At 42.0% G+C, this 72,089-nt stretch overlaps 2 pseudogenes; one reads left to right on the forward strand and one right to left on the reverse strand.

The window, feature by feature from the left end:
• Positions 1-35,091: 35,091 nt before the first annotated feature.
• LOC147421957 (ruBisCO large subunit-binding protein subunit alpha pseudogene) lies at positions 35,092-36,780 on the reverse strand (annotated as a pseudogene).
• Positions 36,523-42,162, forward strand: LOC147421958 (uncharacterized; annotated as a pseudogene).
• The last annotated feature ends 29,927 nt before the right edge of the window (positions 42,163-72,089 follow it).

The raw sequence follows: 72,089 nt of genomic DNA on the forward strand, positions 1-72,089 counted from the left end.
ACAGTGGCGAGTTAAGTCTCAAGAGACTCTCAAGAACCATGCACCCAACAGACCGAGCTACCAATGGCGAGAAGTGGCTCAACAACCGTCTAAAGTGCTCCCCACAGTTCAAGCAATTAGCGTTCTTAAACACCCTGATGGTACTATCAAACAGAGAGCACAAAGGCTACAAGATTTTCTCTTTGGAAGACATCAACAGCAAACCTCGACATCGGAAACCCTTGAGTTATTTACTCAAGACCCAACTCTTGCACAACATATTGAGTTGAATTGCATTGATCTTCATATCATGGTAGAGCCAATCACGGCTATGCATAGACACAATTGTTCGACCCATGCACGCAGTCGTCCTGGAGAACGTCATCTAGGAGGGGTGGAGGGGTACTACTAAATACTAAGTAATTAAGGGCAATGTTTGAAGAGGGAGGAAAAGGTTTCATGTTAACGTGTGATTTTTGCAAAACTACCTAATAATGCCTTTATAATGCATCAACAAGGGAAAGTTCACTGATAATATCTTCCGATGAGTGTAAATAGTGTACATACTATCAAAAAATCATAAAAAATAGTCCTTTTTGGGTATTTTTCATCATTTTTACTATAGAAAGGCTTAAAAATGGAGAAATCCGACATAAAAAACAATAAAGCTGTGTTTTTCAAGGGATTTTCTTAATCACTAGATTTTTACCTTGCTTTTTTAGAGCATTTTTCTATTTTCTTTGATTTTTCTAATAAAAAGGTCAAAAATTAATAATAATTAGTAGGAAAGCTCATATGGAAAAACAGAAGACACGATGGTGATCAGAAAGACAAGGCGGACAAGCACAAAAACTTTCAACAAAATCACAAGATGGAAGCGGGAAGCCTAAATTAGGTGGCCATGCCTACTTCTACAAAATTTTTGCAGAATGAGCTATAGAAATCCGATTTGGGAAATTTTTGAGCCTAACATAGATTTCACGGCCTAATAGGACTAACGGGGGAATCTGGGAAAATTTGGTTCGAGAAGTCTGGGTATAGATAGCCAGAGTAGGCTAAAACCACCTCATTTCCACTTGGAGCTTTGTAGAGAGAGCATTTCGGCTTCTTTCGCGCGTCATTTCTGGAGCCTGACAAAACATCTTCAATCGGTTTGAGGTTTTTGTCAGGCTCTAGACATTCGTTCTTCCAATGGTCATCAACACCACAGTTATGACAGTTTCCTGTTCTGGGCTTCATCATGGGTCTTCCCATGGGAGGTCTGACACCTTGATTAGCTACATAATACATTGGTGCGAGCTCTGGTGGAGCATAAGTCATGGTTTCCTCCATTGGTGGTGGGTGTGGACTATACCAATCTCCCTCTACCATTACTGTAGATGGACTAGGCTCTGCATAGGGTATAATAGGCACTAATGCTTGTTCATCTATGACTGCTTCTGAGTGCATGTACTTTATAGGCACCGCATTATGTCCTGGATAAGGAGATTATTGTCCCAACACAGGTTGAGGTCTCTCCATACCCATTGGTGGTCTTTGAACTTGAGCCATATTAGGCTGATATCTGTACATGGGTTGTCCTTGTGGCCTCATGGGCACGTACTGAACATTCCCATCATACTTTGGTCTGAAGTAGCACTCGTGGGTCTTGTGGTTGGTCCATTTATCCTCGATTGCACACCATTTTTGTGGCCTAATTGGTTGTCCTTGTGGGGATATCCCCTGTCCTGGTCCTCTCATAAGTGCTTTTTGCATATTGTTCATCATGTCATTCATCCTTTTTAGCATATCTTCTATGGCTGAGAGTGGTGCCGCGGCAGCCGTTTCCACTTGTGCTGGTTTTGTAGATGAAGTCTTCTCGCTTTGGTTATCCTTAGAGACATCATCTTCATTAAAGATCTCACAATTGTCTCCTAGGTCGATAGCATTAGACACACATGCCTCTAGGGTTGTATGCTTTTTACTATAGAGTATAGCATGAAGTTCTTTGTTTAGAAGTCCCTCTAGAAACAATGAGACAAGTCGCTCCTCTGCAGGTATCTCCATCTCTTTGGACATTTGGCAATGTATTGTTTCATTCGAGTTGCACAATCCCTAATAGACTCACCATGTTTCTGTTTGAAGCTGTAGATTTGAGCTACCGTATTATGTTTAATCCCCGTTTTAGAACAAGCAGCTACAAATCCTTGAGCCAATGTATTCAAATCCATGATTGACCTTGGTGGAATGTTTTGGAACCATGTCAAAGATTTTTCTTCTAATGTCATTCCAAACCCCTCGAATTGAGTATGGAAGTCGAATATACGCTCTGCTCTTAGCACTTGCTTGAAGCTTGCTAAGTGGTCATATGGATCTCATGATCCACTATATTTTCTGACCCATTTTTGGAAATCAGCTAGTCTGACACGTCTATTCGGTTCAACTCCAGGTCTTCTGGGAGTTGGTCCTGTTCCGAGTCCTTCAAGCCAGTCTGTCGGAAATAGTGACTCATGTAGCCCTGGGCTGGCCTTAGTGTCACCCGTTTTTCTACGTGATGAGGTGGTTTCTGGTTTCTTCACATTACTCTCAGATGATCTCTCATGATGTTCGTCTCTTGGAGTGGTTTCTGGTCCTTGACTCAATATCCAATCCTGTATGGAATACCCATGGTATTTGGTTTGTTCTACCTCCTCAGGAGTCATCATAACAAAGTTGTTGTTATAACAATCCCTAAACAAGTAAGTTGGTAGATCCGTAGATCCCTTATCTTTGATTTTGAAGATATAGATGATCTTCATGGCCGTTAATTGCCCTGGTTTAGCATGAGAAGTCCACAAAAGATCTTTTATGTTTCTATCTTCCCAACAATAGACTCCGATCCTAGGACTATCCGTACTAAGCCGTTTCAAAGGCTTCAAGTCTACTTGATTGTATCCCTCGAATTCCAAGGTTGGTGGTCCTTCTTTTGCTGACATATCTGAAATTATAGTGTTTACTTCTAATCCCCATTTGTCTATCACATCCGGGTTTTCGACTTGTACATATTGAGTTCCGTTTCGATCCATGTATATGTTTCCTTGTTTATTGGCCCTAACTTCTTCTTTGAACACAATACCATGATCATCAATGCGAATAGCATACTCTTTGTTGGGATCCAAGTAAACCTGGGCTCCATGACGATTAGTCTTGTAAAAAGAGAGTATATGCTTGTAGCGCATTATCGTTCCGGTTTCCGAGTGAGTCGAGTAAGAAGACATTTCGGATGTTGAATCTGAAAAAGTGTCCGAGACTTCTTCAAGAATTGCGTGCAAGGAATCGCCTTGATTTATGCTTTCTTCAGTGGATACTCTACTGGTGTTTTCTCCAAATAGGCCTTGATTTCCTATTACAGGCCGGATCTAAGGTTCATATACACTTATGAAGCACTGGATAGAGTACTCACCTTAGATTGACTTGTAGTCAATTTCCACTTGACTCAATTGCAACTTTCTGCCAAGCCACTGATTCCTCGTCTGCAACCTGATTCTTGTAAAAAATTTGTCAAATTAGCTATTTTTCTATAAGGACAGTAGAGCTCTTGAGAACTCCAATGATTGGTCTTTGTATTTCACTTCAATTTGTGCTATGGAAGTCAAAATTTTGACTTTCAGATTCAGCTTAGCAAAATCAAAGGTCTAATCTGCAATTTGTAAACTGAGTGTATCTGTGCCAATTTTGATCCAATTGAACCCAAAATTTTCTAGTGGCCTTATATTATGCTGGTCTAACATTGCATAAGCCCAAAAGTCAAATTTGAAGTCTCTGGATAGTAGAAGTAAATAATCACGATTATTTACTTTTGTCACTTTTTTCCACTTTTTGGATTGGTTTGGTAAGTACACAACTTGTTATAGCCCTTGGGCAAGTTTCAACAAGTTTGGACAAAATTTGATCAAGTTTACCTACTGTTCCGTGTTCGTAGGCTCTGATTTCAAGAATCTGGCTTAAGTCTCACTTTTGTGGTCCAAATTTCACCAAAATTGATTTGTGGGGTCTAATTGATGTGCTTGACCTTGTGGTGTACTCAATTTTAAAAATCACCAAGTTTTGAAGAAAAAGTAAATAATTGCGATTATTTACTCTTGACAATTTTTTATAAATTTTTGTCCCAACTTTGACACAGATCTATTAAGCACCTTATGTTAAGGTCACTAGCCAATTTTCATCAAGTTTGGACAAAATTTGGTCAAATGGTCATCAATTATCTGTCCATAGACTAACTTTGCAAGTTTTGTCACAGTTTTCACTCCAGTGATCCAAATCTTATCAAATTTGGTTTGTGGGCTTATTACAACATGGTAAAGCTAGCGGTATGCCAACTTGGTCAAAAAAGTTCAAAAACAGGGCATAAGTAAATAATCGCAATTATTTACTTTTGTCAATTTTTTGCAAGTTTTTGGTCAATTAGCATATACACATGTTCATCACATCAATATAAGCCTATGAATCAATTTTCAATAAGTTTGGATAAATTTTTCCTCAATTCACACTCAAGATTTAAAAAGTCAGTACAAACTTTAGTTTTCACCCAGTTTTTTGTTAGTTTAGTGATCCAAATCTTTTGGGCCTTTACAAAAGTTGTTTGTACACATACAATGAATCAATGATATGAGTCTTGGCTGATTTAGAGCAAAAAGTTAATAATCGCAATTATTAACTTGAGGCTTGAAATGAGCACTTTTTTTGAAATTTTTTCAAGGACAGTCCTTTTATGATGTGTTTTAAGCCTATGAATCAAGTCAAAACTTAGTTTGGCCTAAAAAGTCAAGAAAAAGTAAATAATCTGAGTTTTGATCAACTTCTTGAAATTTTTACCTCGAAGTGTCCTTGAACTTACCCACTGGTTCGGACAACTCTTAGGCTTACTCCCCAGTTGGATTGAGTGAATTCGAGTCTTTTCGTGCTATTTCTAGCCGTAGACCTGAAATTCTGCAACTTTATATAACCACTCACACTTGATTCTTTCAAAGAGAGCAATGCTATGAAATTCACCTCGGATCCTACTTACCCTACTCCTAGTTTCTTATGCAATGGGGTTGTGGAAAGTGTCCATAAACACTCGTTTTCTTGTGTTTTTTATGTTTTTCAGAGTCTTGATATTAAGACTTGTTTCGTCTACCAATCATTCTCCAAGTCCTAATCTAAATCTACAATCCTACAGTCCTAAAGGTACTCAGCAAGTACGATTACTTCCAAGCTATCTCTACATAGCAAAAGACGACAATCTTAAGCTATGCGGTTTCTAAAAGAGAGTTTTGAACTCTAGGCGAACCTAGAGGAAGTTAAAAGACAATTACACAAGACGCTCGTGTTTTTCCTAGTTTAGGTCTTTTTGACCCCCGGCAACGGCGCCAAATGTGGGACGCATGTCTAACCTCACCATCCTATCTTCTTGCAGTATTAGCGAGACCACGATTAATTTGTCAAACCATGGGATGAAGCTAACTTGACTAGTGCATAGAGGCTACAAGAGGTTGTCAATCTCTCGGAAAACAACTAACAACTCACATCTAACTCAAGCTACACTCAAGTGACTGAAATCACCAAAAGCCAATCGCTCATCGGCAAGCAAATCACATCCGTTACAACATCAAATGACATCCAAACATAACGAAACTTCTAGGACAAGTTTACAAGACCTAAGCACACATGCCTATGGCCTCAAACTCCACTTTAGGTCAAGTTCCAAAATCTCGATTATTAACAGCAGTGGATTTTTGACTTAGTCGTTTTCGACCCAGAATGCATCTAAATGCTTAGCAATGATGCCCCAATATCCCGCCTATACTTAGTTTTTGATTTAAACATGTAAATTTCTATTTATGATGAAATTAAGCCGCGGATCGACGACGCCAAAAGCTACGAAATACTGTGAATGGCTTATGTCAATGCGTAGAGCTCTTACCTGCGGTTGCAATGGAGGGAGTAGGAAGTGCAAGAAGGAGAGAAGTGAGCACCATTAGCTCACGCTGTGTATTTCTTATCCAAAAAACTTATAAAAAACTTACAAAAATTGGCTTTTATACCTTAGCCAAGGTTTTTGGGTGGTCAAAAGTAATAATCTGGAGTTCTACCAAAGCTGAAAAATGAATGGCTGATACAATCTGGAAGCTTGTAGTCCCGGCTCATTAATACAAGGTTTATCAAGGAAATAGGAGTTACAATAATCCCGATTTATCAAAATAATAATTGTTTTTAAAAGGAGAACTCCGAAAAATGGTGTCCGCGTTAGCTTGCTGCTAACAAATCCATAATCAAAAACCATTTAAGTGTCCCAATTGACCATCAATCATTGAAAATCAAGTGGTAATGGATGGGCGCACACACTCAATTTTTGCCCATTTTTTTGGCAATTAGGCTTATCCAATGTTTGAATTAGCCTCACATACTCATCATTTACATGACTGCATACTCATGTATCATCAATTCCATCACTTTATATGCATGCACACACCAAAAATTAGGTGCACACACACTTGAAATTTTTGACAGTTTTTTCCCTCTTTGGTGTGTGTACACACACACCAAAGACACACAAGAATTCTTGATGAGAATTAAGCATTATTTGGATACACACAAAGTTCATTAGTCACAATTTGACTATCAATTTTATTCAAAGTGTATCAAATTAAGCATTATTTGGATACACACAAAGAATTCTTGATGAGCATTATTTGGATACACACAAGAATTATTGATGAGAATTAAGCATTATTTGGATACACACAAAGCTCATTAGTCACAATTTGACTATCAATTTTATTCAAAGTGTATCAAATTAGGTGCAAAGTGTAGGTCAATTTGTGTTACACATCTAATTTTAGAAAATAATTAGCAACATTGAACCTCATTAATCAATCAAGAATTGACATAACAAGTGAGTGCACTTACATCGTAATTACACTCAGCTATTCCTTTGCTCCACGCAAAGTCACATCATTGCACACACAAGTGTGTGCACCATCAAATCGGCTCCAAAAATTGACCATTTGTAGATAAAAAAATTACACACTCAAATAATCAAATTAGGCATAAATTAGCACAATTAACTTGATTAGAGTGATGATTCCTCCTCTTGCAAGGGGATTTCACATATTTTATACTTCAAATGTTAGTGGTTAGGTTAGCAAGGTTAGTCGAGATTAGTAGAAACTAGCATGAAATTAGTAAAATTAGCACAAAAAGAAGCAAAATTAGCAAGGGTTAGCATGAAATTAGTGAAATTGGGGGTTTGAGATATTCATACCTCAACATTAGCATCAATTTTTGCACAACATCATCAAATCAAACAAAAAAATGAGTTACACACACTCAAAAACCAACAAAATTAGTAATGAAATTACTCTATTTTACACATCCTAAACTCACTAGGTTAGGTTATCGATCCCCGGCAATGGCGCCAAATGTAGGGAGGCATTGTAGCATAACCTAGTCGCAACCCACACAAAATTATCAAATCCGTGGATCCGACAACTCGGCTAGGGCATGGAAGCACGAGCTTAGGATGAATGGAATAGAGGATTCAAGAGATCACATCTCCATTGCAAGTAGAGATTAGCGATGGCAAGACTAACTCTAAACCTACTCTAATCACTAATCAATTAATCTCCTACACACATCAACCCCACCGAAGTCCGACTTGCTATAGACTAGAAACCCCAAACACACTAGTGACTAGCACACACTAATTACCACACGTCAATTAAGGCACTTCATCAATAACTTACACACACAAGGTGAATGGTGCTAGAGCTTCATAAAACCTATCTACACACACAAGCAAAGAATAGGGCACACACACAAATTACAAGATTAAGACCCAACTTAATCAACCTAATTTGTGTGCTAAATATTGTAAATCAATTGCTCGTAGAGAGATAAGAGTGGTTACTAGCAAGAAGAACATACATCTCTCAAATCTAGAATAATGAAAGTGTAATACTACTTCATGACAAGATGAAATGTAAAGAAGAAGAGACCAATAAGAAAATAACAATTAGATTAATCAAGAAGAGCTTACTCTAATTAAAATGGTTAGCACTAGCCTCTCAAGCATAGACATGAAGCTCAAGGCTACGCCAAAGAGTAAACACTCTAGAGAGAGGGAGCTCTCAAAAGTGGATCCTCAAGAGTGGATACTCAAGAATGAAGCCTCCTTGCCTCAAGGCTTCCTTTTAAGGGCTTTCACCACAATCTCTTTTACTATGGTTTTAAGCTTGAGCCCTCAAACTACAAAATACAACTTTGGAACTAGAAGTGAGCCCAAGACTTATACAAAGTGAGTGGAAATATTGTGACATCCATAGCATATCTCCCGCTCGATGCATATTCGATGTAGCCTGTGTTAGTCGTTGCTAACAACCATTCTTTGGCCATTGGTAGCCAACATATTGGGAAGTCATTTTTGGGAAGCTTGAAGGGAACATTCCATGATGTCCCTTTACTTCTTCTCTCGTTGTTGATTGGGAGGTTATCACCTCGGAGTGGTAATGGCATGGTTGATAATCCTCTCTCAGTAATACCCTTCCATTAGAGAGCATGCATTGAAGCAAGGATTTCTCTTTGAAATTGGTCGAGAGGTCTCCTCGCCACGCATATTTTCTTTTCCAAAAAGGAATATGCCAAGTACATTAGGTGGTGGATGACATGGATCATGCTTTTTGGTTCTCTAATGCGATCATTTTTTATTGGGACTCTAGGATGCTTTGTTGATGTCTCACCCATTCCTTTTTTGAATGTGGACTCCCACTGTTTTAATTGGAATCTTGCCAATACCAGTCTGGAATGCATGTCAACCGATAATGTTTATGCCTTTTTGCAATCTAATGTTTATGACCTCTTGCAATCTGATGCATGGATTGTGTGTCATGGTAAACAATTGTGTTGTCTCTCCAAGTAATCCTTATGGTGGAAATGAACATTTTCTAGCATTTGGCAGAGTCATCTCCCATTGAAGGAACGAATTTTCTTATGGTGTTGCCTTGTGGGAGCTCTACCTGTTTGGTAGCCTATTGCATGCATGGCATATTATGCAAATGCACTCTAACTAGATCATTTAGGGTTAGCATAACTCTTTTGTCTATCGTAAGCAGTCTTTATATCTTGATGTATGAGGTCTATCTGTAATTGCATTTCATCTAACATATCTTTGGATGCTTAAACCATTATGAGTGGATCTATCTACTCATAAGAGTTAATTAAAGTGGATATATCCACTTTAATGAAGTAAGATACTCTTGTCCATATAATGCTAAAAAAGGAGACATCCCAATTGTATGTTGCAATAAAGAATTATATGAAAATTCAACCAAATATAAATATCTGCTCCACTTACTTTGTTCATGCATACAATAAATTCGCAACATATCCTCAATGATTTGATTGATTCTCTCTATTTAACCATCCGTTTGAAGATGATAAGCAGTGCTAAAGACCAAAACTCTGAGGTGAACTTTGCATCTCGATCCGAAATTATACGATGGGGGTAAATTGTGATACCTAAGGACACCTTTCGTGAAAAATTGAGCTATATCTTTAGCTGTAAATATTGCCTTGATCGAGAACAAATGAGTCATTTTTGTAAGCATATCAATGACTACAAAATAAAGTCACATGCTTGAGATATAGGAAGTCCTGTGATGAAATCTATGGGTCATAAAATTGGTGCATTCACCAAAGTTTCTTTGAGTTGCTCAAAATTAGCCTGAGCACAATCATTCTAAGTAAACACTTTAGTTTTCTTAAGGGTATTAGTCAATGTAGAAACTATCTTAGCATAGTCTTCAATAAAAGTACGATACCACCCTCTTAATCCCAAAATCCACGTACTTCTTTGATAGATTTGGGTATAGGCCAAGCTACAATGGATTCAATCTTACTTGGCTCAGTAAGATGCCATCCTTGGATATATCCTTGGATATAATAAATCCCAACTATTCCACTTTGTCACGGAAGAAGATGCATTTGCTATGCTTAGCATAAAGCTGGTTCTGACATAAAAACTCAAGTAGTCATTGCACATGTCATTCATATTATTCATTATTCTTTGAGTAAACCAAAATATCATCAAAGAAGACAAGAAAAAAGTCATCAAGGCGTCCTCTAAACACGTCTCTTAGGCAATTGAAAGTTGCTAGAGCACTTTTAAGTCCAAAAGGCATGACGAAAAACTCGTAATGTCCAAATCGAGTGTTGAATCCTGTCTTTGATATATCTTTCTCATTGATTTGGATTTGATAATGTCCAAACTTAAGATCAACTTTTGTAAAAATAGAAGCTTCATGTAATCAATTAGGTAATCCATCAATCCTTAGTATTGCATACTTATTCTTGACTCTTTAATCCACAATAGTTAATACAAAGGCGTAGAGTACCATCCTTTTTCCAATTAAAAAGAATAGTTTTCCATGGAGAGACACTAGGTCGGATTAAATCTTATTCAAGAAGTCAAGTTGCTCTTTGAGTTCCGTCGACTTAGGTACCGACATTGTGTATGATCTACGAGCAACTGGATGACCTCTTGGAATAAGCTCTATTGCATGATCAGCTTCATGCTTGGATGATGACTACAAAATTTCTTCAAGAAACACCTCAACAAATTTTGTTAGCCTAAATCATCTCATTTTTTCTATAGCTCTTCATTCATTTAGTGAAATTTACAAGTTGACGCTTAGGTTGTCCCCACTTCTCGATAATGGTAACCATGGAGTTATGCTCATTTACAAATGTCAATGAAGCATTTTTACAATGTAAGTGAGCATCATTTTCTTTAAGCCAATCCATCCCTAAAATTGTGTTCATAGGCTTGTATCGGTAAGACTATAAAATGAGCTGAAGTTTTGTGGCTATCCAAAGAAAATCAATCGAAGTAGAAGATTTAACTCTCCTACCCATAACTAATTCCACTGTGAGGTGAGTATCAAGGTGTTGGTAGAATCAATCAATAAGGTAAAACGCTTACCTTGGTACTCTGCTGGCATCTAAATCACTAGGTCATTGATCTCCTCCTTCTCCTTCTAGATGAGGTTGGAAGTTGACATTATTCTCATTATTATTGTTATTGTTGTTGGGTGGTCCATCCGTCACAAAAGCTGGGTTTCATGGTCTGAAATTTCCCTGATTTTGAGAAGGTTTTTGATTCTAATAGAAGTTTTGCTGAGTGAAGTTCTGTTGAGCTACAGGTGGTTTAGAACTAAAATTCTTGAAATTTTGGTTTGGGTTCGAATACCTGGGCTTATAATTTTTATGATGATCCTATATAGTGTAAACCATTAAATGGACAATCTTTGGACTGATGATCAGGGTCAAGGCAAGTGTAACAAAGGTGACCTCAACTAGCCTTCATATGCAATAAATTCTCCCTAATTTATTGTGAGTTTCTAGATCTTTGCTCCTCTCAGGGTGGCCAGATCTTTTGATCAGGCTCTTTTTTTTTTGGCTTTTCACTATCAGATAGTTCAAGTTCAATGGGGTTTACCCACATCAAGAACATTTGTAAAATTTATGAGTCAGAGACTTTGAGGTCTAGTGTTCATACGATTGTGTAAACCTGACACAAATTGTGTCAATTTGACTTTTTGAGTCATCCTGATTGGAGCGTACTTGACAAGGGTTAAGAAATGTTGATATTATGACTCCAGATCTCTGAGTACAATCAAGAGACTCATTCACGCAATTGGAATGATATACCACCCCTTTAAAATCTATCCAATAGCATTCAAGCACATCATGAGGGCCACATGTGGAGGATCATTTGAACATGTGTTTTTTATGCTTATTAAGTTATTTGGTTGAATTGAATACTTCAAGGACTTAGTCAATCAAGCAAGCATGTGTCTTTTATGCTTCTTAAGTCATTTGTTTTAAATTGAATACTTCAAGCCTTAGTCAATCAAGCATGGAAACGTTCATGCCTCTTGAGAATTTATCTTTGAATTTAACATTTCAAAAACCTTAGTCATTTAAGCATAAAATTCACCTCAAGCTTTGGGCAAGGTTCCCACAACCACTTAAGCATCTTAGCACCTCATGCTTAGGTAGCCACCTCAAGGTTAGCCCTAACTTGCGTAAGGTCAAAGGACTTTTTAACACTAACTTTTGGAGGTCTTCAATGAAACTAACCCTAAGGTCATTTAAGCTCCATTAGATGCACGTTACTCTTTGATAGACTACCTCCTTTTGGACTCCTATTGAGATGTAACCATCTCTCCTCTTGGTCCCTTGCTGAGGTAAATCTAGAAGCACTTATTGCACATTGCTCTTTGGTAGACTGTCTCCTTTTGGACCCCTATTGAGATGCAACCATTTCTCCTTTTGGTCCCTTGTTGAGATAGATCTAGAAGCACATATCTATATTCTAACTCTTGTTCCCCTTTTATCTTCCCATATTAAATGATCAATTTAATATGAGAAAATAATTTGGTTAAGTTAGATATTATATGTTATGACATTACCTCTCTCTTGAAATCATAGTGGTCCTCGACTATGAGGTAGAGAAGATAAAGCTTTATCATTACTCCATGTTTCTTAGCTGGTAGAGGATCCCATTTCTACCCTACGGCATCATTCCAGAATGGATGACTAACCCATTTGGTGCTTGGGAGACTTAGCTGTCGCAAGCATGTCTTCTCTTTAGTCCATATCATACTTCCAAAGTAGAGTGACAAGTTCTACTTGGTGTTTGGGAGACGTCATCACCACAAACATGATCCTAAGCATGCATACTTCTCAAATTTTGTGCATAATAAAATAAAGAGAACGAGTCTTATAAGACCAAAATGTTGTTAATTTAAAATGCATTTTCATTTTCTTACTCTAGTTTAGCATTGTAAGCATTGACAAGGTTCATATTATCCTTAAGCTAGGTTCCTTGCATCCATTTAGCATCTTTAAAAGGATAATTCTTAAACTTAACAAGATATCATTGGATAATCTTACTGTTTCTTAGTACCTTGTCTTCGTGTCGATTCGGGCTACAACACGTCTTCTTGATCTTCGATCTCTGGCGGGTCCTCCATTATTGGTTCTTTTGGTGGCTCTCCTTTGTAAGGCTTGAGTAGGCTCACATGGTTAGCATTGTGAATGAGCCAATGGTTGGGCAACTTTAACTAATAAGCCATCTCATTGATTGACTTAATAATTTTAAAAGAAAGGACCATAGTATCTTTTTGTTAGTTTAGCATAATACTCTTGGTGGCTCGTAGGATTCTTGCCGATAGTATGCCATAGACGAGCCTTGAGAAACTTTAGCAAGACCCAATTATTTTCCTTAAAAGGCTAAGGCTCTTCTGTGCTTATTAGCAGCAACCCTTTTTGCCTTTGCTTTGAGATGGATATAACCTTTTTAGTCTTTGAAAAAGATTCTTGTGAGCCTCGGTTATATTCATCAGTAGCGAAGATCTTCCCATATACTTTAAGTAGTAAGGGACTTTTGGATCTTCCCTCTTTAACCTCGAAAGGTGCTTTCACCATAGAAGTATGTACAATGTCATTGTACGCATACTCTATAAGAGGTAGGTACTTCTCTCATTGAGAACGTTGATCTACTTACATGACATAGGCTTTTACTAGATTCAAGAATCATTAGATTAGTTAGTTCAATTTGGTCATCCGTTTGTGGATGATAGGCCAAAAGAGAATTTTAATCTACTTCCTCTCAAAGAGACCCTTCTAGAAATTACTGGTCATTCTAGGATCTTTGTTCGACACTATGGATGCTGGCAAGCCATGATACTTGAAAATTTGAGATCTAAAGAGGGTTGCCGCTCGATGTGCCTTAATAGTCTTTTTGTCAGGCATAGAGTGTGTTTTCTGGCTAAGCCTGTCAACTGAAACAATCCAAGTTTCTTCCCTCGATCAAATTTCAATTTTTGGTATACCGCACATTTTGAAACATACTCTTGTATGTTTACTTTTCATGGTAGACTAATAGAAATACATTTCTACTCCTCGAAGAGTAGATTATGGAATCCCTCTTTGCCCCACATAAGGAGAAGCATGGGATTTACATGACTTTCTTATTGTATTGGTGAGTAACACATAGCCTATTTTCGTTTGGAAGATAACCATCCTTCAAGGTGAATGGTTCTTCTTTTTCTTCCCTAATGCAAAGGCTGTAATTACCTACTTAAAGTCTTGGTCAATAGCATATTCATCTATCATAAAAGATAGATCATTGTGAGTTGCTAAAGACACCACATTTACCCTTAGCCGTTGTGAAAGTGCATCGACCACTTGATTGTGCTTGCCAGCAATGTGAGCAATATAAAATTTAAATTGCGAAGAAAATTTTCCCACCTCATTTGTTTGTCGAAAAGCTTGGTTTGCGTCATGAAGTCCTTGAGGCTTTGTGATTCATTCATAGGATGAATAGAGCCCCCACGAGATAGTGCTTCCTTGTGTCTAGGGCATGTAGAACAGCTAAAAGCTCTTTTTCGTATATGCCTAAGACCCGTTCATCGGCATTGAGCCTTTGGCTCTCATATGCTATGGCATGCCCTTCTTGAAGCAAAACTGCTCCAAGGCAATCACCACAAGCATCACATTGGAACTCAAATGGCTTTGAGAGATCCGGAAGCATAAGGACTGGTTGGGAGGTAAGCTTCTCTTTGAGCTTGTCAAAAGCATTTTGTTCTTTAGCAGTCCATGAGAACTTAACATTCTTCCTTGTTAAGTCATGCAATGGTCCTGCTATTTTAGAGAATTTTTCTATGAAGCGTCTATAGTATGCACACATACCAATAAAGCTTCTTAGCTCATGTAGATTCCTTGGATTACGCCATGCTTTTATTACCTCCAACTTTGATGGATTTATACATATACCATCTTGAGAGATAATTTGACCTAAATATTGAATCTCTTGTAGGAAAAATTCGCTTTTCTTTTGACTATGAAAAGCTTATTCTCTCTCACAACTTGAAAGATTACATGGAGGTGGTACTTGTAATCCTCAAGATAATTTGAGTGGCATGAGGATTTTTGTCCATCGTGAGTTTGAATGCGATTGGAGCATTTGCCAGGCCAAACCTTGTAACTTATCAAATAGATCTTCTACCAGCGGCACGAGATTTTTTTTTTTTTAATAGTGGTCCTATTTAGTGCTCTATAGTTGATACACATGTGACATGTGCCATCTTTCTTTTGCACTAAAAGTAATGGTGAACAGAATGGAGAGGAGCTAGGCCTCACCATCCTTTTTTCCACCAATTCATGCACTTGCTTCATGATCTCCTTTTGTTGAGCTTGTGAAACTTAATAAGGAGGTTTATTAGGCGGTGAGCTTCCTAGTAGAATCTCTATTGCATGGTCATCATCCTCTCGTTTTGGAGGTAGCTCACTAGGGATGTCATCAATGAAAATATCTTGGAATCCATTTAGGAAATTAGACAACTCTAATTTCTCTTGATTCCCTTTATTGCTACTTGTGAGAACATTAGAATCATTTACAGATTCTCTGACAAAAATCATATACACAAAAATAGAGCTTTTCATTGACTTACCAAAAGCGAGCGTATTTACCAGGGATATGGTGTTCCTCGAGTCATTAGCATCTATGTACATGCTCTTTTCCCTATAGGTGAAATAGATCCTCCTTAAATTCATGTTGGCAGCCATGTGGTTGAACCATGGTGCCCCTAGGATAACATCCTCATGGTGGAGAGCTGAGATAAAAAATTCTTCTTTGTCGATGTAGCTTTGGACAAAAAGTCTCAACTTCCCAATCAAGGGAGTAACGGAGGCTTTCTATCCCTTGAAAGCTGTGTTAGCAGTTACAGTATCTCCCATCTCAAAAGCTTGAATGCCCAACTTGGTGGCCAACTCCATTGATATGAAGTTGTGAGTAGAGCCAGGGTCAAACAAGAAGAAGGCTTCATCTTCCCTTACCTTTCCCCAAGCATAGGAGAGGAATGAGCCTTTGCAATGAGTATCCTCTTTTGGAGCTTCAACCATGGAAGCTCTAGGAGTGTCATTGCGTACATTTCTTTTGGGGCAAGAACGATAACCATGTCCTTGCTCTCCACACTTAAATCATTTATGGTCTTTACAAAAGGCCTCTAATTCTTCGAGAGAGAGCTTATTTTTTACCTTTGTAAGATCCTTTCTTCTTGGCCTTGTTGTTGCCAGTGCTGGTGTTGCCTTGGAAAGAGTTTTGAGCATTGCTCTTGCCTCTAGATTCATTTTGATCCTTGTTTTCAATGGGCTTGAAATTTCTTCTCACCCCTTGTTGGAAATTGATCCTTGAATCAACCATAGTGTGGTGGATGGTTTCGGTCATAGTGCTAAGCCGTTGTGAGTTGACATACTCGGTCATTTCTTTAGGCAATACCACACAAAATTGTTGCTTTTGTTTAACGCAGTCTATCCTTTGAAAGGCTGTAGCTTTGAGATATAAACCCCAAAACTTGTCTACATATTTATGGATAGACTCATTGAAGAGTAGCTTCAAACTTCACCATATTCAGTGAGCACTTTGTCCTTGGAATCGCTTGCAAGGAATTTCTTCATGATGGAAACTTGTAGACTTTTCCATGTCTTTGGGTCCTCGCCATTGCTGCAAAGGCTAGCCGACCATTGACGAGTATATTTCTGGAAGTGCATAGCTACATGGTGTAGCTTAGAGGACTCCATGAAGCCCTCTTCTCCAAAGGCCTCATCGAATTGATGGATGAAGGTCAATACTTTGTCGGTGGCACCAAAGGTGCCATCATAGGTGAGGAAAGAGATACCCTTTCCTCCTTCTTTGAATTTCTTGAGCTTTTGGGACCTTTTCCATGCAGGGTAAGTTTTGTGATGTCCTCTCCTCTAAGAGAATAACTATTGCTTTCGTCGGAAGAGGAGGAAGGTGAAGAAGAAGGAGAAGAGGGTGACCTTTTTCTTCCTTTGTTTCCTCTCTTCTCTTTCAAAGTGACGAGGAGAAGGACTATGGGTTGATCGTTTCCTCTTGGGAGGAGTTGGCGATAGTCTAGACCGCCGTCTTCATGGAGCCACATCTTTAGAGGAACTTAGGGATTCACTTCTTTCTCGTTCTTTGGATTCCCCCTCTCTTATGGGAGAGAGTCCTCTTTTGGGAGTCTCATCAAGAGGCCACCTAAACTCTCTCTCCTCTTGGAGAGGAAGGGAAATCCCATAAGCATGAAGTTTTTGGGTAACTTCGGCTTGCAACGTAGGGTTGCCCATAGCTTGATGCAACCTAGTAATAAGATAATTGATAAACATGGGTGCATCATCAGTAGCACCTTCATGTGAAAAATCAAAGTTATCAGTGTTCATTCTATTCTCTTGGTTATTGTCAGCCATAATTATACTTATGTGTTTACTTAGTGTATCCTTTGGCAATTCAAAGCCTTAGTTGCTACTCCTCTTAGACTTTGAAAATAAGAACTTAAGTATCTACACCCATGGCTCAAATTGGTCAATTATAGAGAGTAGTGGAGTGAGTCTAACATAGCAGAATTGCCAAGGGATAGCTGCTTTGGAATTCTTATGGCTCAATAATGGTAAAGCCGTAGGTAAGTCTAAAAAGACCCCATTATTAAGACCAAAGCTCCCAAGGTGTGCACCATATCCCACATAGTGGGCTCAACAAAACCGATAATAGATCCCAATCCCACTCACCCTAATATAATTAACAAAATCAATCATTAATAGGCTACTTAAGGACCTCTCTTCTTAAGCAAGAAAAGAGAAACCAAATGATCTGATACCCATGTAATGGGAATGGCCTATGAACTTTGAGAATAGCGAAATTAAGAGAATTAAGGTGAGCATTTTTGTGAGATCACTTTGAGAACATAGAGGGTGAACTTAATTGATGGTTGCAACATAGACATAGTACTTAATTAACTTGGCATGAACAATACTTTTGTGTGAGAGAGAGAGAGTATTAGAGAACATGACAATAGTTGAGGACCAGATTTACTTGGAGCTGGTCCCCCCTCCAAAAGCCGTTTGTATTATAGATTCTCCCATCAAGAGAGACTTTGTTACAATAAAATCTTTGTGTTCCTTGTGATCTTGGTGATGCTATGAAGATGGAAAGCCTCATGCATGAGGAGCTTAACATAAACTTTGCAAAAAGTATTAACTATCCCAAGCCTCAGTCCCAAGGCCTCAAACACCTTCGAAGGTGAAGAGAGCTAGCAGGGAATGAGGATAGGGAAGAGGAAGAAGAAACATTCCATAGGAGAAAGAAATAGTTCCTCACTTATCATCACTCTTCTTGCTTAGCATAGCATAATTTCATAGTAATGAAAATGAAGAAGATGGCAAGCTTAAGCATTGAAGCATGGCTCTTGGTTGGATTTGCATTCCATAGCCAAGAGTGTTGGTGTAGGCTCTCCACTTCTCAACAAGCTTGGAGAAGGAGATGGAGCTCTTGCACTTTGCACTCCACACAATGAGAGAATGTGTGTGTGTGTGGGAGAGTATACCCCCCTCTCATGCTTGGTCCACACCTCTCTCTCTCTCTCTCTCTCTCTCTCTCTCTCTCTCTCGTATTGTTTTATTATTTCATTTGGACGTGTCCTCTTTTTCCTCTTTGAGAGAGAGAACTTAATTATTTATTTTTATGTATCTAAATTCTCATTGGACCCCTTTAAAACCTGTCCAATAGCATTCAAGCATATCATGAGGGCCACATGTGGAGGATAATTTGAACGTGTCTTTTCTGCTTATTAAGTTATTTGGTTGAATTGAATACTTCAAGGACTTAGTCAATCAAACAAGCATGTGTCTTTTATGCTTTTTAAGTCATTTGTTTTGAATGGAATACTTCAAGTTCTTAGTCAATCAAGCATGGAAACGTTCATGCCTCTTGAGAATTTATCTTTGAATTTAAAATTTCAAAAACCTTAGTCATTTAAGCATAAAATTCACCTCAAGCTTTGGGCAAGGTTCCCACAAACACTTTAAGCATCTTAGCACGTCATGCTTGGGTAGGATTCCCACCTCGAGGAAAGCTCTATCTTGCGTAAGGTCAAAGGACTTTTGAACACTAAATTTTGGAGGTCTTCAATGAAGCTAACGCTAAGGTCTTTTAAGCTCCATTAGATGCACGTTGCTCTTTGATAGACTACCTCCTTTTGGACCCCTATTGAGATGTAACCATCTCTCCTCTTGGTCCCTTGCTGAGATAAATCTAGAAGCACTTATTGCACATTGCTCTTTGGTAGACCGTCTGCTTTTGGATCCCTATTGAGATGCAACCATTTCTCCTTTTGGTCCCCTGTCGAGATAGATCTAGAAGCACATATCTATATTCTAACTCTTGTTCTCCTTTTATCTTCACATATAAAATGATCAGTTTAATATGAGAAAATCATTTGGTAAAGTTAGATATTATATTTTATGACGCCTCATGATTTTCTCTTGTTGAGCTTGTGAGAATCAATAAAGAGGCTTGTTAGGTGGTGAGCTACCTAGAAGGAGCTCAATGCAATGGTCATCATCCCCTCGTTTGGGAGGTAAGTCCATAGGGATATCATTGATGAACACATCTTGGAATCGTTTTAGAAAATTAGACAAGTCTAACTTTTCTTAATTCCTACCATTTACATTTGATGAAACATTAGGATCTTTTAGAGACTCTTTGACAAAAATCATATATGCATAAACTGAGCTCTTCATTGAATTGTCAAAACCAGAATAATTTACAAGTGGACTGGTGCAACCACGCTCACTAGTATCTATATACATGTTCTTTCCCCTGTAGGTGAAGTAGATTCTCCTTTTAGGGAACTTCATATTGGCAGCCATGCGATCAAACCATGGTGCCCCTAAGATACCATCCTCATGTTGGAGAGGAGAGATGAAAAAGTCTTCTTTGTCGACATAGCTTAGGATATGAAGCCTTAACTTCCCAATCAAGGGAGTAACGGAGGCTTGTTGTCCCTTGAAAGCTGTGTTAGCCATTACCATATCTCCCATCTTGAAAGCTTGAATGCCCAACTTGGTGGCCAAATTCGTTGATAAGAAGTTGTGAGTAGAGCTAGGGGCAAACAAGATGAAGGCACCATGCTCTTTTACCTTTCCCCAAGCATAGGAAAGTGATGATCCTTTGCAATGAACATCCTCTTTTGGAGCTTTGATGGTGGAAGCCCTAGGAGTCTCATTGCGAGCATTCTTCTTGGGGCAAGAATGATAGCCGTGGCCTTGCTCCCCACACTTGAAACACTTATGGTCCTTGCTAAAAGCTTCAAGCTCTCCAGGAGGGTGTTTGCTTTACCTTTGAAAACTCACTTCTCCTTGGACCGATTGTTGTTGTTGTTGTTGGAAGTGCCTTGGGAAGAATTTTGAGTATTGGTTTTCCCCTTTGCATCATTTTTGTCTTTGTTTTCCATGGGCTTGACCTTCTGTCTAGCCCCTTGATGGAAATTGATGTGAGAAGCAACCATGGTGTGATGGATTACTTCGCTAATAGAACCAGGCCGTTGAGAGTTGATGTATTCGGCCATCTCTTCAGGTAATCCCGCACAAAATTGCTGCCTTTGCTCGAAAAAGTCTATTTTTTGAAAGACAATAGCCTTGAGATGTAAATCACAAAACTTGTCTACATACTTGTGGATAGACTCATGAGAGAGAAGCTTCAAGCTGCACCATTCGGTAAGCACTTTGTCCTTTGCATCGCTTGCAAGGAAATGCTTCATGATGGAAACTTGTAGAGTTTTCCACGTCTTTGGGGCTTCACCATTGTTTGCCACAAAGGCTAGCCCACCATTGATGAACTGATTTTTGGAAGTGCATAACTACATGGTGTAGCTTGGAGGATTCGGTGAAGCCCTTGTCTCCAAAGGCCACATCAAAATGTTGGATGAAGGCCAACACTTTGTCGGTAGCACCAAAGGTGTCATCATAGGTGAGAAAAGAGATACTCTTTCCTCCCTCCTTGAACTTCTTTATCTTTTGTGACCTTCGCCATGCAAGGTATGATTTGTGATGTCCTCCCCTCCTGTATTCTCTAGGAGAATAGCCATAGCTTTATCGGAAGAGGAGGAAGGTGAAGAAGAAGGAGAAGAGGGTGACCTCTTCCTAGCCTTTTTCTTTCTTTGTTTCCTCTTCCTTTTTAGAATGACGAGGACAAGGACTGTGTGTTGATCTTTTCCTCTTGGGAGGAGTGGGCGATTGTCTAGACCGCTGTCTTAATGGAGCCACATCTTCAGAGGAACTTAAACTTTCATTGCTTTCTTGCTCTTTGGATTCCTCCTCTTGTATGGGAGAGAGTCTTCTTTTGGGGGTCTCTTCAAGAGGCCTCCTAAGCTCTCTCTCCTCTTGGAGAGGAAGGGAAATCCCATAAGTGCGAAGTTGTTGAGTAACTTCGGCTTGCAAGGCAGGGTTGCCATAGCTTGTTGCAACCTAGTTACGAGATAATTCACAAACATGGGAGCATCATCATTAGCACCTTCATGTGAAAAATCAAAGCTATCAATGTTCATTCTACTCTCTTGGTTATTGTCAGCCATATTAACAAAATTTATGTATGTACTTAGTGTATGCTTTGGCAATTCAAAACCTTAGTTGCCACTCCTCTTAGCCTTTGAAAATCGGCTCTTAAGTATCTACACCCACGGCTTGAAGTGGTTAGTTATAGAGAGCAGTGGAGTAAGTCTAACATAGCAGAGTTATCGAGGGCTAGCTCCTTTTGGACTTCTTATGGCTCAATAATGGTAAAGCCATAGGTAAGTCTAAGAAGACTCCATTATTAACTCCAAAGCTCCTGAGGTGTGCACCATATCCTACATAGTGAGCTCACCAAAACCAATAATAGATCCCAATTCCACTTACCCTAATATAATTAATAACATCAACCATTTTTAGGCTACTTAAGCACCTCTCTTTTTAAGCAAGAAAAGAGAAACCAAATGCTCTGATACCAATGCAATGGAATCGGCCTATTAACTTGAGAGTAGCGAAAATTAATGAGAGTACTTTTGAGAAATTACTTTGTGAGCATAGCGGTTGAAAATAATTGAAGATAGCAACATAATCATAGCAATTAGTTGACTTGGCATGAACAATACTTTTGCAAGAGAGAGAATTTAGAGAACATGAAAACAATTGAGGACCAAATTTATGTGGAGCCGGTCCCCCCTCATATAAGCATTTGTATTATGATTTCTCCCATTAAGAGAGACTTGTTACAATACAATCTTTGTGTTCCTTGTGACCTAGGTGATCCAATGAAGATGGAAACCTTCATGCATCACAAGTATAGCATAAAATTTGAAGAAAGCTTTAACTATTCGAAGCCTCAGTCCCAAGACCTCAAACACCTTCGAAGGTGGAGAGAGCTAGCAGGGAATGAGGGTAGGGAAGAGGAAGAAGAAACATTTCATAGGAGAAAGAATTAGTTCCTCACTTATCATAACTCTTCTTGCTAGCATACATAATATCATAGTAATGAAGATGGAGAAGATGGCAAGCTTAAGCATTGAAGCATGGATCTTGGTTGGATTTGCACTCCATAGCCAAGAGTGTTGGTGTAGGCTCTCAACCTCTACTTGCTTGGAGAAGGAGAGGGAGCTCTTGCACTTTGCACAATGCATAACGAGAGTGTGTGTGGGAGAGTATACCCCCTAAGCAACCCCCTAGGTTGCTTTGGTCGACCCCCCTTGTAGCTCATGCTTGAAGCTCATTGGACCCCTCCATGCCTAGCCAATCACAAGCAGGAGGCATTACAAGCAACAAGGGTAGCCTTGGAACAAGTGTCCCCCTTTCCCCTTTGAGAGAGAGGACTTGATAAATGCAAAGACAATTAATTAAATCTCCTAAATTATCATTGGACACCTTGGGTGGTCAACCAATAGGCTTTAAGCATACCATGAGGGCAACATGAGGAGGAACTTGACAAGTGTCCCCTTTGCTTTCTTTGTACTAGGCATGCCTTTTGTGAGTGTGTGTGTTCTCTCTCATCCCCCCTCATGTAGGGCTCACCCCCTCCTTGTAGGGATTGACATTGACCTTTTGCACACCTCAATCCACTCAACTTGGGCTTGGTTCCCACCACAATCTTGGCCCTTAAGCCCCTCAAGCTTGGGCAGGGTTCCCACCTGAAGTACAACCCTATCATCTCAAGCATGACAAGCACCTCAAGTATCTCAATCATCAAGCACCTCAAGCATCTCAATCATCAAGCACCTCAAGCACCATAAGCTTAGACCGGGTTCCCACCTCAAGCACCTCAAGCTTGGTCCGGGTTCCCACCTCAATCTCAGTGCTAGCTTAGCTAAGGTCAAAGCACTTTTACACACATTATTGGAGGTCTTTAATGAAGCTGACCCTAGGGTCTTATGCTCCATTGGTTAGCCTTGCTCTTTAATGTACCATCTCTCATTTGGGCCCCTTTACCATTGGCCCCATGTGGAGATAGATCTATAAGCACATGCCTATATCTTAACCCTTGTTCCCGTTTATTCTCCCACATTAAGTGATCAGTTTAATATGAGAAAATCATTTGGGTTGGTTAGATATTAGATTTTATGACATCTTGGTCCACCTTGCAACACAAATCTCCTTGGCATTTTTGGTGAGCCCGACGCAAATCTGATTGGGGTAAGAGGTACAAATGGAGAGGCCAGAACAATTGATGAATTTTATTGAAGAGTTAAATTCCAAAAGGTTTGATGGAAGCTTAACAATTCTAGATTTTTCAAAGATTCTCTAATTGGTTCATGGATGTCTGCTTGAAGTGGAAGCCATGGAGACAAAAAAGAAAATTGATGATGCAGTGGAAATGGCACTTGATGTTGTATGCGACCAATGTTGTATTTTTCAAGGGCATGATCTAGAGGGTTTCCTTGCATGCTATGAAGCCAAGATGAAGAGTCAAGGGGTAAAAGATTGAATGGTTTTAGATTTTAAAGAAGTTGTAAGCTCCAAGTTCCAAGATCAGGTTTGGGATCTGGCAGAAGCATATCCAACACAGTGGGACTATTTTGCAGATGGATTTAAATATGAAAGCTCAAGTATTATGGACTTGGAAATGAAGTAGATATTGAGTAGAGTCTGATTATATTCAGTAAAGGTGAAGGGGATCAAAAGAACTTTCTTAATTATGATCAATTTTGGGAACTAATTTATGCAATAAGCAAAGCTAAAGCAAATGCAGCTTTGGAAGTTGCATATTTAGTCCTAGAGGATCATATTTTGGGCAAACTAACGGAGGTGAAATAATGAATTTGATGATAAAATAGAAATTGAATTTTGCAAAGATTGCTTCTTGCATGGTATCTGCCTTCATTGAATCTAGTGAAGGTTTAGATAAAGAAAGAAATAGTATTGCTAGTGTTTCACAAGTTAGTAACCTCAACATGGATTGTTCTTAAGGAGTTTAGGAGGAGCCTTTGTAGAAGACTAATGGATCTTTCAGAACCATAGAATCATGTGAAGCCAAACAGGAAGATCATTGCATAGATAAAGCTATATATACAATAAATAATTGATGAAGTGCAAGAAATTGTAGTGACAATACTAAAAATACATGAGAATGAAAATGAGTCTATGTTTATCGCTGACATCATGTCTATAGGTGTTGATGTCATGGAAGAGGAAGAAGATGTCATTATTAATGGTTTCTTGGCAGGATCTAATGGGGATGCACATAAATCTATAGAAGGGCTTTTTGATGTATGTACCCATTCCAGAGGGGATGAAGGTTATGGGTTAAGTGCTATGTGGTGATTATTATGGGGGTTGATTTCAATTTTTTTTGGTACAATTTTTGATATCTTTAATGAATCAATGTGCAATTGGATGTCTATTGTAGAGTTTTCTTGTGTTTGTGCTCTCCTCTACCTTGCGAATACAAATCTCGTGACACCACCTCCATGAAACAACCATTGTAGTCTTGTCCAATACTTGCACACCCTATCGCCAAATTTAGCATGTAGTAACTCCCATGAAGGGAATCACATAGCCAAATGCCTTCAGTCGACAAAACCTCCCTGGGAATAGCATGATCACTATGAGTGTCGATAAACTTTAGCCACAACCACTTGCCATTATATCCAACTGGGCAGCTCCTAGATATTAGACTTCAAGCCGAAAAAATATCTGAAATGGCTGATCCCGATCACATCCATTTGGCATACACAACATAGCACCATCACGTGCAATAATCAACATGCCACTTTCCCGTGGCATAGTCTTTTTCCAAAATCTTTAAATGCAAAGCTATAGAAAAATGATATGTAAAGGGCGTCCTGTATGAAAAATGCCTTTAAACATTGTGCATTCAAAATATTTCTAAGCTCCCCAATCCAACCAAGATTCTAAACCATACTTGACTTGTTGAATGCCACATTTGGTATACACATCTTGATGACATTTCTTGTGCCTTGTATCCAATATTTTCCCAAGCGCTCTGCTACCCATATGCTTGCTTCCATACACTTGCTTCTTGTATATCCTTGAGCTGACCAAGTTTTGTTGCACTAGTGTCCCCATGAAGACATGGCTCTGGTTTCCTGAAACAAGCAAAGAAAGTGCATGCACCCAACATCCACCTCCCAAACCTCGCGATCACGGAGCATGCAACCAACATTTTTCCAAGCCATGTAGTACGTACCAAAGACATGTGCCACCTTAGGATTCTCTGCATGGCATGCACCATCTCTCCATCTTTCCCACACCTAGCACCCAATACCCAACTAGTCCATCCCTTTTCTAGGCCATGAACACCCATAGTCTCCATTTTCTCTCCCTTTTGAGTCTTGAAAGACCATCCAGTGCACAAACAATGACAATTTCTCTCTATGATTATCAACCCCCGAATTGTGCCTACACACTCCTAGTTGTGAAATCCCTCAACACACACACACACACACACACACACACACACACACACACACACACACACACACACACACACACACACACACACACACACACACACACACACACACAGAGTTCTTTTTCTCAAATTTTGTGGTTGGAAACACCCATTGACGAAAATCTTCCCCTATCTCTTTTTCCCCCTTATGCCACTCTATTAGTTGTGCTTTCCCTCTCTAACCATTTACACAACAAATCATTGAACCTTTCGAATTTCATTCGTCCAATAGTTACATCCTTGTTGTTTCCAAGCATACTTCATCAATGTTACTCATTCCATGCAATGCATCAATGTTAATGCATAACCTACAACATTACGTTTACCTAATTCTATTACGTGGTCAAATGCTAATCATTTTTGCCAAGCACCTAGAACAACAAGTCAAACTCGAGGATAATCAAAAGGATATATCTTGATTACTCTCACAACTTTGTCAAGATACCTAGCCCATGTCACATCCTAAATTTCAAGAAGAAGAACAACACCTATGTATTGATGATGGTAGACTTAATAGCGAAAGCAAGCACACCAATCAACATGATGGTCAAAGATCACACAAGAGCTGATGCTGGAGATCCAAGTAATCATTAGCACAAAAAGAGAACGTATAAAAAGGCGAGGAAACTGTGACAGAGAAGGTGAAGATAGAAGGACCATTGGTGCAATGATGATGATCAAAGGACTAGAAAAAGCATGACAATTACACGAGATAGACACATTGGGTATGGTTAGAGTCACGCCAATGATGAACACTGCCGACGGAAGCTAGCTCATTTGATTGAAGCAATCGACCTTCCTAACCCAAGTCATGGGTTTGATTGTGACTGAATGATGCCCAAAGTAGATCAAAAAGTGGGAATTCTCGCACTTTATAAAAAAAGTATACAGTGTGATTGCCTCTCACAAGTTCTAGTAGGCCACGAACAAAGTTTGAAGCAAGAAGCAAAGGTGGGAATTTGTGCTCCTCCCATTCTATATCAGGTGAAGGTGATAAACATGTTTATGATCTTGTATTTGTCCTTCATTGGCCCCCTCCTCAAGATAGGAAAGAGTAATTGGAAGGAATACCTAAAATCTGATGTGAAAAAATACCTATGGAAGAATAATACCAAAGATTCCGTTTCCTCGCGGGGGGCTAAATGAGAATGTGTTGCCAGACCCAAGCAGCTAGGCGATGTTCGGATCCTTGACCCTGTAGTGTATGCTAAAGCCTAACATGCTAAATTTATGGTGGCAATTGCTAAACAAGACCAAGAATGGGCCGCGATGACCTAGGACATGATTGACAAGGTGAGGCTTAGCTCCTGAGGAGCGGTGGAAAGAGGTTGGGGTTCATGATAAACTGCTGGTGATAGCCATTTTTTGGCTGTCGATATTTGTCATAGTAAGCTATCTCACCCTAGAAAATCACATAAACACTATGGCTAAGCTCACCTTTTCCTTGTACATAGGTGCGTGTGAGTTAGGGGACTTTTTCCATCTCTCCTTCTTAAAAACCCTCAACTAGCTAGTCACTGGGCTAGTTGAGCAAAAAAAAAAGAGAAAATAAAAATATATTATGATCCATTTGTGTGTAGATATTTCATTGTATATAGGGCCCAAATAAAGGGATTTTTTATTATAATTATTTTGGTATTTATTTAAATATTTTTACCTAGGTGTGAGTTAATTACCTATGTATGTTATGTACATTGACTCACCATTGCCATAAAATTTCTTACCATTGTGCATTACCTCTATTCTATAGATAAACTTTTTCATCCAAGCCTCTATAAGTTTTATAAGTTTTGGCGTGAATGCACTCCAAAGGAGAATCACAAAAATACCTTTCACCCGGTCATTCCCTTTCACTAAATTGCTATTTTCTACATGAATTTTTCCTTCTTGTAAATAGACCTACATCAATAAAAAAAATGAGGGCCTCATTTGATTCCATATATATATATATATATATATATATATGGTTGACATTATTCCAGATTCCATGAATTGTTTATAAACTAATCTGTTTCCCCCCAATCATATCCATATATCATATTTGTGAATAATCCTAATCCATACATGTTTTCAAACCCTCAAGATTTTATTAGGTCATGCTTTTATGGAAGGAGGGACTCACCCTTGGAGCCTTATGCAAATTCAACATAAAGGGGGGCCACTGAAAACTTTTGTAGTGAAGAAAAACATATATTTTGGTATTCTTTCTTACCTCTTCTTTACATACATAAAATTCAGCATGAATGACCATGCTTAACCTCTGAAAATTGAGGTACCTCATCAAACAAATCTCCATTTTCATCATGGTAATCAACCTTGGTCGTGGTGGCATAAAGAATAGAAGAAGAAGAAGTGGATCGATGGTCATTTCTAAGGATCTACACAAGGGTGAGTTCAATCTCTTCAAAGCATCACCATGAAAAGGATTCCCTCACTTCATTCACCCATCTTCCTACAACCATTCAACTCATTCTATCCATTGTAAATGTATCATTAACTTTCTAGTAATTACTAAAACTAACTACTAACCTACTAACACAAACATCATGACCTTAAAAGGCACCTCACCTAAAGACATGAAACATAGTAAACTCTCTCTCTCTCTCTCTCTCTCTCTCTCTCTCTCTCTCTCTCCCCTTCCCCTTAAAACTCTACTTTCACCTTATCTACCATCAATAATGTTCTCTTTTGAGCCCACATCTATGACTCAAGTAGACAAAGTCGAAGTCCCATAATGTTTTGATATTAAAAAAAATCTTGATCTTGATTTGATTAGGTTGTAAATAAGGTTATCAATAACCTTAAAAAGGGGTATTCAAACTATAAATAGAACCCTCTCCTTCTTCTAAATCATCTCCAATATCTCACATAGAACCCAACACTCTATGCGTGAGGAGAGACCTAGGTGTAGCAACCACTTAGTGAGTTTCACACTTGGTATGAGAGAAGCTTTCAAGCTACACTTTTGCAAGTGAGAGAGTGTGAGTTTGAAATCTCAAAACCACTATTGTATATATTCCTCCATCATCAATAAATTGAGGTTTGGATCTTCAAAGCCATGATTCTACATGATTCGGTGTTCAAATCTTAGTCCTTCAACTTTTGCAATGCGGTTTGATGACTTCAAGGTGACTTGTGTCTTTTAAGTTCTATTGTTTGAGCTTGTTTGATAAATTAAAATGTTTGGTGTGTTTTCATTGCCAAACTTGAGTCCATTGTAAAAGGGTATTGTGGTGAGAGGTCTCCCACACCCTAAGACTGTGTGTGTGTGTGTGTGTGTGTGTGTGTGTGTGTGTGTGTGTGTGTGTGTGTGTGTGTGTGTGTTGGCAATGTTTAGAATTCAATACACAATGGGTTAGTTGTGTACAAGCTCTATGATAGTATCATAACAAACCATCTCCATTTACAAGTCACAAACAAGGAATTACGCAAGTTCCATTCCTCTCTCTCTTCCCTTTTCTCTAGCTCTCTCTTGCTCCATTTGGTGGGTATCTTGGTGTGATATTGCTTGTCTGTGTTTTGTTGCACCTCTTCTTGGTTGTGACAAACTCTCTCTTGCGTCCTAGTTCGCATTCCATAACTAGGTGGTGCCCCTTCACTTGTTTGGCTAAGGGTTTGTTGTTAATTTTCATGCTTGTGGTTGTCCCAGCACCAATTGAGCTGCACGATATCCCTGAGGGGTGTTTAGAGGTTGCCTCTCTTGTTGGCCGCCCCGAACCATCTCAGTGGAACCTTAATCGGTCAATCTTAAACTTAGTGTGCCAACATAGGAAGTTGGTGTGTAAATGCAGCAAAGTAGCAAAGACACTTGAATGGGGAGAGGCAACAAAATATTTGAAAAAATCAATAGCTCATTGATCTAGTGGCTCTTAAAGGTGGGAAGTGAAGTGCTCAATCTATCATGGAGAGAAGTTTCCACAAAAGTGAATAACAAATGTCTCACTCACCTGACCTACTTTAGGGACTAGGACACTGCAAGATGGAATGAACAAATGAGCTAACCATCCAACTCAATCTCAATAGAACTAAATGATTGGATCAATAGAGTAGTCAAGTTTCTTGACATTATGTCTATGCCAATGTGTGAAGCTAAACTTGATTGGAAAGCTTGGCCTTGCCCTAAGAACAAAAACTTCACCAAGCCACAAACTAAGGAAATAAGTTACCGCAAACTTAGGTCCAAAAGAGATTAGTTTCCGCACTCAAGAAATAATGGTAGAAGAACTTGTCACTAGAATCCAAATGGGCATCAATAGCAAGTAATATATGGGACCCTTAGTGCCCCCTAGCTATGAATATCTTCCTGTGGAAGGTGCTATGGGGAGGTCTTCCAACCGGGGTCAAGATATTAGCCAGAGGGATAGGCCTAGATACATGCTCAAGGTGCAAAGCCAACAAAACTATCCAACTATGAGAGCCCTAGTGATCATATTATGTAAATGTTTTTAGAAGACCTGAATGATCCTCTTCTTCAAGAACAAACTACACTTTGGAGGCACGATGTGGAAGGATTAAGCCATCCAAATCTTCACTCAAATTGTTTGCTTTCCATGTTAGTCTACTTAAAGACTGTAAGGGTGATCCACCACAAGAGCCAATAGCAGAAGATCCTTCTAAATTTGAAGGAATCAATGAGATTATTGCAATCTAAGCATATTCTTTGCCACAAAGACAAAATTTTACATAATGGTAAGGTTTTGCGTAAGTATCTAGTTAACTCAAAAATTGTTCTTTTGAAGGTGCTAAATGGATGGATAACATGACCCTTATAGATACCTATAATGAATTATACACAAAGCCTTCATGTATTTACAACAATGTATTCCATAAAAAATGTATTGAAGGAACCAAGGAAATATTGCAATTTGAGCATATTCTTTGCCACGATTATAAAATTTTACGTAATGGTAAGGCTTTGCATAAGCATCTAGTTAAGTTTAAAAATTAACCTTTTGAAGGTGCTAAATGGATGCAAGAGCCAAAATTAAAGGATAACCTGGCCCTTATACATAGGTGAATTATACGTAAAGCCTTAATGTATTTACATTGATGTAAATTACCGCCATACAAATTTTCAAAAATAAAGATGCTCATGTGGTCCATCCAATTTGGATAGCCCAGATGAGCATCTTTAGAGCATCTAGTCCATCCAATTTGGATGGCCCAGGTGATCATCTTTATTGTTGACCTGCGTAAAGTCATGTGGTCTATGATTGTCTTCTTCAAGCACATAGTTCACATCATCAAAACATTGGTTGCTTCTTCTTAATACTCTTCTCTCACAAGGGAGCTCTCTTTATGTCAAGGGGTTTGACACTTTGTAGCATTATCATTTCCATTTCCGTGTTTGTGCCAATTATCTCATACAAGCTTATTTTCTCCTCAATACATGCATGCATTTCAGCATGTTTGGTCCCAGAAAAGTTTGAACACATGTGGCTGCTCCTTGCCTCCAAGCTGCCTAGGGAAAAGAACACTTTGAAGGAAAGGATACTTGCACCTACTCTAGAGATCCAAAAAAGACTCCAAGCCTTTTCCACTTATATGCTTTGATCTCTTGGTAGAATTGAAGGTCCTGTCTATTTGGTGTTGCACATTAAATCTTTTTGGATCTCCCCTTTGGTGGATTGCATATGGACGTCCTTGTCTACGTCCGATATTTTCTCTGTGCATGCTAGTTTCCATTTGGCATTCTCAATGATTATGCATTTTGCTCATTATGACATCTATGATAGGTAGATATAGAAAGCCAAATAGATTGAATTATCATCCACAAAGGTCAGATATGACTTATGGGAACAAAAACAAAACATTACAAAGTTCCTTCTGAATAAAGGGGTAGTTGGTCTCAATTAAGGAGTAAGGGTCTAGCGAGGTGTGATAAAGGGAAGATAAGATGAAATGAACAAAATCTAAGAAGGGGTAGGTGAGGGGGGAGCCGGTTTGGGAGAAACTCTTGGATAATGGCTTTACCTTCTTGATAAACTGACCATTTCCCTATTGTGTATGCTTCTCAAATCTTTTGGAGTTCTTCCTTCTTCTATTTGAGTTAGGTACGTGTTAGATCTTCTACAAACCAAAAATTTGGTGCCCTTGAGAAGCCTCAATCGCTCAAGGAGTTTGATTTGATCCGCCTTGGTCTTGAAAGTGAGGATTGCATGTTTGGTGCAATAGTCCCGTTGATACACCAAGAAAGTGTCGACCCTTGGAATAGCCAACATCAGGTACATGGAGGTGTGCAGGTTGATGGGAGAGTGATGATGCATTTGATAGGTGCAGATTGGAACAAGTGCGACTATGTTGTGTATGCCATATACGGCGTGTTGCAGGTCAAGCATGGTTTTTCGACTTGGCTACTCGAAGTGCACAAAGGGAACCGCCTATCAATGTGTGCGGCTCCTGATGCTTTTTTTAGCATGGTTTCTATAGCTCTACATTCGAAACAATTGGGGACAAGGCTATTATACCAGAGAGAAGCGATCTGTTGGCTGGTGGGCGACCTTGATGTAATCACAGACATGCTTCATTATTGCGGAGTTTTTTACCAGTTGCACTCGTGGTGGATATCGACGCATGGGGCTTCAAAGGAAGCGAAGTGGATGTCTTGGGAGTTGAAGGATGTGCAAGCAGTGTGGTCAAGGGGAAAAAAAAAGTTTTTCGAACTTCGGCATTGCGGACGTGGGAAAGACAACCAGGCTGCTTACATAAACAAAAGCTTATAGCTAAAGATTAAAAAAAACTAGATTGCTTCGTTAGCTATGTTCCATCGAATTCAGATCGAACAAAATATTGGAAACTGAGAGAGAGAGAGAGAGAGAGAGAGAGAGAGAGAGAGAGAGAGAGAGAGAGAGAGAGAAGAGAGAGAGAGATTTCATGAAAGAGTGTTAGATTTTTTAACTTGAGAGTGTTTGGGATATCGATCGTCGTGGTTTAGTCATGTAGCTCTGCATAAATTGGTTACCGATCGTAGTGCTTTAGAGGGGTACCTCGCCAAAAACCGCAAGGAGTGTTAAGAGTTTTGTCAAGCTCAATGTTCATGATCATACAAGATGTCAATGTTATTAATTGTTTGTTGTTTCATTTTTATGTTTAAAAAAAAGGAAACATGCAAGTCTCGTTGCATGGGGGAGTTTGCACAGTCCTCCCCAATTTTTATAATACGAGGGAACGTGCCATTCCCACGGTAGCGTGCAATTTTCAGTGTGTTCATTAACTACATTCTGAGTGTCAAAAATCAGAAAATACGAATGTTTACTCACCGCGCGATTGAATGTCTATCGCCAATGGACTTCCTTGTATCAACGATGTTGGGCATCTCCTGCACTTAACCCGCTGCAAGAGACGACATCCCTGGGAGGATACCCTTCAAGAAGATTTTGTGCTATTGTGAGAACACCACATTTTGTATACATATTGATCAAACCACCACCAAGCATGAAATCGTACTCCCAACAAACGTTGACTAGCGATCATATCATGAATTCTAATATCTATGGCTGTGTATGTCATTGCATCTGCTGACCCTCATGCCTTCTAGATTCTTGTGTAGGCGTAGTTGATTGCATCTGGATAGAGACCCTTCTTGCGATCTGTTTTGCACAACCTGTAATCAATCCATTTCAAGAGGCGACATTCCGAAAATGAAACTCCTCAAGCACTTTTTCTGCCCATATCAGCCTCTTGCGTGGAGCTACATGCCTTCATGCATGTGTACGGGATTGCATCTGGAGAGAGGCCCTCGCTTCGCATCTGTTGAAAACAAAATAGAGCTTGCTGGCCCTGCCCTTGTGGAGCAAATCATGCAATTAGCACATGCTAAGAGTCGACACTCAGGACACGAAGCTCCTCGAGCACTTGTGCAAAGCCACATGCCTTGAATGAAATTGGAGAGATATACTTGCTTTGCGTCCGCTGAAAACAACCTACAGCTTTCCCGTAGCACATTTGGCATACATATCGACCAAGGCATTGACAAGCACGGAAATTTTTTGCAATAGCCCCTGACTAACAATTTCAGAGTTAATTTTTAAGCCCATATGAACATCTTGCGTATAACCACATGCATTAAAGATGCACGCTTATGTGATTGCATCTTGAGAGAGGCCCTTGCTTTGCATCCAATGAAGACAGCCAAGAGCTTTCTAGCCCTGCTCTTATTGCGACATCCCGCAATCAATGCTGACATTCTAGATAGGAAGCTCCTGAAGCAATTTTTGGTGCTCTCTCATTAAGGGCACCACATTTGGCATACATATCGACCAAGAGAGTGCCCAGATAGCTGATAAACGTTAAAAAAGAGGACAATCACATGGACGCTCGCCATGCTCTCGTTGTGCACATTCTGGAATCATTGCGTTCATTGGAAGTGGTGGCATTCCAGACAGGGAGCTCCTCAAGCACTTAGTGCTTTCGCAAGCGCATCACATTTGACATACATATTGACCAAGTCAGTAATAAGCACAACATCTTTTTTCAAGAGTCTTCGACTGATTGTGAAGTTTTTTGTCAACATCAGCATCTTGAGTAGAGGCATATGTCTTCAAGAGGCATGTGTAGGTGATTGCACCTGGAGAGAGGCCCTCGCTTCGCATCTGCTGAAAATAGCCTAGAGCTTTCTAGCCCTTCTCTCGTTGAGTACATCCTGCAAACAATGCATTCCAAGAGGCGGCGTTCTGGATAGGAAGCTTCTCAAGCACTTTTTGTGCTTTCTCAAGCTCACCACATTTGACATACATATCAACCAAGATAGTGCCAAGCATGACTTCTATTTTTAACAGCCTCTGATTAGCAATATAATTGTGAATTTATGTGCCCTGCCAGCTTCTTCAAGATGCATGCGTAGAGCGACATGCCTTCAACATCCTGCATAGGTGATTGCATATGGAGAGAGACCCTCGCTTTGCATCTGCTTAGTGGCACACATATCGACAAAGACAAAGCCAAGCATGGCTTCTTTTTTCAACAGCCTCTGAATAACAATATAATTGTGAATTTCCGTGCCCATATCAACAGCTTGCGTAGAACCACATGCCTTCAAGATGCATGTGTAGAGCCACATGCCTTCACCATGCTGCACAGGTGATTGCAGTTGGAGTAGAGTTTTCTACCCTGCTGCAATCAGTGCATTCCAAGAGTCCACGCTGCTCTGAAGTCACTGCGTGAAAAGCAAGGCATTGATAAAAAAAGATGCATGCGTAGGTGATTGCATCTGGAGAGAGCCCTTCGCTACACTATGTGCCACTGCTCTAAAATTACTGCGTGAAAGCGAGACATCAATAAAAAAGATGAGCAAAGGAACGGTCATGTGCCACGTGGGAGGACGAGAAGCCAGATTTTTGCAATGCACATCTGGTCACCTTTGTAGGATCAATGACTCCAGCCTCCAATAATTTCTCATACTTGTCAGTCATAGCATTGTAAAGAAGCTTCTCAATAACAACAGCACCTTCATTCCCTGCGTTATCTACAATCAAAGCAGCGAGAGTTGATAGAGCCTTTTGTACAATATCAGCACCGAGCTTCTCTTCAGGATCTACAATTGTGTCCTTGATACCAGGGACCAAGGCAGAAAGGTGAACAAAGGCTGTCCCTCCACCCGGAACAATATATGCCCTCTTCAATTGCAGCAAAAGTAGCATTCTTTGCATCTTCAATTCTGAGTTTCTTATCTTCCAGCTCAGCCTCTGCGGCCGGCTGCTCCCACCTTAATGACAGCAACCCCACCGGAGAGCTTTGCTACTCTCTCCGACAACTTTTCTTGGTCATATACAGAGTCTGTTTCTGCAAGTTCTTTCTTGATTTGAGCAATGTGAGCTTGGATTTCATCCTTGGTGGCTGCATCGGCGATAATGGTCGTTGATGTTGGTCATTGTCACCTTCCGGGCAATCTCCAACTGCTCAACAGTAACACTTTCATGCTTCAAGCCAAGATCACTGGCTATGAACTCAGCACCAGTGATGATGGCAATGTCCTGCAGTAAGGCTTTCCGTCTCTCACCAAATCCTTGTGATGTGAGAGTAGCCACTTTCACGATTCCTCTCATCTTATTCACCACCAAAGTTGCTAAAGCTTCTTTTGATACATCCTCAGCAACAATCACCAAAGGAGCATTTAGCTATGAAACTTTCTCTAGAACTAATAGAATGTCTTTGATGGTGGCTAATTTTTGATCAGTGACAAGGATTCTTGCATTATCAAATTCCACACTGAGCTTTTCCTGGTTAGTCACGAATTGAGGGGAGATATACCCCCTGTAGATCTCCATTCCTTCTTCGACTGTGATTGTCGTCTCAAAGGACGATGATGATTCAATTGACAACACACCATCTAGACCAACGTTGTATTTGGCATCAGCAATCATGGTACCTATGGCAACATCATTACCGGAAGAAATAGTCGCCACAACTTTGATATCATCACGGCCCTTGACAGGTCGAGATTTCTGTCAACGGAGAGAGGGAGAGGGAGAGAGAAGAAGAAGAAGACAGAGAGTATTTTAACGTCGTAGAGAGACGGATTTTCTGTCAACGCAGGAAGAGGAGAGAGAGAGAGAGAGAGAACGACTGCAGAAGCCGCTATTTTTAGCTAGGCCACGTTTTTTTTAGAGCTTTACAGGCCCACGTTTTTAGCTTTTGAGCGAGATTAGCTGGAGCCGCTTGGGCTGTTGAGGGGCCAAGGAGGGCTGTTTGAAAGGAGAGGAAAACAGACACTACGCTAACGAAGTAAAGACGAGTTGGACTGCAGTAAAAAAAAAAACGGTGCTGATTGCAGGCAGAGATTGCGCCACCTGTGGGGCTGAATGTGGAGAACTGAAGGAGCCAGGCCGTGACCAAGGGGAACTCAGGGCCGCCACTGGCAAAAAAACGAGGGCTGCAGATGCCGCCAAAGGCAGGTAAGCCAAGAAAACACCACCTGGAGGTTTGCATGGGTGCGCCATCTGAAGAGGAAGGAGAAGGGCCATATTGGGGGGAGGAAGGCCATCAGTTGCAGGGGAGGGAGGATGAGACAGAGCAGGTGGTGGGCCGACTGCATGTGGAGCCTGCCGGGTGTTGAGCATGTAGGACAAGAGAGGAAACTGCAAGCAGCAGGTATGTGGGACGCCAAGGCAGGTGAGGAGTCGCCAGGGGTTGAGGAAGAGACGAGGGCCACGAGGGTTGCTGTGAGTAGAGCTACAAGGAAGGAGACAGCTCGGGCCTGCTGAGGGGAGTAGAGCATTGCATGCCAAGGCGGGGCTGAAAAAAACAAGAGGGTGGTGCAGCTTACAAGGAGAGCAGAGAGGCTGCAGTTGAGGGCCACCTGAGGAGTCCGCCTGCTACACTGGGTAGCCATAGGGGGTTGCAAGGGGCTTGAAGGGCATAACATGGGGGAGGCCGAGAGCTGACGGGGGTTGGAGGCTGCCAAGTTCTGATTGGGAGGAATGGAGGGTCACCAAGGGGCATCAGATAGGGATGGTCAGTGTAGCCGGTGGGTGACGAGCTGCAAAGAACAACAAGGGCAAAGGGTGACCCTTGCAGAGCTGCAAGGCTACGTACCAAGAGCGAGTGCTGCAGGAGGATAGGAGGGGTAGCCAGTGGCTCGAACCTGCAGGCGGGTGTGGCCAGGAGAGGTTGGGCACGCTGAGGAGCAACTTGGAGGCATGCTACAGAGGGTCGAACAGTGCCTGTGGTGAAAGACGTAATGAGCTGCTATCATCTGTTGTGGCGTGGCTGCATCTCAAAGAACCAGGCCAGCGAGAGCTTGTATATGACAATGGGGAGCCGCCAGGATTGTTGAAGCCGAGGGCTTGCCTTGGAGCAAGTGTAGAAGGTCATCAAGGGCATACAGGCTACCAATAGCCGAGGAAGGGTATCCAATTGCACCAATGCACGCAATCGACAGTGATCAGGATTGTGTCAGAGTTCTCTTTGTTTACTATGCGTAACTGAGTTTACAGTTTGGTTGAGTTATTTGTATTTGGCTGCCATCTTTTCGTCTACTCGTCGTCTCGTGCATAGCGCCCGTGGTAGCGGTGGCTCCGGGTCTTTTGTGTGTGTGTGTGTGCAGAGAGAGAGGGAGAGAGTGGTTGGGGGAGCTTACTGTGTTTGCAAATTTTATGAATGTGCTATGCATTAGCAGTTATGGTTGTATGTTGTCGAGCGAGTTATGCTTGGAGTTTATAAGTGATTGTGTATAGCTGGTGGCGCTCGTAGGCGAGTCGGTGCATTGGAGATTGGCAGAAAGTGTGCATGTGTGTGTGATCTGTGTGGGTAGGGGTGCGGACTATTACCTTGGGCTATAGAGAGGCAGTGTATTGTGTGCAGGGTGTTGTTCCCTTTTCCCCCATCCCATCAGTGGTGCCCCCACTGAGGAGCTACTGATAGCTTCTCAGTAAAGTTGAAGACAGTGTTGGGGTCATACCAGTGTCAAATAGCAAGTGCTGCTAAGCAAGATGTGGTCGGGTTTTCCAACTTTTACAGGTGTTGAAGATGCAGAAGTGTGGCTGCAAGACTATGGTCTATTTTTGTTGGAGAGCGGCTTGTCGAAAGAAGAGGGAGTGGCCCAAGCTTTTCCACTCCTCGTTCGTGGAAAAGCAAATGTATGGTATGAGGGCTTGCAGGCTGAAGAAAAACAGGATTGGAGCACATTGGAAGCGGCATTCCGAGGTCGATATGTGGCCAACACGCAGTGGAGTGAAGTGAAAGAGATGATGGACAACCTAAAGCAAAGCCTTGATAGTGATTTCCGAGCATTTGTGTGGGAGTTCGAGGCCATATGGAGCAAGTTGGTTAAGGTAACTGCTGTAGAGAATGCATAATTTTTGAAGATGACCAAGTTTGTGGACTCCTTGCATGTAAAAGTGTAGGATAAAGTCGAGATCAATGGACCGTGCACATACAAGGAGGCAATAGCCTATGCGCAGAGCAGGACGAAGAAGCTTTTAAAGAAGCAACAGGCAAAGCAGGTTCTGGCGAGTCCATTGGTGCCAAGGCCAATTGCTAGGGAAGAGCTTCAGGTAATTCGACCCTTTGTTGATGAACATGTGGTAGTAGCGGATAGGTGTGATGACAGAGTAGAGACGATAATGTGTGGGCCTATGAGGCCTCAACAGTTGCAGAGAGGAGTCTACCGAGTACCACCTGATGTGCTTGACCAAGTGCCTTCCGAAAAGTAAGTAGTGGGGAAGATAGCTGAAGTGCCAAAGCCGGTGAGTTTTGTGGAGAAAGCCGAGGTGTATTCGAGCTATAGCAGTGCCTTGGATACGGACATCACATGGGAAACGGAGTTTGCTTTCTCAAGGTATGAAACATATGATGTTATGCATGCCGATAAGGTGATCGAAGAACAGCAGGTTGCAGGTGAAGAGCCAGTTTGCGAAGACCAAGGGTTGGGCAACCCTCTCTCTTGCCTTGTGATGGTAAGGCCATGTTGACTGAAGAAGAGTGCTTCGAAGCAGCAGACTGGGGGTTCAATGATCCAGTTGTCGATGTAGATGGCGAGTCGCAGGTTTTGGTTGCTAAAGCTATGGCGAGAATACAAGGTATGCAAGGCTTGCCACCTTTTCTAGTGATGTTTGAAGAGTCTACTGGTGAAGATATGCAAGTGTCTGCTTTGGATGATCAGTTGCCACAGGTTGGTGCCATGCTGTTCATGGATGTGCTATTGAAGGTTGCTATGCAAGTGCCGCTATGCCAATTGTTGCAGGTTGTTTTTATTGAAGATGGTGATGCTATGGAGGAGTCTCTACCCGATGGCTGGGGAACACAGGAAGTGGAAGCTGTGCAGGCTTGTATTGGGCATGGAGATGGCTCATGCTTGTAGTTTTTTGAAGGGCTGTGCTGTCAAGATCTATAGGAAGGATTGGTTTATAGGTTTTCTGGTCCAAAGCAGGGATGGTTTGTATGTGCTTTATAGACGGATGATGAGGAGCAATACCATATTTTTGATCCAGGTGGAGTTTGCATCACAGTTCGGAGAGCCTATGGCTTTCCATTTGACCCAGCCGAGTGCTATGACAGCCAGTGAATCTCTCTCTATCTATCTACTGCTCTTTATCTATCTCTTGCACATAGTATCTATCAGTTTCTTCTTATGCAATGATATATTATCTAAATAATACTATGGTTGAGCATGAATGCTCAACGAGGGGTTGGGCAATGATGATATACCAAGAAAGAGTCGACCCTTGGAATAGCCAACAACAGGTACATGGAGGTGTGCAGGTTGATGGGAGAGTGATGATGCATTTGATAGGTGCAGATTGGAACAAGTGCGACTATGGCGTGTATGCTAGATACGACGTGTTGCAGGTCAAGCATGGTTTTTTCTACTCGGCTACTCGAAGTGCACAAAGCGCACCGCCTATCGATGTGTGCGGCTCCTGATGCTTTTTATAGCATGGTTTTTATAGCTCTACATTTGAAACAATTGGGGACAAGGCTATTATACCAGAGAGACACGATCTGTTGTTGTAGGTGGGCGACCTTAATGTAATCACAGTCATGCTTCATTATTGTGGAGTTTTTTACGAGTTGTGCTCGAGGTCGATATCGACGCATGGGGCTTCAAAGGAAGCGAAGTGGATGTCTTGGGAGTTGAAGGGTGTGTAGGCAATGCGGTCAAGGGGGAAAAAAAAGTTTTTCCGAACTTTGGCAATTGCGGATGTGGGAAAGACAACCAGGCTGCTTAATGTAAACAAAAGCTTATAGCTAAAGATTAAAAAAAGAGACGAGTTGGACTGCAGTAAAAGAAAACGGTGGTGTAGCCAAAGTGTGTCTGCTCTAGAAGGTGGCATGGACAGATGTGTGCAGGCAAGCAGAGGCATGGCAACGTACTGGAGAAGCTAAGAAAATCATGGGATGGCAGGTAGCAGCGGAGGTGTATGCATGATGCGGCTTATAGGCCAGGGAAGGCTCCATGAGGGGCTAATTGGGGTAGCAGGTGAAGGAGATGCAAAGTGCAGCCTTTGGGTCCAAGAATGAAGAGCTTGAAGTGCTGAAGGAGCAGGTTCAGACGGTTCATCAAACCGAGCTACGGAGCCCAAGTTATTGAAGTTTGAAGTTTTAGTGGTTTGTAGATTTTTGCCGGACAGGGCAGCTAAGGACAGGTGAGCCAAGTGGAACTTGAGATATAGATGTGTAGAGCTCGATTCATGGAGCCTACCGTCTTTTCGGATTGCAGATTGGAGCCATAGTTTGCAAGATATGGTCAGTTGAAGTTTTTTCGGGGGCCGGGTCTGAGCCCACTTGGCCGCATTGGAGAATGTGCCATCTGGCATCTTTTGAGCATCGGCAAAAATCTAGAGCAGGGTGTGCATCATACGGAGCTAGCAGGAAGTGACTGCATGCGAAACGGAGTCCGGAGCAAGAAGTTATGGCAGTCGGAAGATTGGGTGTCTTTGTTCGGAGTTGATGGCAGATGATTTGAGCGTGTTTTTGCGGCCTTGGATCTTGGGCCTGGAAAAGTCGAGTAATGGTGCGGATTATGGAGAAGCAAGCCGACAATGCAAGATTCCGTCCGGGCTTTGTGGCTCAGCAATATGGCATTGGAGCAGTGGAAGAGAGCCAGGCAAAGGCAGGCTAAAAGGGTTTTTGGTTAAAAAACTAATGGGGTTTTTGGTTTTTTAAGGCCTTGAGGCTTGAGTCTTATGGGGTTGCCACGTGGCGTGCCCACTAAACCCACATGCGCAGTATACAGGAGAAGTGCCGTAGTATATAGGGAGGGTCGTGGGCTCTCATTGGTATCCAAGAGGTGTGAGAGGAGCTCCCCTCCCCATGGCGATGGCGGGTATGCGCAGGCGCTGCGCGCGGTGTGGTGTGGCCATTGGCGGCGATTTTGGGCGGCAGTTTCGGCGAGGCGGGGCAGCAGTGGCGCCCGCGGTGGTTGAGTTTGGTGATGACATGGCAGGCAGTAAGGGTGGTGCCTGCGCTCGCTTAGGCCAAAGTTTTTTGAGGAAGGGGTTGTACCCCCCCCAATAGCGACATCGCTATTGCCTTGACAGAGGAGCGGTCTTGCTGGCAAGAGGTGCCGACCAGGGCATTTGAAAAGAAAGCCAAAGCAAGAGAAGCCCAAAGGGAGATCCGACCGGCCAAAGTGGAAGGTGCAAAGGAAAAATGTGCACACCATGGGATGCTTTCCAAAAATAAACTATGCCAAGTGTTGGCAATGCAATAAAATGCTAAAAGAAGCTCTAAGTGAAGGCCACGGGAGGGGAAACTTATCCTTTTTTTCTTTTTTTGGGCCTCCTAGAGGCACCCCTATAAAAGGTTGTAAATGCGAAAATTTGAGGGTCTTTGGACCAATGTTGGCTTTTTTGCGTGTGTGTGAGTGGAAGCTTGAAGCTTGTGTGTTGCTAAGCTTGCCATTGAAGTTGCATACATTGATTGTACTACTCCCTATGCAATAATACCACTCATTTGCGCCAATCTCTTGTGTTGCTTCTCCCCATTCCCCTCCTCTTCTCTCCCTCTTCGTGTATTGGCTATTGCTTGCAGAGGGTTTACCTGCAGCTTGAAAGGTGTTACCAAGAGGGCAGAATAGGAGTTTTTTGTGAGTCGGAAAGGGTGAGTTGAGCAGTGTGGGTGCATTTGTGTTGTGGGTGTTTTTTTTGCAAGGTGTGAGGTAGTTGTTTTGTATGCTAAAGCGGAGTTGTTAGTGCAAATTAGCCAATTTGAAGGTGTTATTTGAGAGGTTAGGGGTGTTGTGGAATCCCTGGGCTATAGAGAGGCAAATATTTTGTGTGCTGGGTGTGCTCCCTATTCCGCCTCTCCATCTTCTGGTGCCCCCACGGAGGAGCTGTCTGATGCTCCAATTTGCGGTTCGAAGTGGTGTTTTTTAGCCGACAAACCGGTTGGATGATGGTCGAGACATTTGATGGTCGGGTTTGAAGCTGACAGAGATGGTGGAGCCAAGTTTTGGCCCCATATTTACGGGCGTTGAAGATCCCGAGGATTGGTTAGCTGATTTTGAATTATGGTTGCTGTCGATGCATATGTCGATGGATTCAAAAAGGTTACAGACGGTGCCGTTGTTGATGCAAGGACGAGCCAAGGTGTGGTTCGATGGCTTAAAGAGCAGTGATTGAGAATCATGGCAAAGGTTGCAGAGTCAGTTTCTAGAGCGGTTTCGAGAGGTGATTACGAAAGAAAAAGCTGGTGCAAGGCTGAAGGCGGTACACTAGGATGTAAGTAAAGATTTCTCTATTTTCATTGAGCAGTTTGAAGCTTGTTGGAAGCAGTTGGAGATTGCTACTGGGGTCAAAATCAATCAATCTTTGAAGCTGTCAAAGCTGTTAGAGTGCTTACATCCGAGGATTAGAGAAAAGGTCGAAGATGGTGCCGATACCTATGAAGACATGGTCTATCTGGCAAAGATAAAGAGTAGAAAGGTGAAGAGGAAGTTAGAGGTGGGAATGCTAAAGCCAACAGATTATATGCCTGTTGTGGAGGTAGCGAAGTGCTCTTGGGCCCAACCAAGGGTGATTCCAATTGTGCAAAATGCAAGGCCTGTTGAGGTAAGACCTACTATTGGTTACGTTCCTTGGAGGTTTCCAGTTTGTGATGTGCATGTGCCGAGGGTGGAAGAGCTTGTCAACGAGGAGAAGCTCCATGTCGAGGTGAACCAAGATGCAAAAGCGGTAGCAGATGTGGAGATTCCAGGATGGATTGAAGAGGTAAAGCATGTTCTTGTTGAAAGTTTGCATGAAAAGGTAGCAGAATGCAATCGAGATGCAGATACCAAGGGTTCAGAAGCTGATGGAGAAAGTTTGCAAAGTGGTGAAGATGGTCAAGCTTTTGTGGAGCAACAAGTGGATGCAGATGCTGATATGGAGACGGTATATGATGCCGATGCCGATGATGATACAAGCTCGATTAGCTGGGAGACAAGCGAGGAGAATAATGCAGATGAGTATACATCCTATGACGAGGAGACGAAATCTGATGAACCCGAACTGGTAAAGGTAAAGCTGACCTCTTATATGTTTGATGATATGGTAATAGCACATGTGCAAGAAGAGCAGGGAACAAAGCAAACCGAGATGCTTGATGAAAGCCAAATGGTGCAGTCTAGGCCTACAGATGATGACATGCAGGTCAAGGTAGTGTGTGGTGCCATGCTAATGGCTGTGCTGATGAAAGTAGCGGTGGAATGTGCCATGGTGGTGCAACATGTGCAGAATTTTGCCAAAAGAGATAAAGTGGCCGTGTCTATGGAGGAACTTGAGATGGATGCGGTAGAGAACGAGTTTCTGTTTTCCTTGGAGGAGCATGATGCAGCGATAGAAGAGGTGATTGAAGAGTAGTTGGTTGAAGTTGATGAGCAGATGGTGTTGGTCGACCTTGAAGGGCCGGTTGACAAGGAAGGGCTTGATGATGCTGGAATTGAGTGTGTGGCCAAAAAGGAGGTTGTGATGCCAAAGACGGAGGAGATTCCGATGCAGCAGACATGTCCAATGGTGGAGAAAGGAGAATCTCAAGCAGTGGCTTTGCTTCGAGTGAAGGTATGTAAGCTATGGTTGATGAAAGAGATGGTAGATACAGCTCTATGGAGGCTAGTTTAGCAGGTACATGCTATACACTCAAGGCCTCCACTTTATTTGGTTGGGAGGGAGGGTCAAACAGGTGTTGTAGCTTGATGTCAGGTATATGTTTTGTTGATGATGATATGTTTGGTGCTGCTTGGTATGGAGTAGACATGTTACAAAGGAGTGCATGGAGTGCAGAAGATAGGCTATGGGCAGTCTACACACATGGTGGTCTAGGTGCTGGGGTACGACACTATGTTGAGCAGTTACAAATGGGTGGAAGATATCAAAGGCAGGTGTTTGATCCAGGTGGAAGCTATGTGATGCAAGGGATGGGGCAACCCACTTGAAGGTTTGGCAGTAGGATGCAATAAAACAGTGTACATATGGTTTTTTAGTTTTCTCATAGTGTGTGCCAGGTTTTGCAGTTTATAGTGAAATAAAGCTTTTGTGTAGTTGAGCATAAATGCTCAATAGGGGGGTGGGCAATGATGGTGCAACCAAAGTGTGTCGGCTCTAGAAGGTGGCATGGACAGATGTGTGCAGGCAAGCAGAGGCATGACAAAGTACTGGAGCAGCTAAGAAAATCATGGGATGGCAGGTAGCAGCGGAAGTGTATGTATGATGCGGCAGATAGGCTAGGGAAGGCTCCATGAGGGGCTAATTGGGGTAGCAGGTGCAAAGTGCAGCCTTTGGGTCCAAGAATGAACAACTTGAAGTGCTGAAGGAGCAGGTCTAGACGGTTCATCAAACCGAGCTACGGAGCCCAAGTTATTGAAGTTTGAAGTTTTAGTGGTTTGCAGATTTTTGCCGGACATGGCAGCTGAGGACAGGTGATCCAAGTGGAACTTGAGGTATAGATGTGTAGAGCTCGATTCATGGAGCCTACCCGTCTTTTCGGATTGCGGATTGGAGCCATAGTTTGCAAGATATGGTCAGTTGAAGTTTTTTCGGGGGTCGGGTCTGAGCCCACTTGGCCGCATTGGAGAATGTGTCATCTGGAATCTTCTGAGCATCGACGAGGTTCTAGAGCAGTGCGTGCATCATACGCAACTAGCAGGAAGTGACTGCATGCCAAACAGAGTACGGAGCAAGAAGTTATGGCAGTCGGAAGATTGGGTGTCTTTGTCCGGAGTTGATGGCAGATGATTTGATCGTGTTTTTGCAGCCTTGGATCTTGGGCCTGGAAAAGTCGAGTAATGGTGCGGATTATGGAGAAGCAAGCCGACAATGCAAGATTCCATCCGGGCTTTGCGGCTCAGCAATATGGCATTGGAGCAGTGGAAGAGAGCCAGGCAAAGGCAGGCTAAAAGGGTTCTTGGTTAAAAAACTAATGGGGTTTTTGGTTTTTGAAGGCCTTGAGGCTTGAGTCTTATGGGGCTGCCACGTGGCGTGCCCACTAAACCCACATGCGCAGTAAACAAGAGAATTGCCGCAGTATATAGGGAGGGTCGTGGGCTCTCATTCGTATCCAAGAGGTGTGAGGGGAGCTCCCCTCCCCATGGCGATGGCGGGTATGTGCAGGTGCTGCGCGCGGCGTGGTGTGGCAATTGGCGGCGATTTTGGGCGGCAGTTTCGGCGAGGCGTGGCGCTCGCGGTGGTTGAGTTCGGTGATGACATGGCAGGTAGTAAGGGCGGTGCCCGCGCCCACTTAGGCCAAAGTTTTTTGAGGAAGGGGTTGTATCCCCCCCAATAGCGACATCGCTATTGCCTTGACAGGGGAGGGGTCTCGCTGGCAAGAGGTGCCGACCAGGGCATTTGAAAAGAAAGCCAAAGCAAGAGAAGCCCAAAGGGAGATCCGGCCGGCCAAAGTGGAAGGTGCAAAGGAAAAATGTGCACACCATGGGATGCTTTCCAAAAATAAACTATGCCAAGTGTTGGCAATGCAATAAAATGCTAAAAGAAGCTCTAAGTGAAGGCCACGGGAGGGGAAACTCATCCTTTTTTCTTTTTTTGGGCCTCCTAGAGGCACCCCTATAAAAGGTTTTAAATGCGAAAATTTGAGGGTCTTTGGACCAATGTTGGCTTTTTTGCCTGTGTGTGTGAGTGTAAGCTTGAAGCTTGTGTGTTGCTAAGCTTGCCAGTGAAGTTGCATACATTGATTGTACTACTCCCTATGCAATAATACCACTCATTTGCCCCAATCTCTTGTGTTGCTTCTCCCCATTCCCCTCCTCTTCTCTCGCTCTTCATGTATTGGCTATTGCATGCAGAGGGTTTGCCTGCAGCTTGAAAGGTGTTACCAAGAGGGCAAAATAGTAGTGTTTTGTGAGTCGGAAAGGGTGAGTTGAGCAGTGTGGGTGCATTTGTGTTGTGGGTGTTTTTTTGCAAGGTGTGAGGTAGTTGTTTTGTATGCTAAAGCGGAGTTGTTAGTGCAAATTAGCCAATTTGAAGGTGTTATTTGAGAGGTTAGGGGTGCTGTGGAATCTCTGGGCTATAGAGAGGCAAATATTTTGTGTGCTGGGTGTGCTCCCTATTCCCCCTTTCCAATGGCACTGATTGCAGGCAGAGATTGTGCCATCTGTGGGGTTGAATGTGGAGAACTGAAGGAGCTAGGCCGTGACCAAGGGGAACTCAGGGCCGCCACTAGCAAAAAAACGAGGGCTGCAGATGCCGCCAAAGGCAGGTAAGCCAAGAAAACACCACCTAGAGGTTTGCATGGGGGGCGCCATCTGGAGAGGAAGGAGAAGGGCCATATTGGGGGGAGGAAGGCCGTCAGTTTTTGGGGGGGAGGGAGGATGAGACAGAGCAGGTGACGGGCCGGCTGCATGTGGAGCCTACCGGGGTGTTGAGCATGTAGGACAGGAGAGGAAACTGCAAGCAGCAGGTATGTGGGCCACCAAGGCAGGTGAGGAGTCACCAGGGGGTGAGGAAGAGACGAGGGTCAAGAGGGCTGCTGTGAGTAGAGCTACAAGGAAGGAGACAGCTTGGACCCGTTGAGGGGAGCAGAGCGTTGCATGCCAAGGCGGGGCTGAAAAAAACAAGAGGGTGGCGTAGCTTACAAGGAGAGCAGAGAGGCTGTAGTTGAGGGCCACCTGAGGAGTCCGCCTGCTTCACTTGGTAGCCATAGGGGGTTGCAAGGGGCTTGAAGGGCATAACATGGCGGAGGCCGAGAGCTGACGGGGGTTGGAGGCTGCCAAGGTCTGATTGGGAGGCAATGGAGGGTCACCAAGGGGCATCAGATAGGGATGGTCAGTGCGAGTAGCCGGTGGGTTACGAGGTGCAAAGAACAACAAGGGCAAAGGGTGACCCTTGCAGAGCTGCAAGGCTACGTACCAAGAGCGAGTGCTGCAGGAGGATAGGATGGGCAGCCAGTGGCTTGAACCTGTAGGCAGGTGTGGCCAAGAGAGGTTGGAAACGCTGAGGAGCAACTTGGGGGCATGCTACAGAGGGTCGAACAACACCTGTGGTGAAAGACGTCATGAGCTACTATCATCTGTTGTGGCATGGTTGCATCTCAAAGAACCATGCCAGCAAGAGCTTGTATATTGCAATGGGGAGTAGCCAAGATTGTTGAAGCCGAGGGCTTGCCTTGGAGCAAGTGTAGAAGGTCATCAAGGGCATACGGGCTACCAATAGCCAAGGAAGGGTATCCAATTGCACCAATGCACGCAATCGATAGTGATCAGGATTGTGTCAGAGTTCTCTTTGTTTACTATGCGTAACTAAGTTTACGGTTTGGTTGAGTTATTTGGTATTTGGTTGCCATATTTTTGTCTACTCACCGTCTCGTGCATAGCACCCGTGGTAGCGGTGGCTCCGGGTCTTTTGTGTGTGTGTGTGCAGATAGAGAGGGAGAGAGAGGTTGGGTGAGCTTACTGTGTTTGCAAATTTGATGAATGTGCTATGCATTAGCAGTTATGGTTGTATGTTGTCGAGCCAGTTCTGCTTGGAGTTTATAAGTGATTGTGTGTAGCTGGTGGCGCTCGTAGGCGAGTCGGTGCGTTGGAGATTGGCAAAAAGTGTGCATGTGGGCGTGATTCTATGTGGGTAGGTGTGCGGACTATTACCTTGGGCTATAGAGAGGTAGTGTATTGTGTGTAGGGTGTTGTTCCCTTTTCCCCCATTCCACTGTGTATAAAAGAGGTGATTGTGGCTGACCCCATTTTACCATGTGGGCTATTTTGTTGATGTGAGCAAAGGAATTGTGGAACGTTGAAGGCAATATCCTCGTAGCATTGTCGTTCATGTAGCATGGACACTACACGATCTTTAACCTTACCAAAGATGATATCTTGCACTTTGGTTTTGACCTCCTTTCTGAGGGTGGTATCTTCTTCCACCTTTGTGTTATTGAGTTTGAGGTCCCCCTTCCCTTTCCAGTTGCTTGGAAGCCCGCCAATGCAAACATTGAGGGCCATATCCCCTTGGCATTGTTGTTCATGTAGCGTGGACACTACACAGTCTTCAACATTATGAATAAACATGATATCCTACACTTGAGTTTTGACCTCCTTTGTGAAGGTGGTCTCTACTTCCACCTTTGTGTTATTGAGCTTGATTTCCATATGTTCCATCTCTTCCTTTTTGCGGTTCTCCACCGTGGTGAGTCGAGCCTTCATTGTGATGAGTCTATGCTTTAGCTTTATCCCTTGAGATGAGTCTTGAGTGGCCATGATAGGCACATGCTTCCTATGAAGAGACTCAAAGAATCACTCTACTAGAGATTCATAAGCAGCTTGAATAGAGTCAAAGTCTGTGCTCAAGAGGAGTCTGAGAGTTGAGGGTAGCTCAAGCAGAGTCGAGGTCGGGCTAGTCGAACAAAGCCGGGGTTGTGGGTAGCTCGAACAAAGCAAAAATTATGGGAATGATTAGATGTGTGGGCAAGGTGGTGTTGGTTGGGAGGGCAAGGCTATGTTAATGCTCTCCCACAAGGTAGCCCTTTGCCCAGGGGAAGGCTGAGGACGATGCAAGAAATAAAAGTCTAGGGTTACAATGTTGTAGAGAGAGAGAAAGAGGGTGTAGAGAGAGATAGATAGATAGAATATTATTAGCCATCTATCTACCTCTCGTTCTACACTAATCTCTACCTAATCTACAAACCTAGATAGAGAGGATGTAGAGGGAGGAGGTATATGGAGAGGACATAGAGAGAGGTAGATAGAGAGGCGTATCTACACTTAATCTCTCTATCTACACTCTCTATTTCTACTCTCTACGTCTCTTTTCTATCTACCTAATGTCTACACCCTCTCTATCTACTCTATCCATACCTCTCTCTACAACCTAATCACTTCCTAAATCCTAACCTTATATGTATACTCTCTATCTAGTCTCTATCTCTATCCTCTCTCTACCCTCTAAACATAGAGAGAGGTAAATCTCTACACTCTTTCTACTCCCTCTATCTATGTCTGCACTCTACGTATCCTCCCTCTCTCTATCTACACCCACTCTCCTCCTATCTACATCCTAACCTTTATCTACTCTTCGTCTACATCCTAAGCTCTATCCACATCTCTCTCTATCTAATCTCTATCTCTATTGGCTTTATCTACATCCTATTTTCTCTCTCTACATCTATCTCTCTATTTACAGTCTCTCTATATTTACTCCCTATGTATCCTCCCTCTCTACATCCTCTCTATGTACTCTATTCACACCTCTCTCTAAACCCTAATCTCTTCCCAAATCTTAACCTTATCTATTTACCCTCTACTTAATCTCTATCTTCACTCTCTATGTATCCTCTCTCACTCTACCAAATCTACCTAAACTTTACACCCTCTCTATATACTCTATCCATACCTCTCTCTACACCTTAATCTCTTCCTAAATCCTAATCTTATCTATCTACTCTCTACCTAATCTCTATAACTACCCTCTCTCTACCCTCCAAACATAGATAGACCACTAAATAGAGGTAGATGTCTACACTCTCTCTAGTCACTCTATGTATCTCTATAGTCTATCCTCTGTCTCTCTATCTACTATCCACACCTCTCTCTAAACCCTAATCTCTTCCTAAATTTGAACATTATTTGTCTACCCTTTACTTAATCTCTATCTACACTCTCTATGTATCCTCCCTCTCTATCTACTCTACCCACTCCTCTCTCTACACCCTAATTTCTTTCTAAATCCTAATCTTATCTATCTACTCTCTACCTAATCTCTATATCTATCCTCTAAACATAGAGAGAGCGCTAAAGAGAGGTAAATCTCTACACTCTCTCTAGTCCGTCTATCTATCTCTACACTCTGTGTATCTGGCATCTCTCTATCTACACCCTCTATACTCCCTCTATCTACATCCTAAACTCTCTCTACTCTCCCTCTATCCTAACCTCTATCCACCTCTCTCTCTCTCTCTCTCTCTCTCTCTCTCTCTCTCTACCTAGTCTCTTAAATCTCTACACCTCTACATACTCTCTACCTAATATACTTAATCTCTACACCCTCTCTATCTATTCTATACATCCCTCTCTACATCCTATTTTTTTTCTAAATCCTAGTCTTATATACCTAATTTCTATATCTACCCTCTCTCTAAGTCTCTCTCTATCTCCTAATCTCGACTCTCTCTATTGCTCTTCTCTACGTATTCTCCCTCTCTATCCCCACTCTATGTACACCTCTTTATACTCTAATCTCTTTCTAAATCCTAACCTTATCTATCTACTCTCTACCTAATCTCTATCTCTATCCTCTTTATACTCTCTCTCCACGTAATCTCTGTCTCTATACCTTCTATCTACTCTCTCTCTCCCTCTCTACATCCTCTATCCTTGTTTCTCTCTTTAATCTAAGAATCTCTCTCTCCACTCTTTCTACACCCTCTATCCCTCTTTTCCTCTCTTTCATCCAATCTACACTATTTTAACACTTCTCCTCCCTCTAATCTCTCTTCTCCCATCTCTTTTCTTCCCTCTCTCTCTCTCTTCCCCTCTTCCACTCTCTAATTTCACATACAATAAATTGAATTTTTTCTCTCTAATCTCTCTCTAAATCCTTTTTTTAAATATACAATTTATCATACTCTTATCACTTTTTCTTTTTTTCTTTTTCTAATGTTTAATACCTAATGTTTATTTTTTTTCTTTTTTTGTCTCTCTATTTTTCTTTCTCTAATTTAACATACACATCTTTCACATATCAATTCACTCTAAGTTAACACTAATTTAACAATAAACATATAAAAAGTTTAATGTGTAGATGTGATATTTAATTTGATTTTTTCTCTCTCTAGTTAAACATCTATTTAACATTAATCATGAAATCTACACTAATCTCTACGTTAATATTAATTTAACATTAACCATTAAATCTACACTAATCTCTCTTTCTCCCTCTCTTTTTCTCTCTCCCTAATTACACACCAAGCAAGCAAGCAAGTATCTACAAAATAATCACACACCTACAACAAACAATCAAACAAGAAAAGTGAGGTCAACCAAACAAGCAAGAAGCACTTACACCAAACATAAAAGAGGTCTAAAATCTTTGAATCTAAATTTTCTAATGTGTGTGTGTTTTTAAGACAATGGGGGGGGGGGATTGTGTAGAAGCTTACCTCTTGTGTTCCTCTAGCATTTGGTCCTCTTGCATAGAGCCCTCTTGTGGTCCACCCTCTCCTCTCCAACGATTGTTGAGTGGTGGAGCGTTCCACCAAAGATTGATTGTGCATGTGTGTGTGTGTGTGTGTGTGTGTGTGTGTGTGTGTGTGTGTGTGAAGGAGAGATAGTGAGAGAGAGACAGAGAGAGGGGTGTGAGCTTTGAGAGGGAGAGAAAGAGAGAATACAGCTACATTTGCGATGGCGGTAAGAGTAGAAGAGCAAGGTATGCTGCAAAAAACGCGGCATACTGCACTCTCTTCCTTTTTAAAATTTGCACAATAATATGCGTGGTAATATGCACGATAATATACGCGATAATATTTAATTTACAAAAAAAGCCTTCCTACTCTCCCCTCTCCCCTTTTGCCACCCCATTTCTCCCTCCCTCTCTCTCTCTCTCTCTCTCTCTCTCTCTCTCTCTCTCTCTCTCTCTCTCTCTCTCTCTCTATCTATCTCTACAAAATGCCGTAAAGGGCCATGATATAAATTTAATATGTCACCGCCATCCTCTATATATCCGATTAAAAAAAAATCTAGCTTTCAACTAATTTTAACTTCTCTTGTTAAAAAAAACTCCAGCTTGGTCCTCTTTCCCATGCCATCGACCACTGATCTCATGTTTGCCAACAAAGCTTGCTTTAATCCTTCGAGTTCACCTCCTATATACCCTTCGAGTCCTTTGGTCTATCACCTTAAAGAAAACGTGCTCAGCGGATCCACTCAATTTATTTTTTTTAAAAATGCTCTGTGCAGAGCTATACTTGTATTGAAAGCTAAAAAAATTATCACCTAATGATCCAATCACAATTTTATATTAATAAGGTTACACCAACATGAGTCTAGGGCAAGGGTTGGAAGGTGGGTTCAAACTTGGCTTTGACATTTATTAGTGGGAATCTCCCTAGATAGGATTAAAAAGGAAAAGGCATGGGCATGGTAGGTGGTGGCCAAGTAGATGGGTAGCATGCGAAGAAGAGAGGGCCGAGGCGACATGTGAGGTGGGTAGGGGATCCACTTCGCACCAATGGAGGGACAAGAAATAATGCTTTGTTTTAATGTGGGAGGGCTTGTGTAGTTGAGAGGGAGGTGAGTGCAATCAAATGGCTCACACTACAGTATTCTCTCTAAATGCAAGAATGTGAGGTTGATTAGTGCTTACTATAGGGAAATCAAAATAGGCTGAAATAAATTAGAATCTTCATTAAAATCTGTGAAGATTCTAGCTAATGAAAAAGTAGAAGTGATCGAGTAGGGGGGTCTATATACTATCAACAATCAGTCTTTATTGAAATAGTAGGAGTGTTTTCCCGTTGTATATATTTAAAAAAAAACTACTTATACTTTGATCGGTAAAGGTCTTTTAGTATTATCTCAATCTCACCTATATCCAATGCACCTTGGAGGTCCCTACCAAGTGGTATAAGGAGAGGGATTGGAGGGGGAGTGGAGTCCAAGGAAAAGAAAGAACAAGAGGGAGGCTTGGTCATGGGGGGATTGGGTGCCAAGAAAAGTCTCCCCCCCACCCCCCCCTTCTCTCCGCAAGGGGAGCTCCCTCTCTCCCCCCTCCATAGGATGGGCCACACACTCCTCAAAGGAAGAATAAAAGTCCCCTTTTGAGGATGGGAAAACCCCCCAAGGAGGGTGGGATTCTTCCTTTGCATACAATGTAGCACAACAACAAAATCTTAGCAATTACATAACAACTTATCTTCAAACCAAGGGACTTGGGGGGTTACTCACAGTGGTTGTGGTATGCGTGTTTGTAAGCAGCCATTGGAGTTGATTTCATGTAAGAGTATCTATAATTTTTCATGCAATCATAGTGGAATTAATTTATGAAAGGAGATTTTTCCCTTAAGAGGATTCCTTAGAGGAGAACCAAAGGTAGTGTGGGGCTAATTTACATTTCATCGGTTACACATCAGAACATCAAGTCATGCACATAACTTGAAGACAATAACACGATTAAGATTGAAAACTTACTGAGGACCGGATTTTCTTGGAGTTTCCCCCCTCCAAAAGGAATTTTTATTATAATTCTCTCAATGAAAGCTCTAATTACATTATAATCTTGTGCTCTTACAGAGATTCCTTGAACCAAGTGTTAACCACCGGCATCCAATTCCAACAGTCATGGGCCGGGCTTGTCGGTCCAATAGGAAAAGGGTAAGAGTGATTGCCAATGAGAGGTGCACTCTAGCTGGAACATTCAAGGGTTAGTTGGCTAAGCATGGGCGCCCAAGTGTGAATAGGCGAGCTCATATAAAAGTCACCTACACCTAAAAATCACTCATTCTCTCATTTGTGCAATTGAAGATTGCTCTTGCTCCATCTCCATCTTCTTCTTCATCTCGTTGCGTGTGCGTGTTGTTGGAATTAGGGTTGCAGAGAAACACACATAGCTTGGAGAAGACGAAGGACTCAAGGCACACAATAGAGAGTGTATTACTTAGTATGCAATGGAAATTTAGATAGCCCTAGAGTGATGGGCATATATACAATGCACGGGGGGAAAAACCTCCTAAAGAGGGAAAAATGCCCCGACGGTCCTAGTGTGTTCACACACATCACTACCACATGTATATGGTAACAAATCCCCCCTGGAGTGATGCGGTGAACGAGAGGTGGCACATGAGTAAAGGGAACTGCCATGCCCTGAGGACATGATCAATCCACAAAGGGGAGTAAGCCCAAAGGTTTGCGGAAAGCTTTGAGCTTCTCACGAGACAATGCCTTTGTGAAAAGATATGCAAGGTTGTCCTGTGTTGGCACATAAGCCAAATTGATCTCTCCTGCTGAGAGCCTCTCCTTGACATAGTGGTAATGCACCTTAATGTGCTTTGTGCAAGCATGAAAAACTGGGTTCCTTGCAACTGCCAATGCGCTTTGACTGTCAGTGTAGATGGTGTTGGCAGTGTCCTGTCCGACACCCAACTAAGCCATAAGACGTCTGAGCCATACACACTCAATTGTAACTGTGAAGATTGCCCTGTACTCAGCCTCACAACTCAAAGTGGCCATAGTAGGTTGGTTCTTGCTCAACCATGGTATACATGAACTGCCAAGCATGAAACAAAAACAACTTGTGGATACTCGCGTGTCAAAACAACCAACCCAATCTGAGTTCGAAAAAGCATGTAAGTCTGGCAGCAATGATCCCCCCTTGGAATAAAACAAGCCAAGATGTAAAGTGCCACTAAGGTAGCAAAGAATCCTCTTGACAGCCTGCCAATGCTTAGACCCTGGGCTATGCATAAATTTGCTAACTTGTGAGACTGCAAACTGAATATCCGGCCTCGTGTGGCATACATAAATGAGTCGGCCAAACAACAGTTTGGTATATAGTGACATCAACAGGATCACTAGCATCATGAAGACTCAATTTCAAACCTGTTTCCATGGGAATGGCAATAGGTTTGCAATCCTCAAGTCCAAATTTACATTACAATGTCTCTATGTAACTTTTCTGACAAGGCAATACCACCATCACATTGCTTAAATTGTATGCCCAAGTAATGATGCAACAACCCCAAATCTTTCATCTTGAAAGTAGCATTCAAATCGGCCTTATACTCAGCAATATGTCTCTCATTTGGTCCAGTGATCAGCAAATCATCTACATAAAGAACCACAATGAGAAGTACATCACCCTCACGCTTTACATACAATGTGCTTTCTGTTGGATTGTTATGAAGCCTTGTTTGACCAAATGAGTGTCAGCTTTCTCATACCAAGCACGAGGAGATTGCTTCAACCCATACAAAGCCTTCTTACATCTGCACACTTTGTCCTCTTGTCCTTTCTTGACAAAACCACGAGGCTGTGTTACATAAACTTCCTCAAATATGTCACCATTCAAGAAAGCAGTAACAATGTCTGAATGATGTACATCCCAACCAAAATGAGCTGACAATGCACATAGAAAATGCACAGTAGTCATAGAAAAAGTGGGAGCAAAAGTATCTTCATATTCTATGCCTTTTTGTTGTGCATAACCCTTTGCAACAAGTCAAGCCTTATCGCGATCGATCTCACCATCCGGCTTGCATTTCAACTTGTAAACCCACTTTGTACCAATGGCCTTTTTTCTAGGAGGCAAATCACATAAAGTCCATGTGTCATTTTCTATAAGTGCATCATATTCTGATTGCGTATGGCAGCCATCCAATTTTTTGAATTGTGTGCTTCATCAAAAGACAGAGGTTCCTCAACATCATGTAAGCTAGACACAGCCAAAGCATAACAATCTGATACATAAGATGCATGGTGAGAGACTGAAAGAGTACAGCTAGGCAAAGGTGCATCCAATTTATTGTCACACAATGTATGCACCAGCCACTTTGGCATACCCCTAGCCTACTCATTTTCAGCCCTTTCCTCATCAAGTACATCATGTACATCTGCATCAGTAATAGGCTAATCTGTAACATTTTCAGAAACCCCCAAAGGCTGTACATTTGCCTCATTGGAATTTACATTCGAACTTCCACCACTGAAAAGAGGCAACAAGTGTCATAAATGTCCCATGAGCTTACATTATTGTCTCTAGTACATGACAGCAAGGGTTGAACAGAATCTTCCACAAACACTACATCCCGTGAGACTAGAATATGCTTTGTTTGCGGATGATACAACCTGTAACCTTTGCTTTTAGCACTATAACCAACAAAAATACATTTGATAGCCTTATTATCCAATTTTCTGCACTGTGTTTGTGGCACCAAAGCATATGTTAAACAACCAAAAATACGCATGTGCTCAATAGAAGGCTTTCTATCATGCCATGCTTCATATGGAGTAACAGACTGCAAAGCTTTCGTAGGACACCTGCTTAGTACATAAGTGGCACACATGATGGCCTCAAGCCAAAAAGAATGCGGCAAAGCTTGACTTTTGACCATACATCATGCCATCTCCGTAAGTGACCTGTCTTTCCTCTCAGCAACACCATTTTGTTGAGGTGTATAAGGCACTGTACATTGGTGTTTTATCCCACGGCTAGCCAGAAATGCATTAAATTCATGAGACATATACTTCCCCCCCTCGATCGGAATGGAGGGTGCCCATAGTACACTTCAAGACATTTTCAGCCATAGCCAAAAATTGTTTGAAGCCCATAAAAACTTCGGACTTCGCTTTAAGCGAAAATACCCATGCATGCCTAGAGTAATCATCTATGAAAGTCACAAAGTAAAGGTAATTGCCCAAGGACAGAGTTTGCATGGGCCCACAAACATCACTATGCACAAGCTGCAATCTGCACATGGCCCTAACAGAACCATCCTTTGGAAAGTTCGAACACTGCATCTTACCCAAAATACAGCCTTCCCAAACATGTTTGATAGGTGCTTCAAGAGGTGACAAAGAAGCAGCAAAGCAATTTTAGCCTCATTGCGGCTTGCATAAAGACTTGCTAGAAAATCCCAAGCCTGTTTTGCAGATTTTGCTAAACAAATGTGAGGAACAATGGTGTGCTTCACAAAAAACGCAATCAATGCATGAGCCTATGCATCCTTTATATCCCAACGAGATTGTTCTGTCATAGGCAAAACAACTCTAATAGCAGCAATCCTTGCAGCAAGACCTGCAACATCCTCAACATTGGCTACATCCTCAGAACCAAGACGCACATCAATGCCCATTACAATATTCCACATGCCCTTTGACACAAGAACATGTTGCATCATATAATCCCACATAGGGTAATTGTCCCCATCCAACCTGTCCTCAACAACAAACACCTTGAACACATCTGTGTTGTTGTCACCAATGGTAAATGATGCACCTGATGTGGAAACTACCCAAAAAGAGGAGAAATGAAGTGGGAACAACATGTGCTATATAAAACAAACCGTAGAAGACTGTAAGGCACCTGTTATACAGAAAACGGCACTGACAAAAAATTTGCACAAAATGACAAAATTGCCTATGCAGACCTGCTTGTAGTGGAAACGGAGGCCGAAATGAGCACGAATCAAAAATCTGAGCAATCTAAGCACTACGAACTCTCCCAAAATATTTGTCGACCTGCAAACGCTCACCAAACCTCACTGAAATCGGAGAAAGTGAGCAGATGTGTGCTAGAGCAGCTGGTGACTAAGCCCGGGAGGATGCAACCTGCTCTGATACCAATTATTGGCATTAGGGTTGTAGAGAAACGCACAGAGCTTGGAGAAGATGAAGGAAGCTCAAGGGACATAATAGAGAGTGTATTACTTAATGTGCAATGGAAAGATAGATAGCCCTAGAGTGATGGACGTATATACAATGCACAGGGGGAAAAAAACCTTCTAAAGAGGGAAAAAATGCCCCGGCGGTCCTAGTATGTCACACACATCACTACCACATGTATATGGTAACATGCGTATGCGTGAGAGAGAGAGAGAGAGAGAGAGAGAGAGAGAGAGAGAGAGAGAGAGAGAGAGAGAGAGAGAGAGAGAGAGAGAGAGAGAGAGAGAGAGAGAGAGAGAGATTTTATTATCATCCTCGGAAGTCAAATATGGCCTATGGGACCAAAGTTACATGTGATGTAGTATGTGTATGGCTGATGAGTGACTCTCGATGCTCCAAAATTATGGTGATGAGAGTCGCAATAAAGAGCCCACACTTTGGCTGGGAGAGGAAAGTGTGTAGGTCTAAGTTATGGCTGAAAATGTGAGAGAAGCAAGTTCGTATGTGACCAAAAGCTGAGCACTCTAGTAGTGTGTGGTACTCAGACTCTCGAACTTGCAGTGAGCATAATGTGCACAATTGATTTGACTCTTCTCCATTGCCCCAATGCCCTATCTCGCATCGAAGGAAATGGGAGCTAAGCTGAATGGCTGCGATAGTGCGTACCGCCGACAAGGGAATAGGCTCAAGCATGTAAGTGTGAGTATGGTTTCCTCTTTCAGCGAAGAACATGGTTTTGTAGTTGGGGGCAATATGGGTGGTGTACTTAATGTATGAAGCGTGACCCACCGGATTTCTCCCAAGCCATAATACATTGGCGTTGTAGAAAAGCTTCATTCACTTGGGAGTCAATTGAAGCATCATGTAGCAAGTGTAATGCATCCCATCTCCCAAACCACTTCTTTATGTCTTGCATCCATCCCGTGCTCAAGATCTTGCTTTTATGCGTCTTTTGAACTTTTTTTCTTGCTTCCCATGCAATTGTAGGAATTCAATGTGAGGGGTTTTGACGCATCTTTATCATGTACTCCACAACCCTTTCCATGTCCATAACCTCAATCGGAAGACATCCCAACTCAAGAAGTAGGAGCATATATGGTGTTTGTGTCTTCACTTGGAGAAAGTTTGTAAGAAAACGCTTTTGGACATTTTCAAACTCTTTCCAAGTAGACTTTAAGATGCTCCCATCCCACAAGAGTCAAGTCCATAAAGAAGAACCGGTGTCACTAGGGCATCAAAAAGATACTTCTTGAGAACCCAAAACTTGATGTTTCCAGCATTACACATGTTCTCAAATGCATAAAATGCTCTCTTTCCGCTCCCAAACAATGCATAGCACATTTATGCCACTTGTGATTGGACGAAACCTCAAGGCCAAGGTACTTAAAGCTCTCAACAACTTCAAGTGTCTCATTGTTGTACACAATGCATGGCTTCTCCTTATGGTTGGATTTCACAAACATAACGTTTGTCTTGGATTCGTTCACAATCAGCCCAATATGCAAGCAAAAGTTCTCAAGGACAACCATAAGCTTTTGTGCATCTTCTAAAGTGTGTGTCATTGTCATACAACAAAAGCATGATTACCGCATTGCAAATAGTGACCTCTTAAATGCCTTCTTCTTGCATAAAGTCAAGTACCATTTATTCCAATTTATCGATGCATAGACCAAAGAGAGTTGGTGACAACGGACATCCTTGTTTAACCCCAATAGTGCCTATAATTTTTTTTAAATTTCTCTTCCCCTGCGCAATTATCACCTTCTCATAGATTCGAGAAACCGCAAGCATAAACTCACTTGGCACTTGGAGTTCTTCCATCCTTCTCCACAAATCGTTATGTGGAATCATATCAAAGGCTTTCTTAAAGTCCACAAAACAACAATACAATCGCTTGCCTTTCAACCGACTTTCCTCCATGAGAACACGAACAGTGACAAGATGATCAATGGTGCTATGGCATCGATGAAAACCCGCTTGTTCCTTTGCTCGCTTGTCATTATCTTCAGCCCAATCACTCAATTTCATCTCCATTATGCACCCAAACAACTTTGGCATAAGAGGCCCAATCATTATAGTCCGGTAGTTGTTTACATCGTTACATCCCCTCCTTTGTGCAAAGGCTTAACCCAATTAGTACTCCAATCATAAGGCATACCATGTTGAAGTGCAAGGTTGAACATATCACACATCCACTCATGGGTAAAATCTCTCGTCCATTTGATTACCTCCGGCTTGATACCTTGAAGATCTTCCGCTTTGTGAGTGGCCACCTTTTCAAGCCCACCACATACATCCTCAATAGTAAAAAAAGAGGGCATATATGGGAGTGAACCATAAAATGACATTTTTTCAGCATTTTCTTGCTCATATAATTGCCTACAATGTGTGTACATATCCACAAGACTCAAGTTACCAAAATTCTCAACCCGCTTGCCCCTCAAGGTTCTCCAAAATCTTCCACATGCATGTACCTTTTCTTGGACTTGAAAAAGTTGTTGCTTTACTTCCCATCTTCTTCTCTTCTTTTGGATCAATGCCTTGTATGTATGAAAATGAATTTGATAGTTGTCTTTGTCCATAGTTGCATCAAGCTTTATCAAGGATTTTCGAGCATCTTGACATTCTTTATCAAACCACCTTTTGCATGATCTATCTGTGTTGATACCATGGAGATGCTTTATAGCAAAGCATTCTTCGACACAAGAACAAATAACTTTCTTGAAAGCTTCCCATTTAGTTTCCAATGGTGCATCATAATGAAGCTTCTTCATCCATAATTTTTGCTCAACCAATGTACATTGGTGCCCGTTTGAAATCCATACATAGTGACAATTTCTCTTTCCTTTGGCTGAGATTATCATGCTTAGTTGCTTCTCCACATTAAAGGTCAATACATAAGGTGCGATGGTCGGATTCTGGGGTCCATTGGCCAAACATAAAACTCTTTATGTGATACATGATGGCTTAGGAGAGTAGCATATAGTCAACCACACTATCCTCATTATGTCTCCTACATGTAAATCCATTGGTTCCACTCCACAAAGATATACCATTGCAATGAGCATACCCGTGCTATTACACATGAGTAAAAGTAACTTTCCATAGTGATTCGGCTCTTTCTCATCCATTGAAGAACGATGATACAAGTGAACTTCCTTCAACTCCCTTGAAATGTATGGCATATTAAATTGTTGAGTATCATATTGCAATGTTTTTGTGCGAGCATTCATATCCCCAAATGCAATAACATCACCTTCACGTTTGAAATAAGCAATGTCCTCTTCTAATTAAAAAATGGCTGATCTCTATCCATGCAAGCATAAAAGGGAGAATCATGATGAGGAATATAGCAACCGGCTACAAAAATGGGTGCTCTTTTTGGTGTCATAATTTTCAGCCATACATAACGTTTGTACTTGTCATCTTTCACAATTGATAAAAAATCTTCCAGTCCTTTCTTAACCATACATGCTACCCCTCCTTGTCCTCTTCGTTGCTTGAGATTCTTTGACCACATCAATGAATGTACATTGTAATCCTCCAAGCCGTTAATCCTTTGTATATCATGCTCCCAAGTTTCAACAAGAAGTACAACATCGACTTTGCTTGTTAGTTCATCAATGCCAACCCCCGCATTCCATGGGTATCCATTACAATTCCAAAAGCATATTTTCAATTGTAACTCGGTCTCATAGGTCACGCATCCCTATTTGCTCGAGGGACTTGCCTCTTCCTTGGGCACATTTTCTTCATGAGAGATATCCTTGTTTTTCTTATTCTTTTCCTCATATGCCTTGTGACGCATATTTTGTTGCTTACTTCACATACAAAACATTTTGTATCCCTCAAATAGATCCAACTATTATCAAGGATAATCTTTTGCTTGGTCTCATCCGGCATGGTGCATACAATTGGCTGTTCTCCCGAGCGAGAGCTCCTTGCTTCCCCACTCTATGTGCTCTATAGACCATAACTCTGGACATGCCAACGTGGGTTTTGAAGAAATCTTCAATAACAATGGCAAGAGAAGGAGGTGTCTCTAGCTTCTCTTTGGGAACTCCATGAATAACAATGTTCTTGGAACGTCGCTCCCATTCCTTCAACTCCTCCATATCCACATTCTCAACATTCTTTGTTTGAGCCATATCTTGCATGATTGAGGAATTATAAACCACGTTGCTACCACATACATCATCCCAAGACTTGTTTGTGCATACATTTTTCATGTCGCATACATCCCGGCTCATGGTGTCAAATTTCTCCTCTTTCAATACATGGTCATGCTCTACTTTGCTCATCCGCCCCTTCAAAGCATTCAAGTCCACAAGAGAGCGTTTACATTCCTTGACTTCCTCTTCAAGTTGCATCAAACGTGTTGTTTGCATCTCAAGTGTCCTTTTGAGATTCTTATTCTCAACCACAAGTACCCTTAGTGTGCCATTCTCCATTGCAAGTGCTCGTAAGTCTTCGCCTTGTTTGTTAACGGTCTCTTGCAGTGATACCAAGTATGCCATGATCATGCTTTCCGATGTCGTTGGTTGGGTGGTTGTGTTGCTATCTCCACACTTAGGAGATCTTGGATCATTTTCCACAATGGTTGTGGACCTTGTTGAAGAAGAACCCTTGCGAGTACCGGAAGACACTCTATGTAAAATAAGAGATGAGAGTCAATTTTCTTGAACCTGTTCAGTTTGTAAATGCTGTTACAAAAACACCTCCCATAACTCTGAAAATTTCTATCTTTAGAGGGCTTTGTGCTCTTCAATTGAGGCTATAGATCACCCAAATCGGAGTTCGGATGAAGAAGTTATGATCAAAAGAGTGAACTACTGTCTACTAGGTCAAAAAACGGCTGCGTTTTTTGTTGGGGAGAGAGAGAGAGAGAGAGAGAGAGAGAGAGAGAGAGAGAGAGAGAGAGAGAGAGAGAGAGAGAGAGAGAGAGAGAGAGAGAGAGAGAGAGAGCATTGCAATGGCGAGGCGGTTGAGCATGGCACGGCGGTGATAAATCCTCCACAAAGGTGAGCGTAGGGCGGTGAGTGACACACCCTTGCTCTCTTGAGCTTGCTAGATTAGTCTGGTTTGTGTGCTTGCAGCCATTTGTGGCTTGCACACAGTGTACGACAAGTCCCTTGCTTTGAATGTGCGACAGAGGTGCATATTTTTGGTGCCGTTGCCGGGGAGAAGCCCTGCATTAAGCTTGAATAGGATTCTATACTGCTTTGTGGTGCAATTTGAGATGTAGGAAAGGTAGAGAATGAAGGTGTCTGGATTTTGAGAAGGATTTGTGAACTTTGTTTTTGCTGTAGTGTACTGTTTTCTGTTGATAAGGTGTTGAATTAAGGTATTAGATCTATAATGTTAGATCTGTAAGGTGCAGTAAGTAGATCTGTTAGTTGATTAGTTGCTGTAGTACTATGTTAAACAGTGTGTAGAGTAGCTCTATTAGTAGCAAGTAGATAGGTTAGGTGTGTGTGTGTGCACGGTCGCGGTGACCTTATCCAAAAAAAACTATATTCAAAAGGAAGAACCGGGATCAAGAACATTCCCCAAGCCCAAGACCAAACGTTGTGCTGTAAAGCATACCACGAGCCCCTGAGTGATACGCTCGTTTTGAGCTATCACACACTCTAATCTAAAAACCTATTGTAAAAAGGTATTAAAAAACATAAAAAAACGAGTGAAAACTGGGTGCAAAACACCCAAAAAATCAAGCTGTTAACGTTCAAGGGTCTTCGCCGATGCTTGTAAGGTGCCAAAGGCACATGCATCTACGCTCTGGTCATGTGCTAGAGGCCAAACAATTAGCAAGAACTTTGACTTGCGTGGCTTCTCAATACCCACCTATCTTAGGTTTCGGGCCCTCGGCAGGGACCCAAGGTAGTACAACCCAAGACCCAAACATAGCGGCTAGTGACTCTTCATCTAACTACGATATTATGGAAGGCCATTCTTTTCCAAACCCCAAGCAAGTAAACAAAACGTACCTGTCTGGGTCCCACAGCCTGGATCTAGTGTGTTTAGTCGCTTTATAGAAACCTTTAGTAGAGCTACTCGCTCTGAACCTGCCGGCTAGTGAAGTTAATGAAGGTGAGGGAGAGGTAGATTCGCCTTTGGTATCTCAGGGGGAGCCTATAATCCCCACCAAGAGTGTCCACGTCGATATCCTGTCCCCTGCTTTCATGGAAAACCTTGCAAAGCAATCACTCCCCGAAGTTCTACTACGCAATGATAGGAGTCTTGTGGAGGTGCAAGAAGTTGAGCGCTATATGCAAGCGGCTAGGGAGAGGGAAATGGAGAGTTTCCTATAACAATTCCGAGCCATGAAGGGAAAGACCCCTAGGACAACAGGCATAGCAATCAAGCAATCGAGTGCTCTTGAGTTAGTAGGCAATGTGGGTCAAATTGTGGGGAACAACAATGCTTCCACCTCAAAGGAAACCTCTAGTACGCCGGGCCTAGAAGGGTTATTTCTCACAAAAATTGGGAATATGACCTACAAATTGAAACCTTGACTGACCTATACATGGGTTACACATACCATATAGGTTGGTTAGAAGTTGTACAATCTACTTCTAGCGCCACAAGTCTAGAGGAGCGGCAACAGATGGTCTGCGATGTCGTCCATAGCATCATCCAATCGGAGAGGCAATACCGAGGGATTAACATTCCTTCAACGAGCCTTATGAGATTCTTGAATAGGGGCAAGGCCATACAACTGACACTATCACAGATGAAAACTCCTTCAGTGAGTCCAATGGACCCTCCATATATCGTGCCGCCTAGAGTTTTGGTACAGTCTAAACCCACAAGTAGTAGTTTTACTTTTCCAAATCTAGCTCGAGGACGGTTAAGGAGCGAGCTAAGCGAAGTGAGCTTTGGAGCGAGTCTTTTTTTTTTTCTCATCCCACCACCACCACCTCTCATTGCCGCCCCTTAGCAACCATCACCACCCACCACCCACCACCCTAGCCCACCACTGGTGGTTAGTGGTGCTAACTTACTACCACCATGTGCCGCCCCTACTCCTACCACCACCGCCAATTGCCGCCCCTCTCTCCAGTGGAGTAGCCAAGGACCTCCTCTCTCTCTCTCTCTCTCTCTCTCTCTCTCTCTCTGTGTGTGTGTGTGTGTGTGTGTGTGTGTGTGTGTGTGTGTGTGTGTGTGTTGGACGGAAGCGACTCACACACCCATGAAGTGCATGCAAACACTACCTAGATCAACATAATGTCAATCGAGGACACAGATGACACGATAGGCACACAGAGGAAATCTCTTTAGCTAGTCAGGCTGAGACCATCCTACACATACAACACTTAGGAAGGCCAACTAAACCACAATCAAGAACCTCACCGCTCTCAACTACACCACCTAGCCACATACACACATACGGAACGTAACTCACCTAATCATGCCAGATTCGTACGAAACTTAAGGAACACCATCCCCTCACTAGGATACACCTGTCCCTAAGCTTCTACACTCAAAACCCTCACTCTAAACCCATCTGCGGAAAACGCGTAGGATGACAGAGCAAAAATTTGAAAGTGCCCGAAACTGAAATTTATGAGTACCTATGCGTAGCTTATGTCCCCACGATTGTATAGACTACTAGCACGCAGAAAACAAACATCGTTTGATACACTTAGGACCACAAATAGCTCGTGGATGCATCGGCGTGTGCGCTTCTTCTCGCGTGGAATGCTTGGCGTTGTCGCGTAGCTCTCCTCGAGCCTACAGCAATGGTGCAGTCGGATCTCCAATGCGTTCAGCGAGCCGGGCGTAGCGAGAGGATGAAGCTCACGCTCTCTCTCTTTCTCTCTCACACACGGTAGACGGCAGCGCTAAGTTTTGATTATGATAAAAATTCTTCTTTTACAAAATGACCTAGGTACCTTATATACTAAGGCTACCTTAGGTTTAACCAAAAATGGGGTTGAAAGGGTCAAATGGCTTTGTATTTACAATCTGGAAGTGCCATTGCACCCCGGCTTCTGAAACTAGAATAACTACTCATTACAAATGACGTTTATAGCCATAATCCGCAGCATTTCATAACTCACAAAAGATAAGACTTTGGTACGAAACTTGAGTTATGTTGTGTTGTTGACCCAGCGGTCAACATTTTTCGCGTTCATGTCGTCCCCGACATGACCTGATTGTCGATGGCGATGTGGTCTTTGCTGTCGTTTTGTTGTTGTAAAGATAGTATGGACTATAGCCATTGCAGTAGCTTGTCTTGTTGTCCAATCCGATGTACATAGTCTTCACATGATTAAGGAAAATCATAATTGATGACGAACTTTATGTCTTTCACATCCATGCTCCGAGCTGCAGCATCTGTTTTTGTCATTATAGGTCTACTGCCAGATTTAAATTCAAAAAGAACCCAATGTCGTTGAACTTGACTCTTATCATCATGGATAGAGAAAGCTCCATCCATCATTTGCTCCAGCAAATCTGTCAATTCGGAGTATTTGTGATTCTCAGAAACAACTTCTACAATCTGTAGAATTGAGTGATAGGCTTTCTGATCTTGTGAGCCAATGACAACTTTGTAAGGATTTTGTAGAAATTGTATGGCTAAACCGATAAATTCTTTAGGCCAAGTTGCACTCCAATGCAAAGTCTGTCTGTCAGGCCGAATCCAGGACTTAATTATGCTAATTTGAGGTTCAAAACCCTGCTGAGCATTCGATGCACATTATCAAGGACAAGATTTTGAGATCCTCTAATTACCCTTATGTCTGCTCTTTGTCATTGAGGACTTCTTTGTTCTTGAGTTATGTTGTGTTGTTGACCTAGCGGTCAACACTTTGCTGTTGTTTTGGCTTCATCTGTTGCATTGCTTGTATCTTTGTCGAACCACAACAAGAACTATGATCCATTAGAGCGGACATCTATCATCATAACCATTCATCTTTTGAGATCCTCTGATTACTTTTATGTCTGCTCTTCTTCATTGGGGACTTCTTTGTTCCTGTGCAATCATGTTGTTAGTGTTGTCCGGCTTTGTCATTGTAGGCCATTCTTCGACTCGCCATTGAGGAGAAGTATGCTATGATCTGAAATTGGTGCTCCAATTCATTTGTCAATTGATTTGAGTAGCATTTACTTATTGTTGATGTAGAAGGAATATGTACAAGAGGATGGTGATAGGTGTCCTTAGATTAGGGTCTAAAACCTGGATGACCAAAGGGAAAAAACCCGGTGGGAAAAAAAATGCCTTTGGTATACGCTCTTATTGGAGTTGAGCAGTTGAACGTGAAGTACATGCTCATGAAAGGTGAGTGCTTGGGTGAAACACGGAAAGAGTGCCTGATGCAAGTGCCAATTATGGGACACTCTATATGCATATGAGAAATTTGTCAACAAAAGCATGCAATGTGAAAGAAGGAGATGATGGGCGTTCGAGGAATCAATGTAGCACATGTGACATCAAAAGATGTCTCAATAGCTTCCACCTTTCCAAGAAGGGTTGTCGATGTAGAAGTTTCTCCACTCGTATCTCACTATGCTCAGTACGTGAGTGTCTTTTGGACCTTCTCCTTCACTTCACCAGACTTAAGTACTTAGACTTCGACTCTTTTGCTCACCTATACCAGCATGAGCGACACAACGTAAATATGCTCAACTCTTCCAGATTGAGCAGTACCTAGAATAGCTAAGACGCTTAGACCACAGAGAATATTACTTGAAGCTTTGGGACTAACACCTCACTCATTTTGTGGCTTAGCTACTCGACTCTGACTTGTATGACTTGTCGGTTGCATGTTGACACTGCTTTGTGACAAGTTCTTCGGCTGTTGTAGTGGCTGCTGAGACATACTTTGTGAAGTTTCATCGTTTCCCTGTACCTTCTTCTCTTTGTGGTGCTCCAGCCTCTCGTCAGTCTTTTCTTCATGTGGATTATGGATTTTTTAATTTTTTTCTTAATAATAAACAAAGAAAATCTAAAAAAAACTTAACAAAAGAAAAATCATTCAAATAGAAATCTAAATGCTATGTACACTATACACATGTCCCTAGGGGCTCATATATGGATTTTGTCCCCATACTCCTCTGTAACACTACTATGAGGGCATATACTCTAAATTTCGTGAAAAACTTATCACAATAAAATGCAAAAATTCAATGCCTCTCACAAAACATTGCCCTCTAATAGTCATAATGTTAGGTCCGCATTCAGAATGCCTCCCCCCTTCCTATTTGGAGTCATCCTTTACGACAGGGTATCGCAAAGGGTATGTGTTGTGCTTGGGCAATTAAAAGTTGTGCCTATGCAGGCCTTGTAATGTAGCCCTATTCTAAGCAATGTAATGGTCTTTGAAGCTCCTGTATCGTTGCTTGATTGAAGCGACTTGCTCTCTTCTAACTGTACTGTAATCGTAGGAAGAATTGTAAGAATTCAAGCGGCGATGCACTGACAGCAGTTTTGTTGTTCTTCTTTGGGACCCATTTCTATGCGATTATTGGCTGTTTTGTTGCTGGCTCTCGTTTGGGAACCCATACTTGCCCGTGCTTCGTTTGTGTTTGAAGAGACTTCTTTGGGATCCACCTTTTTGTTGTGTCAGTCGACAGTGGTCTTTGCTTCAGCCCTTGCACGCTTGGTTGGGGACGGGATTTAGGCTTTGAAAGTTGATACTGTGGTTGTTTTGGAATCCAAATGAATTCCTGACTTTTTTGTGCTTGAATCAACTTCTTTGGAGCCCAAACCTGAGTTGTGAAAGCTTGCGACTTTGTGATATTCTTACCCGTTCGTGCACGCTTTCCTTGTTTTTGTTTTGATGTTGGATCTCGTGATTTGTCATTAGAGATCTTTGTCTTCTTGATCCATATCTGTTTTTGGCCGATCTGGCTTTTTGGTATCTAGATTTGTCGAGCTTTTTGGCTTTGACTTGTTGTCCTGTTCTTTTGACCTGTCATGGTTGTTGCTGAAGGGGTTGGTGATAGTGATGGCCTGAGTTGATGGTAGGGTATGTCGTAAGATTCATCACTATCGCTACTATCCTCAGCAAGGTTGACTTCTTGTACTTTCCCTTGATTTTTTGGCTGGTAGTGGAAAGTTACTGTCTGTTTTCTCGTGGGTGGTAGTTTCTTGGAGGACTTTTCTAGCCCATTGATCAGAGCATTGTTAGCTCGTTGCTCTGGTCGTATTCCTCCTAGCTGAGTCTTTGTATCCTTATTAGGAGCCATGTATGAGGGTGATTGTGGTGGCTATGTCTTCACCGAGGACTTTGGGATCCACTTTTGATGCACTTTATTCGTGTAGCGATGACATTGATTCCCGGGTCGTTGATCTTCTTGAAGCTCGAAGTGTTCTACAGAGTCATAGAACTCGTCGTCTTCTTTATCTTTTGATTCTCCACATTTCTTTGTTTGCTCCTTATTTCGAGAGCTTATTGATGTCTGGACCTCTTCGTTTTCCTAGATTACACTCACTGCAAAATAAGGAACGACATCATAGCCATTTTCATCACAAAACTTTGTTGTGGGAGCATCCTCCACGGCGCACACGTCCAGAGTAGCCAAGATGTGTTCCCATCTAAAAGGCTCTAACTCTTCTTCAGGAAATGGTTCTGGGATATAGTACATATCCTCTATAACCCGTTCTAGGATACATTCCTCACGTTTCAAGCTACCACATTGTGAAACTCCACACATCCACAGTTCTTTAGGCTTACCTAACCAAGCTGGAAGTTCTGATCCTGCTACTGTGGCGGAATCAAACTCCTCAACCGGTGTTCTTGTCACATCCCTATAGCTATGGTCCCTCAAGTTTATCTTTGTTATGGTTTCCATATGTCTCAGGTATATATGGTCATAACCCCAATCTTGGACCATTTTCAATTGTCGCATGAATGGTCTTCCCAGAATGATGTCATAGTTGTTCTTCTTGCCAAAGTCAACAACAGCAAAAGTGTGTTCATATTCAATGCCACAAGAAGTAACAAGTACTTTTTCTAGCAGTCCTAGGGGCTTTTCCTTGTGTCCGTCTGCAAGCTGCAGGGTCATTCGTGTGGATATCAAGGCAGGTTTTCCCCATTTTTTCCAAACCTCTTTGGTTGCAATGGCCACACCAGCTCCACTGTCAAGGATTTCCATGGTTTTTACACCATTGAATTCCACAAGAAGGGTGGTGTTTCCCTCTTCTCCCTCGTAATACTCGCCTACCTTGTTTAATGGCACTGGCCTAGTATTTAGTTGAGGCATTTCAAGCTCTTTGATGCCTTCCTTGATTTGAGTCGTTGGGGTTTTTACACCAAATTTCTCTAGACACTTACCCACATTAGCCCACATGTTTGGTCTTATTATGAGCAACTCGGCTAACATTATTGTACAGGTGACTGGGGTAGATAGAATATCTACTAGTCCCTTTGAATCGATGGCCTTGTTGGGAGACAGTCTCTGTGATGGGACTGCAACCACATCTGACTTGGTCTCGTACTGTCCCATGTAGGACGGTAGTGTTCTTAGCGAATGGGGTTGACTATCCATAGATTGTACAGATCCTTTGTCGCCCCAATACGATCACACGTCTAGATTCATTTGAGATCCAGTCTCAAATTCCTGTATTGGTGGTAGAAACACTCCTCGTTCATCACTAGTCTTGTCTACTTGTCTTCTTAGGTCATCGGCTTCATTGGCCTCTCTGGCTTGTTTCCACAATTCGTCAAGACCATCTATCTCTTTACAATCCTCAGGTATAGCTTGGTGAAATCCCTCGGAAGAGTTATCCGTGGTATTCAGTACTATCCTTGGTTCTAATGCTGGGTCTTTGAGGTTAAGTCTGTGCTCATGACTAGCATCTGGCTCTTTTAGTTCCTGGTTTGGTGGGATTACTTGTGTAGGCAGGACACGGATCACATCCTCAGGTTTTGCAACTGGTGGTTCTAGTAAAGCTTGGACTGTTTGATTCATTTTCTGGCACATTTCAAATTTTTGCTTTTCTAGTTCCGCATAGGAATATGTCATCCACGTGTGTTCTTGGGTTTGGTTGTTTTTGAGCCTCATATCATAGGCTTTCAAGAGGGCATCTAATGTCTCATTAACCTTCTCTGCCAACACAGATCCTCCTGAACTAGCACTTTTCGGTTTCTCATCCGTGGATGGTTCTTCTAGAGGTTTAACCATCTGTGTAAGAGAAGGTGCCTCCTTTTCCTCATGTTGTTTTATCTTCTCCTCATGTTGTTTTATCTTCTCCGTGGATGGTTCTTCTAGAGGTTTAACCATCTATGTAAGAGAAGGTGCCTCCTTTTCCTCATGTTGTTTTGGTAAGCTTCTCGGCTAGGGATTTTTGCTCTCGTTCCCTGCGTGCTTTCATCCTAGTCTTTCTAGCTTTCCAACTATTTCGTTTGCTCTTGGTTTTCTGACTAGGTGCGTCTGTCTTTGGTCCATCATCTGTCTTTGGACTCATGTCACTTTTCATGTTCTTTGTTTCTGGATTCTCATCAGCTTTCTTTTGAGCTTGTGCTCTCGTAACCACTTGAACTGGTACGACATTTTCATTTTCTGAGCTACTAGGTAGCTGAATAGTCCCTGATACATTTGTCGTGATTTTCCTGATTTGGTTTGGTTTTTTCGGGCAATCGGGGATCAAGTGAGTGATGCCACACTCAAGACAATAGGAATTTACTTCAATGATCTTCGTATGAGGACATTGTTTGACCAAGTGGTTGTCACGACTTTTGTGACAATCTGTCTCTGGTTGAGGAGATTTTTTTAGCATTTCCTCTTGGCTATAAGCAACCTTTGACCTAGATAAGCCGCTATTTGCAATGAATCGCAATGTCCTTTCGTCCATTTCATACCTTCTTTCTTTCGACTGAAACCCTGGAGGTGGAGGTTGTACCGGCCTCACCACTCCATGTGTTTCTCTCACATTTTGTTGCTCCGAAGGGTAGTACTCACTTTGTTTGCTATACCACATTGTAGCTGGTACTGGCGTTGGTTTATTTGATGCTTCCATCATTGGCATGTATCTCATGTCTACCGGCATTCTAGCACCTGGCAGCAGCGGAGGTTGTTGTCCTAAGACAAGCT

Source organism: Adiantum capillus-veneris, chromosome 27 (assembly GCF_014529385.1).
Source record: "Adiantum capillus-veneris isolate H3 chromosome 27, ASM1452938v2, whole genome shotgun sequence".
In the NCBI taxonomy this organism is placed as follows: Eukaryota; Viridiplantae; Streptophyta; class Polypodiopsida; order Polypodiales; family Pteridaceae; genus Adiantum; species Adiantum capillus-veneris.